At 38.1% G+C, this 72,089-nt stretch overlaps 2 protein-coding genes and 3 long non-coding RNA genes across 8 annotated transcripts; 2 read left to right on the top strand and 3 right to left on the bottom strand.

Annotated features, from left to right (window-relative positions):
- Positions 1-604: 604 nt before the first annotated feature.
- On the bottom strand, positions 605-9,654 carry LOC107760927 (putative late blight resistance protein homolog R1A-3). 3 transcript variants are annotated; one of them, XM_016579060.2, is made up of 4 exons: positions 9,414-9,654; positions 1,365-5,205; positions 1,229-1,286; positions 605-1,141 (listed from the first exon to the last, which is right to left on the bottom strand). In XM_016579060.2, exons 2-3 carry the CDS (start codon positions 5,187-5,189, stop codon positions 1,254-1,256), a joined length of 3,858 nt encoding a protein of 1,285 aa, XP_016434546.1. In that variant the 5' UTR covers positions 5,190-5,205; positions 9,414-9,654; the 3' UTR covers positions 605-1,141; positions 1,229-1,253. The 3 variants fall into 3 exon arrangements, with proteins under 3 accessions (XP_016434546.1, XP_016434544.1, XP_016434545.1); XM_016579058.2 differs by having other exon boundaries at positions 605-1,286; XM_016579059.2 differs by lacking the exon at positions 9,414-9,654 and adding an exon at positions 5,662-5,943 and having other exon boundaries at positions 605-1,286.
- A 6,527-nt stretch (positions 9,655-16,181) lies between these two features.
- Positions 16,182-22,512, top strand: LOC107760926 (uncharacterized). The gene is made up of 4 exons (XR_012711454.1): positions 16,182-16,890; positions 17,805-18,138; positions 18,233-18,627; positions 21,993-22,512. It is a non-coding gene; the product is annotated as an uncharacterized LOC107760926 (long non-coding RNA).
- Positions 22,513-22,770: 258 nt separating this feature from the next.
- Positions 22,771-33,999, top strand: LOC107760924 (uncharacterized). Its single transcript, XR_012711455.1, has 7 exons — positions 22,771-23,008; positions 23,845-24,109; positions 25,914-26,178; positions 27,977-28,241; positions 30,040-30,304; positions 33,254-33,548; positions 33,666-33,999. It is a non-coding gene; the product is annotated as an uncharacterized LOC107760924 (long non-coding RNA).
- A 776-nt stretch (positions 34,000-34,775) lies between these two features.
- On the bottom strand, positions 34,776-35,924 carry LOC107760925 (uncharacterized). 2 transcript variants are annotated; one of them, XR_012711457.1, is made up of 3 exons: positions 35,300-35,924; positions 35,157-35,207; positions 34,776-35,062 (listed from the first exon to the last, which is right to left on the bottom strand). It is a non-coding gene; the product is annotated as an uncharacterized LOC107760925 (long non-coding RNA). The 2 variants fall into 2 exon arrangements; XR_012711456.1 differs by having other exon boundaries at positions 35,157-35,212; positions 35,300-35,811.
- Positions 35,925-41,033: 5,109 nt separating this feature from the next.
- On the bottom strand, positions 41,034-42,504 carry LOC142161958 (late blight resistance protein R1-A-like). The gene is made up of 2 exons (XM_075218249.1): positions 42,501-42,504; positions 41,034-41,725 (listed from the first exon to the last, which is right to left on the bottom strand). The coding sequence occupies exons 1-2, from the start codon at positions 42,502-42,504 to the stop codon at positions 41,034-41,036; spliced, it is 696 nt and encodes a 231-aa protein (XP_075074350.1).
- Between the last annotated feature and the right edge of the window lie 29,585 nt (positions 42,505-72,089).

Here is a 72,089-nt window from a genome sequence, read left to right on the forward strand (position 1 = left end):
ATTGTCAATGAGATTACATTGTTGGTTCTCAGGCTGTGGTAACATCAGGCAATAAAGAGTTGCTCCTCCGGAGCCTCACGCTTAACTGGCTATACTTGTCAGGGGCGGAGCTACACGTTCCATAACGGGTTCGGTCGAACTAAATGACTTTTGCTTAAATAGTGTATTTTCGTTAATAAATTTATTAAATATATACAAATATTAAATTTAAAACTCAGTTATTACAATTTGAAATCGTCGTTCTAAAATCCAGAACCATAAAATTGAAATCTTAGCTCCGCCTCTGATACTTGTTGAGCTTGTGACCAGTTTTGTGCTTGAACATCTTTGTTAATATGGGTTGTTTGTTTGCAATTTTAACATATAGGAAGTTCAAGACTTACACATCTCAAGTCAAAAAACTGATGTTGTATCACTTTTCTACCCTTTTTCACAGCTTATGATTGGTAGGTGTACTTATATTTAACTAGAAAATAACTTTTGTACTTGTGTCCTTAATTGAATTTTGCAGCACCGTGCTGCATAGAAGATGTAAGATGAAGGGATTGTAGAAATTAAAGGGGAAAACAACCACCAACCTACAAAAACAAAAAAGAAACAATGCTTCCTGAACCAAGGGGTGTCACGCGACACATCAGAAAATTTTATTAGACATATATATTAAGACTGTGAATATAATTATATGTACAAAAAAAAAATGACACCTCTTAACGTCAAGAGTTGCCGGAGCGTTGTTGGGCGCATCAAACCCACGACTTGTCTCTTAAAACACTATCTGACCAATGGGTCAAGGCTATCTATTACCTGTAGATTTGATACTAATAATTTTGATACGCCCCTGGTCATGATGTATGTAGATGGCATCAAGAAATCACATTGGAAGACCATTTGATAATAGTCTTCAATCATCTAAACATACAGCTGAAAAAAGAGGAACATGAACAAATTCTTCCCACATGAATCTATGTTTAACAATATATTTAAAAAAAAATAACCTTAGCAATCAGTAGTAGTGTCACAATATAAAATTAAAGGATGTGCGCTTTGGCTAGCAGCATAATATACTTCAACATGAGCATGGCTACAAGAATTTGCAACGACAGAACTCCACTTACTCTGTCTGTGCTTAAGCTGCAGTTGCCTAAGCAATTGTCAAATTCAAACACGTCCTCATTAGTTTGATATCGACATGGAGCAACAAAGGGAAAGCGAGCATCTAAAAGAGTACCATTTTTTTGTGACAAGCATGTGCGTTACCACAGCTTTCGAAGATTTCCATAAACATCCTGTATCAAACATATTATTTGCACATTAGATGCACGTAGATACTCGAAAACATCACATAGGAGTTTGTTTCTACTTACTTTGATAATGATGTCTACCCGGTTGCATCCTTCAATATCTTCAACTTCTTCCTTAATTCTCACAGCTGAAGCCTTGAGAGAGTCTTTGCTGCATGAAAGCACCTTAATCTGTTTCAGTGTTTGAATATCTGTAAAGCTATTGGGGATCTCCTCAAGCTCGTTACACCATCTTATAACAAGTGTTTCGAGAAGGGGAAAAGATTCATCTGAGGCTTCCCACCTTGAGATAACTAAGCGATCCAGTTTTAAGAATTTAAGTTTATGGAATGTGATATCTCCGAGGCACCACTCTTCTGATTGAAGTTCCTCTGACTCGTCCCACCTTGGATCCCTTAATTTGAGATACTCCAGACTTGATAGTCCCGCAATAAAGGAAATCATGCTTTCTATACGAGCCGTGTGTAGTACCAACTTCTTTAAACATGAAGGCAAGTGTAACTTGGATACAACTTGGGACGAGGGAATGAAAAGGCGAAGTATTTGAAGCTGGGTAAGACTCTCCAAATTGAGACAAATCTCTGTACAATCATTCACATTATCAGCATCATCCTCGCTATCAGAATCTATATAGTCAATGAACTTGATGGCAAGTTCTTGAAGATTAGGACAGCTCCCCGATAAGACATCCAGTAATCCATTGGCATCGCGAATTTGATGTAGAACATTCTTTAATATCCTCAAACTTTCCAATTTAGAGGATTCTTTGAAGATCTGCTGCTTATTGTTTTCCAAATCAAAATCAGTCCAACTAATCTCAACATGCCTTAGTTTTTTCATTTTCCAAAACACCGCTGGTAACCCTGTACAATTACCAGCACACTTCACAATTAAAGTTTCTAGATGGGGCAGATGTGGTTTTGGATGGAAAACGAACTTATGTGTGTAAACTGCAAGGAACTTCAGGTAGATTAGTGGTAGCAATGTAGATGACAACAAAATATTTACTTCATAGGAACTCAAATCCAAGACCTTAAGAAGTCTCAATTTACTAACCAGAAGATAGGGATCCCAAGAACGAATTACTCTTTCAGTGGTCGTTATCAGTGACCTCAAGTGTTGGTGGAAAGGCTTCCGTGTTTTGAAAGGCTCATCAGTGAAATTGAAGATCAGTCGACTTTCCTTCCAATTGGAAGGTTGAAATTGGCCCTTCACTGCAAACTCTGAAAGCTTAGTTACAATGGGGCCGTTTATCGTCCAAACTAAAGGTTCAAAGTAGGTATGATGCCCCTTCACTGCCAACATAAACTTTTCTTCTCTACTCTTCCGAAAACAAAAGTGAAGCACTACATCATGAACCTTGCAGTATTTGACTTTACCGTTATACCTTCTCCTTGAAACCATTACAACGTTACTGCTAATGAGATCCAACAAGTAACCTTCAGCTACCTCTTCCAACCTCCCAGATTCAATGTTCTTCACAAAGCCTTCCGCGATCCATAAGCTAATCAACTTAGACACTGGAATTCTTGCATCCTCCGGAAACACCCCCATATAAAGAAGGCAAGGTCTTAAGTAATCAGGCAAGTTATCATAACTTAACTGCATAGTGGAAAGACTATATCCTTCGGACTTGCCAACGTAGGAAAATAGAGCATCTTTAACCTCACGCCACCAAGATTCTTCCATTTTCTTCTTTTTAATAATTCCAGCTGCCAAGACAACAACAAGAGGCAGTCCTTTGCATGTTTTTGCAACTTCTAGACTGACATCTTGTAGTTCAGGTGGGCAATCTTCCTGTTGGAACACTTTTTTCTGCAGCAGTTGGCAACTCTCTTCTTGTGTGAGGAATGGAAGAGAATAAGGATCGGTATGTTGCTTCACTTGCTTACCCACTTCCTCGAGTCGAGTTGTTACTATTATTCTACTTCCATTTTCATCATTTGGGAAAGATAATCTTAAGTCATCCCATGCCTTAACATCCCACATATCATCCAAGACAATCAGATATCTCCTGCTCATTAAGCTTTTCTTCAACATGTGAGCGAGTTCATCATCCTTATCTACCTTGTTCTTGGAAACTTGACTGTGGATCTCTCGTAGTAACTCTATCCAGCTATATGTTTGGGAAATGCAACACCATGCTAGACCATCAAAGTGAGAAACAATCACTTTATTGTCGTACACCTTTCTAGCAATAGTCGTTTTCCCTTGTCCCCCCATGCCTACAATTGGGATGATATCTAGCTCATTTGTACCTTGAATCAGATATCGAATTATTTGTTCTGCTTCATTCTCAAACCCAACTATCTCCTCATCATTCACAGTATTGCTATGTTGGGTTGGCAAATGTTTAGATGGCTCTACCACATAGCAAGGCTTAAGATCAAGGTTTTCCGACCACATCTCTGTCACCTCCACACTAATATGCTTGATCTCTTCTATGATTGTAGGAAGTGAGCAAAAGAGATGCCAAAGTGAATTATATTGAGCAAGTATAGAGTCAATGACAACTTCAGCTTCATATGCCAAATTGATAATACTCCCCTGAAGATCTTTAAGAATTTCATGTTCATGTTGCACCTTTGCGACATCTCTTATAATGGATGTTAGCGATGAGAGCTCTTTTTGTAAAATACCAATATGAGGCTTCAACATGACTAAACCTGATTCAGATTTCAACATTTCATCCAACTTCCTTAAAAAAGAACCCAAAAGGATGACTCCACCAACTGTGGGAAACTGACCATAGGGAATGAATTTTAAGGATTTGTAGTACCTCTCTTCTACTTGTGCCTTTAAATTTTCACTTCTCTCAATTATCTCTGTCAGGGTAAGATTAGTCTTGCTGGTGTGATCTTTGATTGTAGAGCTCGCACGAAGCTTTTGACTTAAAAACAATGTTTCACCCACAAGAGCAACAACCTTTTCCAAGACCCCATTCAATCTCTTCCCATTAATAAATCGATTTGGCACACCAGCAAGAAAAACCAACAAGAACTCTATTGCCACATCAAAATTTCGAGCAGAAACATTAATTGGAAAGTTCTCAAGAATTTTGTTACTGAGATACACCAGTAGAGCACGGAGATGACGCAAAAATCCTTTTGGCAATTTTTTGTCCTTAAAAGTTCTTGATTGGGTAAACTTCGAACCTTTTACTTCACCACGAAAAATCTTCTTCATTTCCAGTTCCACAAGCATAATCAGGCATAGTAGATAAGGAGGTTTACTTAAGATATTATTTAGATTATCTTCATCCTCACCCAAGATCCACAAAGAAAAACAAAATTGTCCCACATTGTCAGCCATGAACCGAATTCGTGTCTCCAGACCTTCCAGCTTCTCATGGTCGATGTAACCATTCATCTCCGTGGCATATAAGTATCTTAAAAATCTCATCTTCTTTTGAATTATTTTCACTTGCTTTAAACATCGATTTGTCTGAAGGAGTAGTCCATCCGTCAAAAAAGTTTCAGACTCATCCAATTCCAGCGACACCAGTACATCATTTAGATTCTTTACGAGGCAATCCATATATTCCGACAGATAGGAATCATTCAATTCATTATTGTATCTTGAACTGGCATTACCTCCAATGAATTCCAACAAATGTGATACTAGCCTTTCCACATTAAGGTTAGTTTTGCATTCATCTGGAATTCCACCAAAAACTGAGTTAAGCATTTCCACAATCAATTGGGCCTTCTTTATGATTTTGGCTAAGGAATCAGGCAAAAGAAAAGGATAGTACTTTATAAAGGTTCTCAAAAATCGTAGCTCCAATTCAAGTGTCTCAATTTCATCAATCTTGACGCTATTCAGATCACCTCCAATCTTGATCCTTCTTAGGTGATCTAACATATCCTCAATTTCATTATGAGCCATCTTCCTTAGATAATTCCTGAAAGTTCACCAAACTCTTGAAATATTAGTTTCATTAAGAATAACATTTCTCTTTCAATTGCTACAATTAATGTGAAAGATTATACACCTTCCTTGCCATTATGGTTATGGAAAATTTCACAAACCTCCTATCGTAAATGTTGCTTCATTTCACTTCTCCGTTTTTAAGATATAATTTTTTTGAAGAAAGCTAAAGTATCAGTGTCTAATATAGTGCTGGGGTTATAATGCTGCGATTAGTAATTCCTGGATTATTTAGTACCAGTTCTTTGTTTGGTTCATTGAATTGAAAATGGGATAATACGGTGAATAAAGTTTTGTTTCCAAATTTAACCTTCGATAACAATAAATCATGGTTCAACTAATTCACTTCAATGATAGCTGAAGAGGCAAATAATTATTTACGGATATAATGTGTCGAGGGAGATTAGAAAAAAATTATTGAAATATATACCTGATAAAGACCAAAGTTTGCAGTAGGAGAAAACTTGTAATTAATGACAAGTGAAGATTAATATCAGCATAAAGGTTGGAAGGAAGAAAGGTTTCGGTCTATAGGGCCTTCTCACAGTAGTGAATGAATAATTATTGGATTGGATCTAAATGCTACCAAAAGTCAATGGAGGAATTATTTATCATATTATTAGTACAGGTAGACAGCTAATTGGCCTTCTCATTGGCCTTCAAAGTCAGTGGTTGCATTAGTTTTTGAGCAACATGGCTTAGCATACTATTATTAAAACAGAGAGACAGCTAATCTAGTATTATTACATACTAGAAGAATATTTCAGCGGTATTCAGTCGACAAATATATTAAACTTGATCATGCAGAGGCTGAGATATTAATAGTTTTAGACAGGTGAATCTTCCAGTAGAGGCAAAGACAAGTTCTTTTATAGGAGGGCCTAGTGATTTGCATCAACGATATACAAATGCTATTGCATTATTGCAGCGAGCGTCTCTGTACTTATTTTGCTTATAACTATGACATGTAACCCATCATTGATCACTCACCCCACCAGCTAGCTAATGCTAGGCAGAAGCAAAGTTTCATGAAATATTCTTCCATGTTCGTTGGGCTTTATCCAGAGTGGACTTCTTGTTTTATGAAGATACAGTTTTTTTATATGAGCAGGAAACTTTGCATAAAAGGTGTATACTAAAGTAGAGGATCTAACAAAAAGACGTGATTTTCTACAAAGAGCGTCCAATCATACACCAAAAATTTATATCAGAATGGACAGTGACACGATAAATACTTGACATCCTCTCCCTCTTGCTTGCACATGACCAACAGATGTGATTCACATCATGTGAATTATCTTTTTCTTTCTCAATTAGCTTTATTAATGCCTTCAAATGATAGAACAAAATTTTAACTCGCTAAACTTAACTCTGACTAAGGCAGCGGTTTAACTAGCTATAATTTCCCTATGATTTTGTAGTTTAGGACAAGATTTATCAATTTTCTTATTTCTGTCTGCTACTTTTGGCCTTCCACTTAAGCAATGGAATCTTCTTACATAAAATCAAATGTAGTTCTGTCAAAGAATCAACCAGTGTTGTGTTGCGGAGGTGTTTTTGTATAGTTATTCCTCAAAATACTAGTACTTGATCCGAAGTGTCCTGTACTATTCTGGCAGAAGTTCCTGCACTATTTACTTCTATGCTATGTCTTTGTATCTCAAAGGTATGCTGAAGTTTCCTGGCACCAATGACTAAAAATAGTGGTAGTCCCAAAATTAATTAAAAGTGAACATTCCAAGCATAATGTGATGTTTGACTTACGAATCATGTTACTCAAAAACCTGTAACAACACAATCTCTCGTTTTGAGCCTTTGTGCAAGTCAATATTACTATTTGGAACTTGTTGGGATGGTTTGGGCTGGGACCCGAGGGGCTAGGATGGGTCTCGTCACATTTTGGAACCATGTTGCAGCTGCAGTTTTCTGCTATCAGCTGGTGCACCGTGATCGAGGAGCAGAACCACTTCTACAATACTGTTTTCTTTCTATTACCAATATTATTTACAAATTATACTAGTTATTTTATCTTCATCCCTAGCAAGTCAAACTGTGAAGGAAGGCATAGAGTGGATGGTGGCGTAAGGATTCTTCATTACCTCCGTGTAGTAGATAACAGCTTAATAGCCCGTTTGGCCAAGCTGCAAAAATCAGCTTATTTTGAGAAATGCTTTTTTTCAAAAGTGCTTTTCTCAAAAGTACTTTTGGTGAGAAGCAGTTTGTGTTTGGCTAATTAGTTTGAAAAGCACTTCTGAGCAGCAATTAGTGTTTGGCCAAGCTTTAAAAAACTACTTCTAAGTGTATTTTTCTCAAAAGTGTTTCTCAAAAAAGTGTTTTTGGAGGGAAGCTACTTTTTTCTGCTTCTCCAAAACTGCTTCTGCTTCTCCTCAAAAGCACTTTTTTTCCTTCTAGAAGTTTGGCCAAACAGGCTATAAGTCATTTACATATGCTCAACATCTGCTTCTCCAAATATTTCAGATTTACATCTGCTTCTCCTCTTAAACCCTTTATGCAATAGTGGTAGCAATGTGTAATAGAAATAGTAACTATAATAGTAGTTTATGATGTACCTAATTGACTTGGACTTTGATCAATCGGTATGTGTTTCAACAGTTTGATTAAAATTATTGACATTGAACAAGATGTAATATTATATCAAATTAATGTAAATATCCTCTGTCACTTCATTGGTTGGACAGAGGCATCAAATGTATTGAATCCTTTATTGCTAGATATATAAATATATTGCAGTCTCATTTATGCTTGCTGCATTTTGTTTTCCATTGACAAGAGAGGTTGCTATGATGGTAGGCGACCTCCACTTCCAACCAAGAGGTTGTGAGTTCGAGTCTCCCCAAGAGCAAGATGGGAAGTTGGGAAGGATGTCGGGGGTCTATTTGGAAACAGCCTCTCTACCCCAGGATAGGGGTAAGGTTTGCGTACACACTACCCTCCCCAGACCCCACTAAGTGGGATTATACTGGGTTGTTGTTGTTGTTGTTGTTGCATTTTTGTTTTCCATTATCATGAATCTGGAACTTCTCAAATTCAATAACTGAGGACACAGACTTTGTCAAGAGGAGCAAGGGTGTTGATTTTCGCAACAACATGAACTAAGGTGTACTCACTAAAGGTAGAGGTCCCAACAAAAATGGTAAATGGGGCATTCCGTTGATTAGGGGCAGATCCAGTGCATCAGTTACGGGTCCCCGTGAATCCAGTAACTTTTGTCTAGATCCGGTATTTGTATTGAAAAATTCATTAAATGTATAAGAATATTTAGCTTGGAACCCAGTCCAATAATCCAGTTATTATTGTATATTAACCTGAGAACCCATAAACTTAAAATTCTGAATTCGCCTCGCCGTTGTTTTTCACCTAGAATCCTTACTCCTCAGTCAGTATTAACCCTTAAGGGGCTGCACATATTGCTTTCTTCTGATTTACATTGACCACAATCTGAACACAGGAAGAACATGGACTCCTAGAGCAAGTTATGTTACTCCCTCTCCAACACTCTCCACAATCCTAAATATCCACAAAAATCAAAAATAATAAAACAACAAAAACATTCATAGCCACACAAATGTTATCGCATATCTGAAAGTTGGAACCACAAGTTTCAAAAGCGTCATAGCCACACAAATGCTATGGCATACTTAAAGACCACGAGTTAATAAGTCTTCCTTTTTTTTTTAATTAAACTTTGTACTCAATCAAATAGGTTCATATAAATTAAAACGAAGGGACTGGTTTTTATTCATGTCTATCAATACTACTATGAGACTATAAAAAGATTATACACAATGCTATTTGTGACTCAAGTTTCAAATATTTGCTATAAGTGACTCTTTTAAAATTATTGCTAATGACACATATTTTAAAAGCCTCAAAAACCATTATTTACACAATGCCCCTACCGACTATAAAGCTTCTGAAAGATTATACACATTCTTTACATTTATGAAAAAGTGACTCAAGTTTCAAAAAAAAAGAAGATGCAGACGAAGAAGAAGAAAGCTTCTGTGGGTATCCCCCAATGTTCTCCTGCTGGTTTGATATATATCAAATTGAAGGAAAAAATAATTTTCAAAACTAAGACATTTTATAGTAATTGTTATAGGAAAAAAAAAAAGCAAAATGGATTCATGTAGTTGTTCCTATAGCAATTGAAGAACTTACAGATATGAAGTGAAACCAACTTAGAGATTTGAGAAAGAAGTCAGCTCAAGTCTAAAAATCAATCAGCGTGCTTTTATCTTCATTCGCCTGTTCTTTTTGTATTGAAAGCGAGGAGGCGGGGCGGTATGGGTTTAGATATATGCGGGTCCGGTGCGGGTTTAGATACATGCGGGTGCGGTGCGGGTAATTTGTTTTTAGTACATCTCTTCTGCACATCTTTTGAAAGTTTATAGAACTGCAAGATGGGCTTTTTTGCCTTACTACATACATCATTTATGTTGCTATTTTTTATTTATAAATACTCTCTTTTAGGAGGATTTATAGTGTTTCCAGGTTTACAGCTTATTTGGATGGTTATTACTTATTGTATTATATTGTATTGTTACTTTAAATACAATATTTATTTTGATTATTACTTAAATTTTATTATATCGATTTGTTAAATTCGTCGTTACGTAACGATGAAATGTGCCACTTTATGTAACGAACGATAAAACGTGACACTTTATGTAACGACCGATTTGGTGTGGTCGCATTGTTACTTTTTATATACAGTATCATAATTTTTCTTTATAATATTGCAAGTTTATTCATTATATTACTGGTAGAGCCCCAACCCAGCCCGTGATTTAGCAGGACTGGGCTAGAATTTTTGGAGCTCATTTAAGACGAGGCTTTTTAGCCTGGCCCGAGTAAGCCTATGGCCCGTGAGGCTTGAACTGAGGCTGGGTTGGGCCAGCCCATGGGCTTAATAAAAATATGTATTTAAAATATATAAAATATAAAAGTATATGACACAAAAAATAACAAGAAGAGTATCTCAAGCTTAAAGTTTATTAAGCTCATAAAATTAAAAGGTCAAAGTCTTAAAACGTTAATTAGTTTTAAAAATTTAATTATTCTTAATATTTAACTAATTAATATTGCATAGGAATTGTAGATGTAGAAGAAAGTGAAGATGTTAAGACAACCTTCTCACAAGCGGATTCAAATGTGTTTGATGAAGATGATGTGTTGAATATTCCATAAGCGTCATGGGCGTTCTCTTGAATAGTTTGTTTTGAGTTTTGACTTTTAGTGAATGAAATATAGTCTTGTCTTTTACTTTTTTAGTATTTATTGTAATATATTAGAATCGTGTTATTAAGTTTTGTGAAAATTTTCCAACAAGATTTTTTTTAACTTTTATATATTTATCTTTTTTTACTTTAGAACTTAGAGAAAAAAATATAAAATTATATATTTAAAAAATGATGGGATGGCTTGTGGGGGCCTGTAGCCCACATAGGGTTTGGGTGGGCTGATCATTATAAGGCCCATCAAAATGATGGGCTAGCCCAGCCCAACTCGTCAATTGCTTAAAGTATCATAATTTTTCTTTATAGTATTGCAAGTTTATTCATCATATTACTGGTGCGTGATACCATGAAACGACGGCAAAACGAAACAATTCATCCAAACATTGTATTCATCAAACGATATAGTAAAATAATAGGTAACAACCATCCAAACAAGTTCTCAGGAGGATTTATAATGTTTCTACACTTTCCCTCCAGCGTGACTCGAACTCAGGACCTAACGGTCATGGGTGAATATGCTTTTACTAAGCCTCACTTGTGTTGCTATTGGATATTCATTTTCTTTAGAAAACTGTACTCAAAATATAATTGGTGAAATGACTTTTGGCATTTGAGGATAGAAAATCTAAAAATTGACTGAGGAATTATAAGCATAAATTCAAGTTGGTAGTGGAGATCCTGATTTTTCATAGCCCACATTTTCCTCACTTGGAAAAAAAATAGCGGGGCAGGTTGACACGAGTGTTGTGCGGGACGGGTCGATGCGGGTCCAAAGTACTGTGCAAGGCGGGGCGAGTTGAAATTTTGTGGGTTAAGATAGAACTCGCACCACTCCACACCACTTGCCATCCGTATATCTGATCTAATCCTAAAAATAAACTAAATAATAATAATTAAACTTTATAATCTATCTATATCTATATGTATATCTATAGTATATATCTATACTATATTAAAAGCACGAAGCCCCTTAGCGAAATATCGTTCGCCTTTTTAACCCTTTAAAATGAAAGTCCATATTAGATAAAATAGTAATTTAAGTTGTTTTCCTTATATTTGGGGTTTGAAATCAACTAAAGTTTTATTTATTAAATTGTTCCTTATTTAAACTATGTATAAAGCTCTAAAGTGACTTTGAAAAGAGGAAAACACCCAAATTTGATAAAACGCGACGCGTCCACAAATGCATGAGTAATTGATCTAGGCATTAACGAGCAAAGAAATTTCACGATGGACAAATAAAAACTCTCCTAAAAAGAAAAGTTTACTTAGAGTTAATGCATGGAATATAATATAGGTTAAGATGAGTAACTCCACTTAGAACAAACCATGTAAAATAAGTTAATCTATCAATCTACTTGCAAGAAAATTGAATTTTCTTTTTAAAAAATTGATTTTACATTTGACAAAAATAATATATTTTATTATTTTTCTAGCATTTAAGATTTTGAAATAAATATAAAATTTATCTTAAGGAATTATTTTTACTTAAATTATACTTAAGAATTCCTAACATTTATGACGAAATCACTTAAATTTTATTTGTATAAAATCTTTTCTCATTGAACACTTTAAAAATAAATTCTTATGAGCTAAAATTACAATTTGTTTATTAAATTAATATGAAGTATCTCCTAACGTTTAGTACTTTAAAATTAGTTAATATTTCATCTTATATAAATTTTCTTATTCGAACACATTGAAAATAAAAATTTTATTTGATAAAATTATAAATACACTTTAATCTTTAAAATTTGAGATGATTTAAAATTTAAAAGTTTCAAATTAATATTTATTTATTTATACTAGGCAAAATACATAGTTTACCTCCGAAACTTAGGATCAAATCCCTATTACGCACTTTTTTATGGATGAAAATGACCTTACACACTTAACCTTCTTGGATTGTATCTAATACATATCACTTTTGCTACGTGGGGGGCGTGTTTAAGGACAAATCTAAGTGCATTAAATGTTAAATTTCCTATCCCAATTCTTATTTAAAGGACACGTGTCAAAATTTTAAATTTTTACTTTTTAAAAAATATTTTGTTTCCCTTCACTTTAAACCCCCCCCCCCCAAATTCCTCTTCTTCTTCCCCGGAACCCCTCCTCTTTGAGTACGTTGCTGACTTTTCCCCCTTCTCCCATTTTCGTCTTCTTTCCCACCCTTTTTCCCCATTTTGAGGTGTAAATGTCATTTTAGTACGGTTTGATAAATTGACACCAGCAATTGGTACTCCCTGCTCATTTCCAGATAAGAACGAAATAGCATATTGTTGGATTTTGCATCTGTTACTGCTACTGTTTTCTAGAATAATTAGTTGTTTAGTTTTAGAAAGAGTCTGCTAGAAGATTCAGAATTTTAATTATAGTAAGAGCTTAGTAATTTAGTTGTAGGAGGAGTTTACTACTTTATTTATTTGGCTATTTAAAGCCCTATAATTAAAAAAAAAAATTAGAGACAATTTTTCAATCCTATTTTTCAACCTTCTTGCTGCTTGTATATTTTCTAAAATCCATAACAGTGGTATTAGAGCCTCAATTGATTGATCTTGACGGATCTCTGAATTCTTTGAAAAACAACCAATTTCAACCACTTTTAAACCATACACATTTTTACTCATGCCGATTTTTAACTAAATTTTTAACAATGGCAAGCAGCGGTCTCTCTTTGAATACCCCACAAACTTTCACTGGTGAAAACTATCAGATTTGGTCAGTGAAGATGAAATCTTATCTTGAAGCTTATAATCTATGGGAAGTTGTAATGGAAGACAGACTTATACAACCACTTCGTGCAAATCATACCCTTGCCCAAATCAAAGCTCATTCAGATGAGAAAACCAAAAAATACAAAGCCAAAACTATAACTCAAAATTCAGTTGCAGATTCAATCTTCTCTAAAATCATTGCATGTGAGACAGCAAAAGAAGCTTGGGAAACACTCAAACATGAGTATCAAGGAAGTGAATGAGGAAGACAAAATCAGATTTTAAATTTGAAAAAAGATTTTGAATCTCTTAGAATGCAAGATGATGAGACCATCACTAAGTATCCTGACCGAATTTCTTTAATTGTCAATAAAATCAGGTTGCTTGGCGAGGATTTCAAAGATGACAGGATAGTTGAAAAAATTCCTGTGACAATTCCCGAGAGATTTGAATCCAAAATTTCCTCTCTAGAAGAGTTTAAAGATCTCTCTACTATCTCTGTTGTAGAATTAATAAGTGCTCTTCAAGTACAAGAGCAAAGAAGGGCCTTCAGACAAAATAAAGTTACTGAGGGTATTTTTTATGAGAAACACCAAAAAAAAGTCGATTATCCTTATTGCAAATATTGCAAAAAGAAAACACACTTAGAAAAATTTGTTGGTGGAGACCTGATGCATTATGTGGAAATTGCAAGCAAAAAGGTCATGTTACAAAAAGTATGCAAGTTCAAAGATGCTCATGCACAAACACTAATAGCAGAAAAAAGAATTGAGGATGACCTTCTTTAGACTGCAGCAACAGAAGCAAGGAGGAGTGTTGGATTTTGCATCTGTTACTGCTACTGTTTTCTAGAATAATTAGTTGTTTAGTTTTAGGAAGAGTCTGCTAGAAGATTCAGAATTTTAATTATAGTTAGAGTTTAGTAATTTAGTTGTAGGAGGAGTCTACTACTTTATTTATTTGGCTATTTAAAGCCCTATGATTAATAAAATTTTAGAGACATATTTTCAATCCTATTTTTCAACCTTTTTGCTGCTTGTATATTAAATCCATAACACATATGATTGGTCTAATTTTTTTTTTCCGCATACAACCGAAACGACTCCCACTAGATAGCCGCCCCTTTCTCTCTTTTTACAGCCTCGTGGACGGACGAAAGAAGGGAGGTTACAGAACGGGGCAGTGAAGGCACCTCTCTGCAAGTGTAGCAACTTTGAGATGTACCCCAACACTCGCCACGATGAGTGTGGCCACAAGTAGAACATGAACGTGACCTTGTCTGAGATGATCTACCTCTCTATCTCTGAGTCTGCTGCTGGCCCTGCTGGGCTGGGGGTGCCTTGGAAGTAACCTGAAGCTTCCGATCTCAACTTCCTTTTTCAATTTAACTGTTCGATTAAATTTCGGAGTTCATTGATCCAAATTACCTCTACAATTTTAAAGAATAACAATAATGTAAAAAAGCTTTGGAAGAATTCTATACATCTAGGCTAACTTTACAAACGTCTTGTCCCTCTTTTTAAAAGAAAAACATGCGATGAAAGTTTAAAAATAAATAAGTATTGAGAGTACTTATATATTTAAATTCCCTTCATTTGAAAAGTAAGATGTGATGTTATGGATGTTTTTAGTAGAATACTTACCCTTTAAGATACTTTAATTTGAGGGGGAAAAAATTCTTTCTTGTACCAGAATAAAGATTGATACAAAATTAAAAAGGAAAATAGGCATCCGTGTTTGGCTTTTCCCTATTACTACATCATTGCTATCAAGTTTTATCCTAAAAATATACTCTCTTTTTTTTCAGTTGAATATTTGCTTGATCTCCAGGTCGCCTCCCAACATTGCCACCGGCTCCTCAACATAAGCCAAATCCTTATTCAATTGGACTAAGCTGAAATCTAATAATTATATATACAATTTTTTTTATTTGCAGTCCTACTATGGACTGAGTTGGAAATGACTAGGAGCTGATGTAACTCTAACAAAGGAAGAGATCAAATGCGAGGCAATGACTAATGTTCCTTAGCCCGTTTTTGTTGGGCCGACAAAATTTTAGGCGATCCGGGTCCGAACGCTGGGGCCCATGTAGATGTCATAGTTTATAGCACATGAAAATCTGAAAATAAGGCGAAATTTAAGTTTTATAGACCGAAAAGTTCAAAAAACGAGTAACGCTCATGGCGAGACGATGATTAATGTTCCTTAGGCCGTTTTTGATGGGTCGGAAAATTTTTAGACGATCCGGATCCGGGCGTCCTGACCCATGCAGATAGCGTGGGCTATAACACACAAAAATCTGGAAATCTGGCGGAATTTCATTTTTATGGCCCTAAAATGCCAAAAAATGAGGAATGGTCATGGCGAGGCGATTACTAATGTTCCTTATGCCATTTTTGATGGGCCAACAAAATTTTAGGCGATCAGGGTCAGGCGCCCGAGCCCATGTAGATAACATGGCTATAACACACGAAAATCAAGAAATCGGACAGAATTCCAGTTTTATGGCCCGAAAATACCAAAAAATAAGGAAAGATTATGGCGAGACAATGAATAATGTTCCTTATGCCATTTTTGATGTGTTGGCAAAATTTTAGGCGAGTCGAGGCCGGACGTCGGGGCCCAAACATATGGCATGCGCTATAGCACACGAAAATTTGCGAATTGGGCGGAATTCTAGCTTTATGGCCCTAAAATGCCGAAAAATGAGGAACGGTCATGGCGAGGCTTAGTATACTATTATTAATACAGAGAGACGACTAATCTGTAGATTATAATCCATTCCTATTGGCCTTCAAAGTCAATGCTTGCATTATACCAGAAAATGGGCCTAATGGAACTGATGTTTTTGTAACGGTTCAGAAATTGTTCCTACAGATCAGTTATTGGAACGGTTCTAACCGTTGTAATATTACATGAGTGATACTAGCACACTTTGCCTATAAAACCGTTGCCATTAATTAGCAACCATTCCCATAGGGGTTTATTTTTTGCAACGCTATGCTAATCGTGCCAATAAATAAATCTGTTGCCACGGATCTTGAAAAAAAAAATGCAATGGGAACAGTTGTTATTTCCTTCCTAAAATTTTTGCCCCTTGAATTTTCGTAAAACTCGCGCTAGAATCCCTATTTTTACACAAATTTCTTTTTGTCTTAATTAATTTCTATACCTAATAAAATTAGAAAAAACTAATGGCTATCGAAAGGCCATCCCTCTCAAAAGGGACTTCACCGAGAACGACGACTCTGTAACAAACATCGGAAGGCAGCCATCAACCGCCGACTCTGCCACCATCCCGCCAACTCTGCCACCATCCCGCCGTCAACGTCTGCAGTAGAACCTCCGACTATGTAACAGATATGGCCGTCAACAACCACCTCCTTCTACAGCCGTCACCAACAACCACCATCCTGCCGTCAACAAAATATTTCATACTCTTTGACTAGTTCCAAGATTTGATTTTCTTTTTTCTTCACCCATAAACTTTATCTCCTCCACCTGAAACAACCACCTCCTCCTATTAATCCAAGCTCCACACTTTCAAATAGCCACAAAATTTTAGGGTTTTTTCTCGACTAAGATCGACCACCTCCTTTTGCAATTTCTCTATAGTTGAGCCATAATTTGCAGATTCCATTAGTGAGGAAGAAATTGCAACTGATAGCTGTGGGATAAATCGCGGTAAGTTTTTTTAATTGCTTTTTAATTTAAATTTTAGATAACCGCATTCGATAGTTTTATTTTTGAATGAATATTTTAGTATTAATGTTCATTATTATCCGATTCAACTGATTTTTATTGTTGGGAGTATTTGAGCGACATAGTAAGAAGCATGTCTTCTTATTGTGCTTGAAATTGAATTTCATTGAAATTATGCTTTACGTAGGTACAATTGATAGGTTTTGATTGTATATTTTGTTAGATATATAACTGTTTGATTTAGTTATCTTTGTTAAAATTTTTTTTCTTATTCAACTTAACAGCTTTAAAGCTGTGAGTTTTTTCATATATGTGGCCTTACTTAGCACAATTTAATATCTTTTCATTATATACTGAAGTCAAAAGGTGAGCAAAAACCTGAATATGCTTGTTTGTTACAAGTAGATATCCATATCCCTTATTTTGCGACGCTAATAATTTTTTTCATTGTTAGCAACCATAAGCCAGAAACTAAAGGATATATGAAAGAATTCAAAGGAGAAAGCAGTAGAGAAATTTTCTGTGTATTTTTATTCAATGTTGTATACCTATTTATACAAATAAAAGGAATCAAAATTGGTTATGCTATTGTACAAGTGTAATCTTCCTATTGGTCTACTCCTAAAATTTTCTACACTAGCACGTGCTCACATGCACAAGAAATAGAATCCTAAGTTTATAGCTGTACTAAATCAACGGTGGTGATCAATTAAATCCATGTGAGATGAACGCTTGAGATTGCTTTGATTTGGACAGTTGAGATGTGTTGATTTATGAGAGAATAAATCACTTTGGTTGTTCCGACAAAGTTCCATCTTCATTTGGACCAAACCCTAAATTATTTCTCTCATCTGAGACCAAAACCATTTCCTTATCTATATCTGCATCTGTCATAGCCATGGTGGATGTTGAATAATCAGCTCCAACACCCCCCTCAAGTTGGAGGGGGTATGAACCACGCCCAACTTGCCAACAATGGAGCTGTGAGCAGGACCAGCTAAGGGCTTCGTGAAAATGTCTGCCAATTGCGATTTGGACGGAACAAAGGAGAGGGAGATGATTCCGGCCAAAAATTGTTGCCGGACAAAGTGACAGTCTAGTTCCACGTGCTTGGTACGCTCGTGAAAGACTGGATTTTTTGCGATATGAATGGCCGCTTGACTGTCGAAGAAGAGATTGACTGGCAAGGATGGAGAAATAGAGAGATCATTCAGTAATCGTATCAACCAGGTAATTTCAGTTGTGACTCTTCTCATCGAACGGTATTCTGCTTCATCAGATGAAAGAGAGACTGAGGACTGTTTCTTTGATTTCCAAGAAACAGGGGTTCCGCCCAAGCTTATAAAGAATCCACTAATAGACTCCCGATATTGAGGACAAGAGCCCCAATCAGAATCACAGAAGGCCAGGAGCTGGAAATCAGAACGTGAATTCAAAAATAAGCCCAAACCAGGGTCCTTGAGGAGGTATTTGAGACAGTGATAGGCAGCATCTAGGTGGGGCTTGAGAGGAGTTTGCATAAACTAGCTGAGGTGCTGCACAGCAAAAGAGAGATCCGGTCGATTATGGGTAAGAAAGTTCAATTTCCCCAATAAACGACGATAAAAGGTGGGATCTTGAAGCAAGACTCCCTGATCTGAACGAAGCTTTTGAGTAGGATCCAAAGGAGAAGAAGCTGGTTTCATCTCCATGCAGTCAAACTCAGATAAGAGGTCCAAGGTATAACCTGCAGTCAAACTTGATTCTGAGTTAAAAATGATACCCTGTTTTTCTCTGATAATTTCAAAACCTAGGAAATAATGTGCTTCTCCAAGATCTTTAATTTTGAACTCAGAATCAAGAAAAACTTTAAGTTCTTCCTGCTCATTGTAGTCATTTCCTGTGATTAAAATATCGTCAACGTAGACAGCCACTATAGTAATACTCCCTGCTGATTTTTTGAAAAATAAAGAGTAATCATTTAAGGAATGTGAGTACCCTTTGAAATTCAAGGCTGCGGTGAGTTTTGCATACCATTAACGTGAGGCTTGTCGCAGCCCATATAGAGGTTTCTTCAAAAGACACACATGATTGGGTGAAGGTGGAGAAGTTCCAGCTGGGAATTTCATGTAGACCTCTTCCTGCAAATCTCCATGCAAGAAGGCATTGTTCACATCCAATTGTGATACTTGCCATCCTTTCTTCACTGCAATAGCAAAGAGGCATCTGATTGTTGTCATTTTGACAACTGGAGAGAAAGTTTCATTGAAGTCTATGCCTTCTCTTTGTGTGTCTCCCCTAATAACCAATCGAGCCTTGAACCTTTCCAAAGAACCATCAGATTTGTACTTTACTCTATAGACCCATTTGCAGGGAAGAGCTTTCTTCCCAGCAGGTAAAGATACTACTTCCCAAGTCTTGTTCAAAGCAAGAGCCTCTAATTCCTTATCCATGGCCTCTTGCCATCCTGGATGTAGCATTGCTTGGGAATAAGAGGTAGGTTCTGTGAGGTAAGAAGTGGAGTTAAGTAGAGATTGGTTGGCAAATGAAAGAGCTATAAAGGGGAGCACAGTAGGCTGAAGTGGTTCCATGAAACAGGATGTAGTCAGATCAGCTAGGAATATTGAATTGCAAACATAGTCCTGTAGATATGCTGGTGGGTTGTGTGTTCTGGTAGATTTTCTGATTTCTGGCAGAGTCAAGGGTAGAGGAGAATGGGAATGGGAATTTGAATGAGAAGTAGAGGCTGGCTGTGATGAAATAGGTATGTCCTGGTGGATTGAAGTGAATGGTGACATAGAGTGTTCCATGGATGTGGTAGGCATTCGGGAAATGTGGTCTGGAATAGTATCATAATCTGTGGGTGAGGGAATGGGAAATATGGGAGGTAAGGATGAGTTGGTATAGGCAAAAGGGTATTGGTTTTCATAAAATTGAACATCCCTTGAGACTAACACCCTTTTTGTATCTAAATCCAGAACCTTGTATCCTTTTTGCCCCAAAGGGTATCCCAAAAACACACAAGGCTTAGCCCTGAGATCAAATTTGCCTCTCCCACTAGACAAAGTAGACACATAGCACAGACAACCAAAATATTTGAAAGATTCATAAGATGGTTGTTGTTTAAACAACACAAAATAAGGTGAGCTACCTTTGAGTACCTTAGAAGGCAGCCTATTAATCAGAAAAGTAGCAGTCAACACACTCTCCCCAGTAGATCAGAGGAAGTTTAGACTGAAATAGCAAGGCTATCGCAATTTCCAAAAGATGTCTATGCTTCCTCTCAACCACCCCATTCTGTTGAGGTGTGCCCACACATGATGTTTGGTGCAGTATTCCCTGTGAAGCAAGGAAAGCTGCTTCCTGAGAACCTTTGCCAAGCTCAGAAGCATTATCTGTTCTCAATTTCTGCACCTTCATCCCAAATTGTATCTCCACCATTACAAAGAAGTTCTTTAGTAGACCAAAAGCATTGCTTTTGGTACTCATGAGAAAAGTCCAAGCTGCTCTACTGTAGTCATCTACAACAGTTAGGAAATATTTGAAACCATTGTAAGTGGTCACCTTGTAGGGACCCCAAACATCAACATGAATTAACTCAAAACGCCTTTTTGTTTTAATTTGACTTATAGTAAAGGGAATTCTGGTTTGCCTAGCCTTAGGACAGATGTCACAGGAACATTCAGATTTAGAGGGCAAAGAGATAAAACTGAGATGCTTCATTGATGAAAAAGGCAAATGCCCCAGTCTAACATGCCAAAGGCTTACATCTGAAACTACATTAGCTGAGAAAGGAAAAGAAACTGATAATTCACTAAACACATTTTGACTTGAGGAAAGAGTTGTCTCTACTGCTGCTCTATTTCTAACTTGAGTTGGCTCCAAGAGGTATAGACCTTCCCTAGCTTCACCAAAAACTTGTGCCCTCTTCACTAAAAGGGCCTGCAGGAAACAATAGGAAGATGTGAAAAATAGGATTTTCTGAAATTGCAAACAGAACCTGTTAACTGACAATAGGTTGTATCTGAAACTAGGCACATGTAAAACATTGTCTAGGATGTAATCAGGCATAATAGCAATCCTTCCTATGTGAGTGACTGTGACTTTGAGTGAATTAGGCAAGTTTATGTTCAAAGGGACTGATAAAGCTATTAAAGAAACAAAGGCATTAGAGTCAAAACACATGTATTCAGAGGCCCCAGAGTCAATAATCCATGTACTAGAATTGAAAACTGAAAAACAAGTTCCTGAATATCTTGCAATTGTACCAGCAACAGCATTGGCATTGATTTCTGCTCCTGAGTTTCCTGTGTATGCAACTTTGACTTGTTTGATCATTTGCATCAGTTGAGTGAACTGCTCCTGTGAAAGGTGCTGATTCATCATTTCAGTCTGGTTAGCATTGTTATGTTCTGTTTGCTCCACTTGAAATGATCCATTTCCCCTGATTGGATTTCCCTTTGTGAATTCAAAGTCTTCTGGAAATCCAATTATTCTATAACTATCATTAACAGTGTGTCCAACCTTCTTGCAGTGACTACAAGAAACATTAGGATTAAACTTGCTTTTCTTTCCTTTGAAAGTTGAATTCCTCTGAACAAAGCTGTTGGTTCCCTTTTGCATGTTTTTTCCAGATTTTGGATACTGAGCATATCCTTTTTGATTCTGCTTTCCTCCTCTCTGTGCAAAATTGCTTTGGTTTGTGACATTAATTGCTGATGATTCAGGGCAAATGAGTGGGTTTGCATATATTTCTCTTTGGCTTTCATCTTGTAGAACAAGAGAATATGCATGGTTTATGTTTGGTAAAGGGTTCATCATGATAATGTTTCCCCTTGCTTGCCCATAACTGTCATTTAACCCCATAAGAAATTGAATGAGTGTCTCATCTTCTAGTGATTTTTCTAGTCTTTGTTTCCCCTCACAAACACATAAGCAACGACATTTCACATCACAGAATGTAACTCATCCCATAGTCGTTTGAGTCTTGTAAAATAGGTTGCTATATCATTTGTCCCTTGCATTAAACCCGATAATTCCTTTCTTAGGTGATAAAGCTTAGCTCCATTTGACTGACCAAATCTGTGTTCTAAACTTGTCCACAGGTCCTTAGCAGATTTGGAGTAGATGACACTATCCCCTATGTCTTTGGACAGTGAGTTGAGCAGCCAGGATGTGACCATGTCATTGCATCTACTCCAGGGCTGGAAATCCTTTGAATCAGCAGCTGGAGCAGGGCAAGCACCATTGATGAATCCTATTTTGTTCTTGGATGAAAGGGCTATGAGAACTGACCTTCTCCAGCCTTGAAAACCTCTACCATCAAAGGCAGAATTGACAAGCGACATTCCTGGTGCATCAGAGGAATGAAGAAAGTAAGCAATTTGAGTCAATGATGGTTGCTGCACCAGTAGTTGCCTGGGTGATCGTTTGCTCAGTGTTATCAGGAATGATTCAAGATTTGCACAGATCAAGCAAAGAAGAAGATGATGGATCGAGCTGCTATTGCTCTGATACCATGAAAGAATTCAAAGGAGAAAGCAGTAGAGAAATTTTCTGTGTATTTTTATTCAATGCTGTATACCTATTTATACAAATAAAAGGAATCAAAATTGGTTATGCTACTGTACAGGTGTAATCTTCCTATTGGTCTACTCCTAACTAAATACATATCTGTATAGAATATAAAGAAACAGAATTTTCTACACTAGCACGTGCTCACATGCGCAAGAAATAGAATCCTAAGTTTATAGATGTACTATATCAACGGTGGTGATCAATTAAATCCATGTGAGATGAACGCTTGAGATTGCTTTGATTTGGACGGCTGAGATGTGTTGATTTATGAGAGAATAAATCACTTTAGTTGTTCTGACAAAGTCCATCTTCAATTGGACCAAACCCTAAATCTTTTCTCTCATCTGAGACCAAAACCATTTCCTTATCTATATCTGCATCTACCATAGCCATGGTGGATGTTGAATAATCAGCTCCAACAATATAGTTTCTCATTGTTAGCAACCATAAGGCAGAAACTCCAATTTATATGTTTGTCGTTGTAACTTGCCTTCAATTGATATGTTACAATGTTGTCCGAATAAGTCATGTTAACTGGAAAATGGTAAGGGCTTTCAATCACGAAATCTTTTTTTGATATAATGTTGACTTGGAATTTGCTAAGGAGCAGATATATGCTGCTGCAACTTTCTTTTCTTTCAGAACACTCTGAACTCATAGCTGATATGATTTCTTATTGTCGAAGTCACCATTAAAATTGTATACACAAAGTGATACATATCTCTACGTAGGTTAAACATATCATATATTTTCTTCTCAATGTGAAAAGTACTAACACTATTTGGAAATCATGAGCTTCTTGATCAGTTTTAGATTCCATCCGGAGCTATTTTTGGGCTAAATTTTGTAGGCGAATTGTGGTTATTTATATTACATGAACTCACTTATAGGTGAGTATCTGATATAGGCACATCTAATTGCTATCTAGTACATCAAAGTAAATAAAGAGTCCATGTAATCAGGTGGCTATTTAGGTTTTCGCATTATACTTAATTTGAGCCTAATATGGATAAGATTTAACTTTGCTTACCTTGAATATTAATTTTGGTGATTTGAATATGTTATATAGGATAATTATGGATTACGGTGACAAAAGTTAGATGAATCTCCTAAGATAGACAGATAAGTATATCTGTGGCGTGAATAAAATTACCTAACAATCAACCCATAGGTCCTACTGATGAAGAGGTAAATGAGTTGGGTAGCTTCCTCGATACATTGGCAAGGAATGTAACCTTTTGTTCTCTTAATATGTTTAATTGGAGGAAACTTGAGACAAAAGAAGACATGTGAAAATATATCAAGGTTTGAAGTTCACAATATGTAATAGGTGTTTGTGGATATTTCATATTGTTTAACCTAAATGCATTAAATTTGTAGGGAAAATATGACATTCATGAAGATGCAAAAAAGTGAATTTTTCAATCAATTCAAAATGCTTGGAGAAAGCATAAAAATCAGTTAAAGAAAGACCATTTTGAACCCTATGAGAATGACGAGCTTAGAATGGGGAATGAATCCAGGATTACGGGTTGATCCTAACATGCTAGCTTTCAATGCTCGTTCACCTGGAGAAGCTTCCTTTGCACAAAAAGCAGCTATACAACTAATCAATCGTCTATATCTATAGGGACTAACAATCAAGGTCAGTACATACTCCAAATGGTACATCCCTTCTGTTACTTTTCTACCACTGCGCTCTCTCTCTCTCTCTGTTCTATTTTTTTTTTAAAGGGAAGCTAGTAAGATGGCTAAGTCTAGTTAGTTTAGTCATTTTTTAACTTCGCCTCTGGCCCTTTATCGTTGCGTAGTTCTGTGGTTGCCTTGATGGCTCTTTGTTGTTGTATACTTGCAAAGAAAGATGCCACCTTTCTCATTCTATTTTAGCTCCCAATCCCTACTTAGCCAAAAGAAACAAAGGATGTTATCTTGAAGAAATATCACAATGATCAGTCCAAGTGTTTTGAATTTTTTTAAAGAATATGATCTTTCAAAGTAAAACAAAATCTAATGCAAATGTCATGATGCCTTCACTCTTGTTTCCTTCAAATTGTAGAACGTGCGGGTTCATAATGCAGTTTCTTCCCAATTTATTAGGGAGAATTCTACTTCTAGAACTAAAGAATTAAAATTAAAAGTCAGAGTATAAATGTGTTTTTGTACTTAAATAGTCTCCAGCACATAGGAATTACTTCACTTGGAGAAAAAATATACCTCTCACCTTTCCCAAACTCCTTTTCTTATCCCCTTTGGAGTAGATCAAGAAATGGATGATGAAAAAGAACTAGACCTTACTTATAAAATTTTGAATTATTATAGATGAATGTTCTAGGAATCTTTTGTTATCAACATTTTTGAAACTTACTTACTCTCTTGAAATGTACTAAACTTATGCACTTGGGTACAATATTTGCTTTAGGGATATTATTTGCTTGAAGGATAATTTTATATTATTAATAGTTTCATTTTATGATGTATTTTAAAACAAGTGTTATTATTATTATTTGTTATATATATAAATATTTATTTATAACATGTGCTATATTTTGGTTTTAATTGAATTGATACAATAGCCTACCAGAACCGTTGCAATAGGACACAAATGACTAAACCGTTGCAATAGATCCTATAAAATATTCCAAATTGATCTATAAACGGTTCCAAATACAAATATAACAGTTGCGATACCTTACAGAAACCGTTGTTATATCCATACATAACTGTAACAATAGCTTACATAAGTGTTGCTTTAAATAATATGGTAACGGTTAAGAACCGTTGTGTAAACAATATAGTAATGGTTTTAAACCGTTCCAATTGAAAAAAATAAACGTTCCAACAGAGAAGGTGAAAACCGTTGCAACATACGTATCTATAGTCACGGTGATGCAAACCGTTACACGAACCGTTCCAATAGGCCTATCGGCACGCGAGCGGATGTAACGGGTTATAAACCGTTCCAATATACCTATGGCAACGACCATAGGGTGTCTATGGGAACGGTTGTCCAACCGTTACCGTAGACCAATTTTTTCGTAGTGATAAGAGGCGAATCCAGGATTTAAATCCTATGGGTTTAGTTTTAATGTTTTTAATATTGAACCCATTATATAGTTATAGTTATGGTTCATATCTATTATTATTATAACTTTAATGAATTTTTACATATAAAGTTTTACTCCGCGATCAAAAGTTATGGGTTCAGTTGAACCGGTAGTTAATACACTACATCCGCCTCTGCATTAGTTAATGTGCAAGTAGTACTGTTACAGCTCAAGAGTTGCCTATCCCAATGATTAATTAATGGAAACAAGTTTGTCCATATTTAGTTGAAATGAGTATCGTCTGTTTTATAGCAGAAACTCTTCTAGTAGTAGATGTCCATATGTAATAGGTGTTTGTGGATATTTCATATTGTTTATACTAACCTAAATGCATTAAATTTGTAGGGAAAATATGACATTCATGAAGATGCAAAAAAGTGGATTTTTCAATCAATTCAAAATGCTTGGAGAAAGCATAAAAATCAGTTAAAGAAAGACCATTTTGAACCCTATGAGAATGACGAGCTAAGAATGGGGAATGAATCCAGGATTACGGGTTGATCCTAACATGCTAGCTTTCAATGCTCGTTCACCTGGAGAAGCTTCCTTTGCACAAAAAGCAGCCATACAACTAATCAATCGTCTATATCTATAGGGACTAACAATCAAGGTCAGTACATACTCCAAATATTACACCCCTTCTGTTACTTTTCTACCACTGCGCTCTTTCTCTCTGTTCTATTTTTTTTAGAGGGAAGCTAGTAAGATGGCTAAGTCTAGTTAGTTTAGTCATTTTTTAACTTCGCCTCTGGCCCTTTATCGTTGCGTAGTTCTGTGGTTGCCTTGACGACTCTTTGTTGTTGTATACTTGCAAAGAAAGATGCCACCTTTCTCATTCTATTTTAGCTCCCAATCCCTACTTAGCCAAAAGAAACAAAGGATGTTAGCTTGAAGAAATATCACAATGATCAGTCCAAGTGTTTTGAATTTTTTTAAAGAATATGATCTTTCAAAGTAAAACAAAATCTAATGCAAATGTCATGATGCCTTCACTCTTGTTTCCTTCAAATTGTAGAACGTGCAGGTTCATAATGCAGTTTCTTCCCAATTTATTAGGGAGAATTCTACGTCTAGAACTAAAGAATTAAAATTAAAAATCAGAGTATAAATGTGTTTTTGTACTTAAATAGTCTCTAGCACATAGGAATTACTTCACTTGGAGAAAAAATATACCTCTCACCTTTCCCAAACTCCTTTTCTTATCCCCTTTGGAGTAGATCAAGAAATGGATGATGAAAAAGAACTAGACCTTACTTATAAAATTTTGAATTATTATAGATGAATGTTCTAGGAATCTTTTGTTATCAACATTTTTGAAACTTACTTACTCTCTTGAAATGTACTAAACTTATGCACTTGGGTACAATATTTGCTTTAGGGATATTATTTGCTTGAAGGATAATTTTATATTATTAATAGTTTCATTTTATGATGTATTTTAAAACAAGTGTTATTATTATTATTTGTTATATATATAAATATTTATTTATAACATGTGCTATATTTTGGTTTTAATTGAATTGATACAATAGCCTACCAGAACCGTTGCAATAGGACACAAATGACTAAACCGTTGCAATAGATCCTATAAAATATTCCAAATTGATCTATAAACGGTTCCAAATACAAATATAACAGTTGCGATACCTTACAGAAACCGTTGTTATATCCATACATAACTGTAACAATAGCTTACATAAGTGTTGCTTTAAATAATATGGTAACGGTTAAGAACCGTTGTGTAAACAATATAGTAATGGTTTTAAACCGTTCCAATTGAAAAAAATAAACGTTCCAACAGAGAAGGTGAAAACCGTTGCAACATACGTATCTATAGTCACGGTGATGCAAACCGTTACACGAACCGTTCCAATAGGCCTATCGGCACGCGAGCGGATGTAACGGGTTATAAACCGTTCCAATATACCTATGGCAACGACCATAGGGTGTCTATGGGAACGGTTGTCCAACCGTTACCGTAGACCAATTTTTTCGTAGTGATAAGAGGCGAATCCAGGATTTAAATCCTATGGGTTTAGTTTTAATGTTTTTAATATTGAACCCATTATATAGTTATAGTTATGGTTCATATCTATTATTATTATAACTTTAATGAATTTTTACATATAAAGTTTTACTCCGCGATCAAAAGTTATGGGTTCAGTTGAACCGGTAGTTAATACACTACATCCGCCTCTGCATTAGTTAATGTGCAAGTAGTACTGTTACAGCTCAAGAGTTGCCTATCCCAATGATTAATTAATGGAAACAAGTTTGTCCATATTTAGTTGAAATGAGTATCGTCTGTTTTATAGCAGAAACTCTTCTAGTAGTAGATGTCCATATGTAATAGGTGTTTGTGGATATTTCATATTGTTTATACTAACCTAAATGCATTAAATTTGTAGGGAAAATATGACATTCATGAAGATGCAAAAAAGTGGATTTTTCAATCAATTCAAAATGCTTGGAGAAAGCATAAAAATCAGTTAAAGAAAGACCATTTTGAACCCTATGAGAATGACGAGCTAAGAATGGGGAATGAATCCAGGATTACGGGTTGATCCTAACATGCTAGCTTTCAATGCTCGTTCACCTGGAGAAGCTTCCTTTGCACAAAAAGCAGCCATACAACTAATCAATCGTCTATATCTATAGGGACTAACAATCAAGGTCAGTACATACTCCAAATATTACACCCCTTCTGTTACTTTTCTACCACTGCGCTCTTTCTCTCTGTTCTATTTTTTTTAGAGGGAAGCTAGTAAGATGGCTAAGTCTAGTTAGTTTAGTCATTTTTTAACTTCGCCTCTGGCCCTTTATCGTTGCGTAGTTCTGTGGTTGCCTTGACGACTCTTTGTTGTTGTATACTTGCAAAGAAAGATGCCACCTTTCTCATTCTATTTTAGCTCCCAATCCCTACTTAGCCAAAAGAAACAAAGGATGTTAGCTTGAAGAAATATCACAATGATCAGTCCAAGTGTTTTGAATTTTTTTAAAGAATATGATCTTTCAAAGTAAAACAAAATCTAATGCAAATGTCATGATGCCTTCACTCTTGTTTCCTTCAAATTGTAGAACGTGCAGGTTCATAATGCAGTTTCTTCCCAATTTATTAGGGAGAATTCTACGTCTAGAACTAAAGAATTAAAATTAAAAATCAGAGTATAAATGTGTTTTTGTACTTAAATAGTCTCTATCACATAGGAATTACTTCACTTGGAGAAAAAATATACCTCTGACCTTTCCCAAACTCCTTTTCTTATCCCCTTTGGAGTAGATCAAGAAATGGATGATGAAAAAGAACTAGACCTTACTTATAAAATTTTGAATTATTATAGATGAATGTTCTAGGAATCTTTTGTTATCAACATTTTTGAAACTTACTTACTCTCTTGAAATGTACTAAACTTATGCACTTGGGTACAATATTTGCTTTAGGGATATTATTTGCTTGAAGGATAATTTTATATTATTAATAGTTTCATTTTATGATGTATTTTAAAACAAGTGTTATTATTATTATTTGTTATATATATAAATATTTATTTATAACATGTGCTATATTTTGGTTTTAATTGAATTGATACAATAGCCTACCAGAACCGTTGCAATAGGACACAAATGACTAAACCGTTGCAATAGATCCTATAAAATATTCCAAATTGATCTATAAACGGTTCCAAATACAAATATAACAGTTGCGATACCTTACAGAAACCGTTGTTATATCCATACATAACTGTAACAATAGCTTACATAAGTGTTGCTTTAAATAATATGGTAACGGTTAAGAACCGTTGTGTAAACAATATAGTAATGGTTTTAAACCGTTCCAATTGAAAAAAATAAACGTTCCAACAGAGAAGGTGAAAACCGTTGCAACATACGTATCTATAGTCACGGTGATGCAAACCGTTACACGAACCGTTCCAATAGGCCTATCGGCACGCGAGCGGATGTAACGGGTTATAAACCGTTCCAATATACCTATGGCAACGACCATAGGGTGTCTATGGGAACGGTTGTCCAACCGTTACCGTAGACCAATTTTTTCGTAGTGATAAGAGGCGAATCCAGGATTTAAATCCTATGGGTTTAGTTTTAATGTTTTTAATATTGAACCCATTATATAGTTATAGTTATGGTTCATATCTATTATTATTATAACTTTAATGAATTTTTACATATAAAGTTTTACTCCGCGATCAAAAGTTATGGGTTCAGTTGAACCGGTAGTTAATACACTACATCCGCCTCTGCATTAGTTAATGTGCAAGTAGTACTGTTACAGCTCAAGAGTTGCCTATCCCAATGATTAATTAATGGAAACAAGTTTGTCCATATTTAGTTGAAATGAGTATCGTCTGTTTTATAGCAGAAACTCTTCTAGTAGTAGATGTCCATATGTAATAGGTGTTTGTGGATATTTCATATTGTTTATACTAACCTAAATGCATTAAATTTGTAGGGAAAATATGACATTCATGAAGATGCAAAAAAGTGGATTTTTCAATCAATTCAAAATGCTTGGAGAAAGCATAAAAATCAGTTAAAGAAAGACCATTTTGAACCCTATGAGAATGACGAGCTAAGAATGGGGAATGAATCCAGGATTACGGGTTGATCCTAACATGCTAGCTTTCAATGCTCGTTCACCTGGAGAAGCTTCCTTTGCACAAAAAGCAGCCATACAACTAATCAATCGTCTATATCTATAGGGACTAACAATCAAGGTCAGTACATACTCCAAATATTACACCCCTTCTGTTACTTTTCTACCACTGCGCTCTTTCTCTCTGTTCTATTTTTTTTAGAGGGAAGCTAGTAAGATGGCTAAGTCTAGTTAGTTTAGTCATTTTTTAACTTCGCCTCTGGCCCTTTATCGTTGCGTAGTTCTGTGGTTGCCTTGACGACTCTTTGTTGTTGTATACTTGCAAAGAAAGATGCCACCTTTCTCATTCTATTTTAGCTCCCAATCCCTACTTAGCCAAAAGAAACAAAGGATGTTAGCTTGAAGAAATATCACAATGATCAGTCCAAGTGTTTTGAATTTTTTTAAAGAATATGATCTTTCAAAGTAAAACAAAATCTAATGCAAATGTCATGATGCCTTCACTCTTGTTTCCTTCAAATTGTAGAACGTGCAGGTTCATAATGCAGTTTCTTCCCAATTTATTAGGGAGAATTCTACGTCTAGAACTAAAGAATTAAAATTAAAAATCAGAGTATAAATGTGTTTTTGTACTTAAATAGTCTCTATCACATAGGAATTACTTCACTTGGAGAAAAAATATACCTCTGACCTTTCCCAAACTCCTTTTCTTATCCCCTTTGGAGTAGATCAAGAAATGGATGATGAAAAAGAACTAGACCTTACTTATAGAATTTTGAATTATTATAGATGAATGTTCTAGGAATCTTTTGTTATCAACATTTTTGAAACTTACTTACTCTCTTGAAATGTACTAAACTTATGCACTTGGGTACAATATTTGCTTTAGGGATATTATTTGCTTGAAGGATAATTTTATATTATTAATAGTTTCATTTTATGATGTATTTTAAAACAAGTGTTATTATTATTATTTGTTATATATATAAATATTTATTTATAACATGTGCTATATTTTGGTTTTAATTGAATTGATACAATAGCCTACCAGAACCGTTGCAATAGGACACAAATGACTAAACCGTTGCAATAGATCCTATAAAATATTCCAAATTGATCTATAAACGGTTCCAAATACAAATATAACCGTTGCGATACCTTACAGAAATCGTTGCTATATCCATACATAACCGTAACAATAGCTTACATAAGTGTTGCTTTAAATAATATGGTAACGGTTAAGAACCGTTGTGTAAACAATATAGTAATGGTTTTAAACCGTTCCAATTGAAAAAAATAAACGTTCCAACAGAGAAGGTGAAAACCGTTGCAATAGACGTATCTATAGTCACGGTGATGCAAACCGTTACACGAACCGTTCCAATAGGCCTATCGGCACGCGAGCGGATGTAACGGGTTATAAACCGTTCCAATATACCTATGGCAACGACCATAGGTAGTCTATGGGAACGGTTGTCCAACCGTTACCGTAGACCAATTTTTTCGTAGTGATCAGAGGCGAATCCAGGATTTAAATCCTATGGGTTTAGTTTTAATATTTTTAATATTGAACCCATTATATAGTTATAGTTATGGTTCATATCTATTATTATTATAACTTTAATGAATTTTTACATATAAAGTTTTACTCCGCGATCAAAAGTTATGGGTTCAGTTGAACCGGTAGTTAATACACTACATCCGCCTCTGCATTAGTTAATGTGCAAGTAGTACTGTTACAGCTCAAGAGTTGCCTATCCCAATGATTAATTAATGGAATCAAGTTTGTCCATATTTAGTTGAAATGAGTATCGTCTGTTTTATAGCAGAAACTCTTCTAGTAGTAGATGTCCAAAAAAGCGAGGAAACTTTTAGAGAGATCAAAGAGAAAATAAATTTAAAGCTACACTTCCTATTAGAGAGGATGATGATGAAGATGAAATATTACATACTAGAAGAATATTTCAGCAGTATTCGGTCGACAAATATATTAAACTTGAAATGTATGGACTGAGACATTACTAGTTTTAGATTAGGTGAATCTTCCAGTAGAGGCAGAGACAACTTCTTCCAACGATATACAAATGCTATTGCGTTACTGCAGCACGTTTCTCTACTTATTTTGTTTATAACTATGACATGTGACCCATCTTGGATGGAAATAAAAGTACATATGGCATAAACTGATGATGCACATTTGAACTGAATATTTAAGTTTACTTTCCTAACTTTGGTAACTCTAATCAGATGGTGCAATAAGCTGTGTCTCAGCAACACCTGTGCTTTCTTGGTTGTCCTTGCCTCCTATTCACATACAAAAGACATGATTATTCTACAAAGAGCGTCCAATCATACACCAAAAATTATATCAGAATGAAAAGTGACGCGATAAATAGTTGATCCTCTCCCTCTTGCTTGCACATGAAGCACCAACAGATGTGATTCACAAGCCTCTCCCACATTTGGCCTTCTACTTAAGTCTTGGAATCTTCTTACATAAAATCAAATGTAGTTCTGTCAAAGAATCAGCCAGTGTTCTGAGGTGTTTTTGTACAGTTATTCCTCAAAATACAAGTACTTGATAAGTGTCCTGCACTATTTACTTCTATGATATGTTTGTTTGCATTTATCTTAAAGGTCTGCTGAAGTTTCCTGGCACCAACGAGTAAAAATAGCGGTAGTCCCAAAAGTATTTGAGAGTGAACATTCCAAGCATAATGGGATGTTTTACTTACGAATCTTGCTCAAGAACCTGTAACAACCCAACCCCTCGTTTTAAGCCTTTGTGCAAGTCAGTATTACTCTTTGAGACTTGTTGGAATGGTTCGGGTTGGGACCTGAGGGCCTAGGACAGGTCTCGTCACTTTTTGGAACCATGTTGCAGCTGCAGTTTTCTGCTATCAGCTGGTGCACTGCGATTCCGGAGTAGAACCACTTTTATAATATTATTTTCTTTCTACTGCCAATATACCTCGTTTTGAGCCTCCCTTCAGGGCTTAGCGCTTTAAGCACGCCTTTGATAATTGAGGTGGATGAATTTCAATTAAGCTAAAACTACGTTCAATTGCAGATATGAAACCAACTTCATAGAGAAGGGAGAATTTCTACAAGGACTTGCCACTTGCCAGCCAGCTGCTTCTGATATATTGGCAACGCTACAAGTGCCAATTAGCAAACTAATGAGCTGATAGACAAAGACAATCTGATGATTCTGAATTTGAAGTTTAGTGTTGAGTTAAGCAGCTAGGGCAAGGATTATATATACAAGTGAATCAAGATTGGATCTACTCAAACAGCCTAAGGAGCAGCCCGGTGCACTAAGGTCCCGCTATGGGCAAGGTCCGGGGAAGGGCCAGATCCCAAGGGTCTATTGTACGCAGCCTTACCCTGCATTTCTACAAGAGGCAGTCTCCACGGCTTGAACCCGTGAAACAGGAGGTCGCGTGTTCGAGCCATGGAAACAACCTCTTGCAGAAATGCAGGGTAAGGCTACGTACAATAAAACCTTGTGGTCCGGCCCTTCCACGAACCCTGCACATAGCGGGAGTGCTGCTCCTTTACCTTCTTCTTTCTTATCATCCCAGTGGAACAAACTTACTGATCCAATTCCTGTGGAGTTAGTAAAAGAAGTTAGATGACTGAGGCTAATCTGGTTTGCCTTCCAAATATGCTGTCTTTCCTGATGCTAATTTCGTCTTCCTTTATCCGGGCTTTCCTAGTAGCAATAAGTGATCAAATGTTCAAGATGTCATATTTATATAACGAGCCTTCTATAATTGCCCGTTTCAAGGTATGCAACCTCTATATGATTGAAACTTCCTTGGGGATTAAGTCTTCTATAACACATAGGTATATATGAAGAACAATCACAAGATAATCAAATCTCACATAGTGCTGACACTCATAAAATTCCATTCCTCTGGCGAAATGAAAAGCTTAATTGCACCAGAGCAAAATGATGAAATGAAAAATAGAATTAAGCACACTTAACCTCGTGTTAACTAGCTGGAAACTCTGAATTTGAGGAATGATGACAGTTGAAATTCTTTTGTCACAAATCTGCAGAAAGAATCGACAAATAGAGTAGAGAAAAGAATCTTTGCAGACTTTTAAACCCCAATGCATGCATCACTCCTCAATTTATTGCATGAAGTTGCAGATTCAAACTCAAAGGTTAACGTTATTTGCATCCAGCAATAGCGCCTTCAATCAGAGTTTGAATCATAGAAGTCACTGGGACATTGGTGTCATGACTTCAGATTCAAGAATCGAACAACCCTGTGCATGGTTGGCCTGTCATCGGAGCTTGAAGAGACACACTGTGTTGCAACTGAAAGTAGGGCATCAAGGCTTTCAGTCTGTACTCGTTCACAATGTGGATCAACTATCTCCATTCGTCTATTCTCAGATGCTAGAAAATTCAGTTGCACGATGTCTGTCACATCTCGTAACAAAATCACATCCTTGATGTCTGTCACATAGTACTGACACTCACCTAGCTTTACAATTGCCTGTTTCAAGCTATGCAACCTCTATATGATTGACACTGTAACACATAGCAAGGTATGCAACCTCTATATGATTGACACTTCCTTGGGGATTAAATCTTCTATAACATATAGGTATATATGAAGAACAGTCACAAGATAATCAAATCAAAGACAGATTTTAGGCTCATAAGAAACATACAGAAAAAAGAGGGTATGCGTCTCAATCGATCAATCAAAACAGACTTAGCTATCAGTAGTAATGTTACAGTATAAGGAGACTGGGATTTCCGCTAGCTGCATAATAGACCCCAGCATGAGAGCATGACTACAACAATTTGCTAAGAAAGAACTCCATCCGTCCACTCTGTCTGTGCTTTTGCTGCAGTTGCCTAAGCAAGTGTCAAATTCAACACATCCTCGTTAATTTGAGATCGAAATTAAGAGAAAGCAAACATCTAATATGGGGGGAACTGAAAACTATACCATGTTACGTGCTTGACTCACGTGCTTGACGAACCACTGCCAGAAACATCCCTTGACTCACCACAGCCAGAAACATCCATCAAACAACCATTAGATGCAAATGAAGAAACTAAAACATCACAGTGGAGTTTGTTTCTACTTACATAAATATTGAGGTGAATACGGTCACATCCTTCAATCTCTTTAACTTCTTCCTTAATTCTCAAAGCTGAAGCCACCAGAGATTCACGGCTGCTGCACCTCATCAAGTCAATCCGTTTCAGCGTTGGAATATCTGCAAAGCTAAGGGGGATCTCCTCGAGATACCAGACCATTTTTATAACAAGTGTTTCAAGCTCGGGAAAGATTCCTCTGACGCATCCCACTTTGAGATACCTAAGTTCCTAAGTTTCAACACCTTAAGTTTAGGGAACGTGATATCTCCAAGACACCACTCTCCGGAACCAACAAAATCCGGATCACTTAAATCGAGATACTCCAGATTTGCTAGTCCCGCAATGAAGAAAATCGTGCTTTCTATTCGAGGCCAGTGTAGTAACAATTTCTTCACATTTGAAGGCAAGTGTAACTTGGGTACAACAGCGGACAAGGGAAAGAAAAGGCTAAGTGAATGAAGCTGGGTAAGACTCTCCAATTTGAGACAAATCTTTTCTTCATCAGAATAATTTATCAAAAAAAAGATTTCAAGTTCTTGAAGATTAGGACACCTCTGTACTAAAACATTCAAGCAATCAGCTTCGAGGTTTAACTCAACACCCTTTAATGTCCTCAAATTTTCCAACTTAGAGGATTCTTCAATGATCTGCTTTCTCCAAAAAAAAAACCAGCTTTAGTAAACTCTACACGCCTTAATTTTTTCATTTTCCAAAAATTCCCTGATAACCGTGTATACTTTGAACACTTGAGAATTAAAGTTTCTAGATGGGGCAGATGTGATTTTCCACGTGTTAGAGATAGCTATGTAATTGTCCCACATTGGAATAGGAGTAGTATCCCCTTTGTATAGAGTAGCTATAAATAACACCTCTTGTATTGCATCACATACAACAATATCAATATATCATATTTTCTCCCGTGCCTTCTCACATGGTATCAGAGCTATCGTGAGAGATTTATCGCTGTGCATAAATTCCAGCGATTCCGGGAAGTAAAATCAGTCACCGAAACCCTTTTTTTTCCTGCGACTTTCAAAGTTGTTTTGCGTCTGCTTTGTCTCGGTCAATGTTGTGCACAAAATCCAACACTACCACAAGAGTAGTCACTGTCCGGCGACCAAATCCTAGTGAAAATCTCCGGTGGTACTGTAACTGTCCAAAGAAAATTTTCCGGCGAAGTTCCAACGTTGCATGGGCCACCTTCCGGCCATTTTTTAGCGACAACTCTTCAGGACAGATTGTTTCCCTTGCAATTCCGAGCCTACCCATCCAGGTTACACCAAATTCCGACCACTTTTTTTATTTTTGATTTCAAAAAGTTGACTTCCGGCCATTTTTTGAAAAAGTTCCTTCAGAACAGTTGAGTCTTCTGGTAATTCCGATCCTACCCCTACTGTTTTTATTTCATTCCGACCACTTTGAATATTTTCCGGCTGCAACAGTAACTTTCCAACTGCTACAGTAGTTTACTATTCTGGTTCAGTGTTCCTTACTCTATTTTCAGTGGATTACAATTGATTATTTCTCTTATTTGGTAATAATTTACAAGATGTCTTTGGGAATTGATGTTTTTGGGTCTAAAAGCATGAGTTCTGGAAACTCTAATGTTATGATTACCTCGGAACCTTTAATGGGAGGTTCAAACTACTTAGCTTGGGCTTCATCTGTCGAGTTGTGGTGTAAAGGTCAAGGTGTGCAAGATCATCTGATTAAACAGTCTAGCGAAGGAGATGAAAAGGCGATAGCGCTTTGGGCAAAAATTGATGCTCAAATATGTAGCATCTTGTGGCGTTCTATTGATTCTAAGTTGATGCCTTTGTTTCGGCCATTCCAGACATGTTATTTGGTTTGGGCAAAGGCTCGTACGTTATACACTAAAGATATATCTCGCTTCTATGATGTGATATCACGAATGACAAACTTAAAGAAGCAAGAATTAGATATGTCTACTTAAAGAAGCTGGTAATTCTTTTGCTTGTGTTTCCCAGTCTAGTACTCTTGGACCATGGGTCATGGACTCAGGCGCTTCTGATCATATCTCTGGTAATAAATCACTTTTGTCGAATATTGTATATTCACAGTCTCTTCCTACTGTTACTTTAGCCAATGGATGTCAAACTAAGGCACAAGGAGTTGGACAAGCCAACCTATTGTCTTCTATCACCCTAGATTCCATTCTTTATGTTCATGGTTGTCCTTTTAGTCTTGCATCTGTTAGTCGTTTGACTCGTGCCCTCAATTGTGGTATATAGTTTATTGATGATTCTTTTATTATGCAGGACCGCAGTACGGGACGGACAATTGGTACAGGTCGTGAATCAGAAGGTCTTTACTACCTTAACTCGCTCAGTCCTTCCACAACATGTCTAGTTACAGATCCTCCAGATCTAATCCACAAACGTTTAGGACATCCGAGTTTATCCAAACTTCAAAAGATGGTATCTAGTTTATCCAGTTTGTCTAGATTAGATTGTGAGTCGTGTCAGCTTGGGAAACATACCCGAGCTTCCTTTACGCGTAGTGTTGAGAGTCATGCAGAGTCTGTTTTCTCCTTGGTTCATTCTGATATATGGGGTCCTAGTAGAGTCAGTTCAACCTTGGGATTTCGTTATTTTGTTAGCTTTATTGATGATTACTCAAGATGTACTTGGCTTTTCTTAATGAAAGATCGTTCTGAGTTATTCTCTATATTCCAGAGTTTTTGTGCTGAAATCAAAAACCAATTTGGTGTCTCTATCCGCATTTTTCGCAGTGATAATGCCTTAGAATATGTATCTTTTTAGTTTCAGCAGTTTATGTCTTCTCATGGAATTATTCATCAGACATCTTGTCCTTATACCCCTCAGCAAAATGGGGTTGCAAAAAGAAAGAATAGGCACCTTATTGAGACTGCTCGCACACTTCTAATTGAGTCTCGTGTTCCACTGCGTTTTTGGGGCGATGCAGTTCTCACAGCTTGTCATTTGATTAATAGGATGCCTTCATCTCCCATCAAGGGTCAAATTCCACATTCAATATTGTTTCCCCAGTCAGCCTTATACCCTCTTCCACCTCGGGTTTTTGGGAGCACATGTTTTGTTCATAACTTAGCCCCAGGGAAAGATAAGTTAGCTCCTCGTGCTCTCAAGTGTGTCTTCCTTGGTTATTCTCGTGTTCAGAAGGGATATCGTTGTTATTCACCTGATCTTCATAGGTACCTTATGTCAGCTGACGTCACATTTTTTCGAGTCTAACCCTTTCTTCACAACTGATGTCACTTCTGCTGACCACCATGACATATCTGAGGTCTTACCTATACCGACTTTTGAGGAGTTTAGTAATCCTCCTCCACCTTCAACCACAGAGGTTTCACCCATACCAACTTTTGAGGAGTCCAGTGTTATCCCTCCTAGTTCCCCAGCCACAGGAACACCACTCTTGACTTATCATCGTCGTTCGCGCCCTACATCAGGCCCATCTGGTTCTCGTCCTGCACCTGACACGGCTCCTACTGCGGATCCTGCTCCTAGTACACCGATTGCACTTCGAAAAGGTATACGGACCACACTAAACCCTAATCCTCATTATGTTGGTTTGAGTTATCATCGTCTGTCATCTCCCCATTATGCTTTTATATCTTCATTGTCCTCGGTTTCCATCCCTAAGTCTACAGGTGAAGCATTGTCTCATCCAGGATGGCGACAGACTATGAGTGACGAGATGTCTGCTTTACATACAAGTGGTACATGGGAGCTTGTTCCTCTTCCTTCAGGTAAATCTACCGTTGGTTGTCGTTGGGTTTATGCAGTCAAAGTTGGTCCCAATGGCCAGATTGATCGACTTAAGGCACGTCTTGTTGCCAAAGGATACACTCAAATATTTGGGCTAGATTACAGTGATACCTTCTCTCCAGTGGCATCAGTTCGCCTTTTTCTATCCATGGCTGCAGTTCGTCATTGGCCCCTCTATCAGTTGGACATTAAAAATGCCTTTCTTCATGGTGATCTTGAGGATGAGGTTTATATGGAGCAACCACCTGGTTTTATTGCTCAGGAGGAGTCTCGTGGCCTTGTATGTCGCTTGCGTCGGTCACTTTATGGTCTAAAACAGTCTCCTCGAGCCTGGTTTGGTAAGTTCAGCACGGTTATCGAGGAGTTTGGCATGACTCGTAGTGAAGCTGATCACTCTGTGTTTTATTGCCACTATACTTCAAGTCTATGTATTTATCTGGTAGTCTATGTTGATGATATTGTTATTACTGGCAATGATCAGGATGGTATTACTAATCTGAAGCAGCATCTCTTCCAGCACTTTCAAACTAAGGATCTAGGCAGATTGAAGTACTTTCTAGGTATTGAGGTTGCTCAATCTAGCTCAGGTATTGTTATTTCTCAAAGGAAATATGTGTTAGACATTCTTGAAGAAACAGGGATGATAGGTTGCAGACCTGTTGACACGTCGATGGATCCGAATTCTAAACTTCTGCCTGGAAAGGGGGAGCCGCTTAGCGATCCTGCAAGCTATAGGCGGCTGGTTGGTAAATTAAATTATCTCACAGTGACTAGGCCCGATATTTCTTATCCTGTGAGTGTTGTAAGTCAGTTTATGAATTCTCCCTGTGATAGTCATTGGGATGCAGTTGTCCGCATTATCCGGTATATAAAATCGGCTCCAGATAAAGGATTACTGTTTGAGGATCGAGGTCATAAGCAGATCGTTGGGTACTCGGATGCTGATTAGGCAGGATCACCTTCTGATAGACGTTCTACGTCTGGATATTGTATTTTAGTAGGAGGAAATTTGGTGTCCTGGAAAAGTAAGAAACAGAATGTAGTTGCTCGGTCTAGTGCAGAAGCAGAATACCGAGCAATGGCTATGGCAACATGTGAACTAGTCTGGACCAAACAATTGCTCAAGGAGTTGAAATTTTGTGAAATCAGTCGGATGGAACTTGTGTGCGATAATCAAGCTGCACTTCATATTGCATCAAATCCGGTGTTTCATGAAAGAACTAAACACATTGATATTGATTGTCACTTCGTCAGAGAAAAAATACTCTCAGGAGATATAACTACGAAGTTTGTGAGATCGAATGATCAACTTGCAGATATTTTCACCAAGTCCCTCACTAGTCCTCGCATTGATTATATATGTAACAAGCTCGGTACATATGATTTATATGCTCCGGCTTGAGGGGGAGTGTTAGAGATAGCTATGTAATTGTCCCACATTGGAATAGGAGTAGTATCCCCTTTGTATAGAGTAGCTATAAATCGCACCTCTTGTATTGCATCACATACAACAATATCAATATATCATATTTTCTCCCGTGCCTTCTCACACCACGAAAATCGAATGTAGCTATGAAAAATGCGACGTACTTGAGGTGAATTAGTGGTTTCAGCGTAGCTAACAAAAAACGACCAAATTTATGGGAACTCAAATCCAAGACTTTAAGAAGCCTCATCAAATTAATAACTTGACTGAAGGGATTCCAATATAAAGATTCTCCTCCATTGGTGGTTATCAGTGACCTCAAGTGTTGGTGGAAAGGCTTCCGTGTTTTGGATGCAAACTTGGAAAGCTCATTACTGAAACTGAACCTAACTCGACTTTCCTTCAAATCAGAATGTTGAATGTTCCCCCTCACTACAAACATAAATTTTTCTTCTCTACTCCTCTCCAAGCAAAAGTGAAGCACTACGTCATGAACCTGGCAGTATTTGACTTTACCGTTATATCTTCACCTTGAAACCATTACCACGTTACTGCTAATGAGATCCATCAAGTAACCTTCAGCTGTCTCTTCTATTAATCTCCCAGATTCAATGTTCTGCACGAAGCCTTCCGCTATCCATAAACTTATCAATTTAGACACTGGAGTCCTTTCGCCCTCTGGAAACATCCCCATGTAGAGAAGGCAAGGTCTTAAATAGTCGGGTAAGTTATCATAACTTAACTGCATAGTTGCCCGACTATAGTCTTCAGACTCACGGTCAAGATAGGAAAATAGAGCTTTTTTAACCTCATGCCACCAAGATATTTCCATTTTCTTCTTTTTGATTATCCCAGCTACCAAGACAACCACTAGGGGCAACCCTTTGCATCGTCTTGCAACATCTAGACTCACATTGTGTAGTTCAGGTGGGCAAGCTTCGTTTTGAAACACTTTTTTCTGCAACAATTCCCTACTCTCTTCGGGTGTGAGGAATGGAAGGAAATAAAGATCAGTATGGAGCTTGACATGTTCACCCACTTTCTCAAGACGAGTTGTTACTATAATTCTGCTTCTATTTACAGCATCAGGGAAACAAAGTCTTAAGTCATCCCATGCCATAAAATCCCACATATCATCCAAGACAATGAGATATCTCTTTCCTATTAAGCTTTTCCTCAGCTTGTCAGCTAGTTCGCCAAGTGATAATTGAAAAACAGCTACGATTTCCAAAATAATAAAAATTTCATTAGAATTTCAAAAATAATCAAAATTTAGCCACATTTCATGTAAAGATAAATCTGAATGAAACATTGTTCAAAATTTGAAAAATATTCCAGCATAATATATTGGAGTTCAAATTTTTTACATGTGAACTTCCAGCATAATATGCTAGAAGTTCATATACAGGTGCTCCAATCTCCAGTATATTATGGTGGAACTTTCCGTATGCTGTAATTCTAATATAATATGCTGGAAGTTCATATATAGGTGCTCCAATCTCCAGCATATTATGCTAGAACTTTCCGTGTGCTAGAGTTCAACCATAATATGCTAGAAGTTCATACACAAGTGCACCAATCTCTAGTATATTATGCTGAAACTTTCCGTGTTGCAGTAAAATAGTGACTATTCTTCAATGACTTTACAAATGTTGGCTATTTTTCAGTTACCAGTCCGAAAACTGGCTAGTCCGTGCTATTTTATTGTTGTTGGGATAAAACAATTTTAAAATACTCTTAACATGGTGTGTAATATTATTCGTTTTGAGTCGAGCTTGCACAGTATTCCCTAATAAGCCTTACACTGTTAAGAATAATCAATACTTCATAAGTAGAATAATTTTTCTTTTCTACTTTCTATGTGAGATTTTATTTACACGTCCAACAAAAATAACCACAAAAGTACAGCTGGAGAACACAACGAATGCATACATTGAGACAAAGACACGTCTAAATCTAATAATCTAGTGAATTCTACGCAGGGAAAATATACCCATGTTTGTTATTGTGGCTTTTAACAATTCTTTTTGTATTTTTTCGGTAGATTTATTTTATTATTTAGAAAATTATTATTCTAATATATTTGGAAAAGAAAAAGCTATTGTCATTATAGGATTGAAAAACCATTCTCGAGCTCCTATAGTTCTAAGACTACTTGGACTCTATATATAAGAATGGTAGGTTGACACTTCTACTCTTTGATTTTACCTCTGGATTAAGTTTAGTTGAATCTCGTTCAATTTATGTGTAACTTTTTCTTATCTATATGTTTTGTATCATTGTATGTGATTGTGTGCTAATTAATTCATAATCTTCCGCAACAGTATTGCTTCACAATGTTTTGTTTACTAACCGAAAATCAAAAAATATTTTCTGTGGAAAAATATTTTCTACTCTTACAGTGAACAAGAGTCTTGTACAATGAACAAGATATATGTATTACTAGTGTCTAAAAGACTTCTTAAAAAAACTAAGAGATAATATAGAAAAACAAAATAATACTCTTCAAATTATAGCCAAGTACTCTTTAGTCTTCTACACTTCCACCCCAGTCACTGGGGTGTAATGAAATCGATAAACCGCACCAACCCAATAATCTGAGTCAAATCGAGAAAAAAAATTCGATTATGGTTTGGTGTTGGAAAAAAGAAACCCGATGATATTTAGTTTGGTTTGGTTTTACCTAAAAAAAAGTCAAATCGAAACCAAACCAATCCGACATTATATGTATAGAAGTTTTAAATATATTTAATACATAAAAATATTTGTTATGGTGTAGTTTATAAATATTTCTTAGCCTTTTTCATAATTTTATCTTTTAACGTATTATTTCAAGCTTGGACTTATAATTTTTGGAAGGCTGTTTCCAAATAGACCCCCGACATCTTTCCCTCCAAGAACTTCCCACCTTGCTCTTGGGGAGACTCGAACTCACAACCTCTCGGTTGGAAGTGGGGGTTGCTTACCATTAGAGCAACCTCCGGCGTCCGTAATGTTAGTAAATCAAATAAATCCTAAACCAAATTAAATCAATACAAATGCTAATAAAAGACATTCAATTTAATTTTACTATTAATGAAAATAGTGTTGAATATTTATTTTTTTAGTTTTGTCATATGGTTTAGATAAAATGCATAACTTATTTTTTTAGTGTTTAGTGACGTAAATAATAGTATTTATTAGTCTTATTTATTTTAGCAACTTATATTAGTAATTTTAAATTATATTTATTTTTATTAGGGCTTACTAATAATATTTATTTTATGCGATTTTATTATTTTTATGGTTGAATATTTTAGTATAATATCATGAATCATTTTATATTTATGTTATTTTATTGAAAAACACCTTATATAATTCTGTCTTACTAGAATTAAAGAACTATTTAGAGTACAACGGGAGAACACAACGGATGCATACATTGAGACAAAGACACGTCTAAATCTAATAATCTAGTGAATTTCTACGCAGGGAAAATATACCCATGTTTGTTATTTGTGGCTTTTAACAGTTTTTTTTTTGTATTTTTTTGGAAGTTTTATCTTATTATTTAGAAAACTATTATTCTAATATATTTGGGAAAGAAAAAGCTATTGTCATTATAGGATTGAAAAACCATTCTCGAGCTCCTATAGTTCTAAGACTATTTGAAATCTATATTAAGAATTGTAGGTTGAGATTCTTTATAATACACACTACTACTCTTTGCTTTTGCCTTTGGATTAAGCTTAGTTGAATCTCGTTCAATTTATGTGTAACTTTTTCTTATTTATTTTAAGGCTTAACACCTCCTCATACCACTCCACTTTAACACCTCATTTTATTTCGTTTTTTTTGTTTTCCTTTACTGTTCCTTTGTGTGTTGTATATTGTATACCGGATTTTTTGTTTTAGATCTGTTAGTTTCGATCTGATCTGAGCACGGATCTGATTTTTTTGTGAATTTGTCTAATCTCTGTTTTTGTTAAATAAAATTGATCCGGTCGGTTGGAAATTGCAGAATTTGCTTGCTTTCATTTATTCTCGATGTTTTTGTTGAGCGTTATGTTTTGGCCTTTAATTTGATCTAAAAGTTTTAATTGGTGATGTTATATTTCTGCATCTTTTATTGATCTAGATCTAAATCTAGTATCTTCAACCTGTTTTTCACTGCCTCTCTTTGTTAAACCCCACTGTCGCTCTCCGCCGCGCGTGTTCTCCAACTTCCGGCGTCTCTCTGACATACTTTTCAGAGTTTCGCATTCTCACTCTGTTTGTACGGGTTCTTTCTTTACACTTTCTCTATCACCGAGATTTGTAAATTTCAAATATTAAATTATACAAAGTGGTACCCATTCCAGATCTTCCTTTGTCGCTTTCGATGATAGTAGAAATATAAAGGCATTGATCCATTTTGAATATTAAACCTATTTTGGTAAGTTTCTGCCTGATCTCCATTTTTCTGTATTCGTCCTTTTGGTTATTTTTTCCTTCTATTTTAATCCATTTTCTGATATTTAGCAATAATTTCATACTTTTTGGTTTTAATTTCATACTTTGTATTTTCCTTCAATATTGTTTTTAGCTAACCCAAAGGTTTTTAGGGACCCAAAGATTTGATTTGAGTTGGTCTATCAAGACTCTATATAGTTGAATTTTCAGTTGAGAAGGGCACTTGTTCTGTCTTGCTTCACGTCATCATTTTCTTCAATATTTTTTTGTCTTCTTCTCCGCTTGGTACATTCTATATTGTTGGGGCTATACCAGTGGTAGCGGTCATAGCTCCTGCTGGTTTTTAGGTCGTGGTATTTTCTGTGTTTTCAGGAATTCTCGGAGTATTGGAGACAAGTTGGGCGCATGAGCACTGGCAAAGGAGAGCAACCTGGGCGAGTGTCAGCAAAGGGCGGTAGGAAGTGGTGCGTGAGCGCACAACTGCATCGAGTACAACAAATCAGCCACAGGTTTTGTTATCAGGAGTTGGTACCTCCTATTTTACTGTTTCCCTTTTGGTGTTAGCTAAATTACTGTTACTTTACTTCGCAATAGTTAAACCTTTCAACTAGGATACTAGTTACCACTGGTTTCCTTCTTGTTTGATTTGCGTACGTTGTGCACTAGCGAGTCTTCTCTAGATAGTTGTAGGTGTAGTGGCTGCAGTCTGGGATGATAGAATAAGGGCATGTCCTCAGGTGGGGCAGAGTGGGGGGCTGGGGTTAGGGGGTGGGTCGGGTAGCAGGGGAGGTAGAGGGGGCAAGGGAGCCTATAGGTTGAGAATCGGATCATGGAACATAGGTTCACTAACTAATAAATCCATAGAGTTGGCGAAAATCCTGCAGAAGAGGAAGATTAATGTAGCGTGTGTCCAGGAGACTAGGTGGGTCGGATCGAGGGCGAAAAACGTGGATGGGTATAAGTTGTGGTACTCTGGTATCCTGAGGGGTAAGAATGGAGTGGGTATCCTGGTAGATAGTCATCTTAGAGAGTCCGTGGTAGAGGTCAGGCGGGTGAATGATAGACTAATGACTATTAAGTTGGTGGTAGGTGAGGGTACTTTAAATGTCGTTAGCGCGTACGCACCGCAAGCAGGCTTAGATGAGGATATTAAGAGGTGCTTTTGGGAGGGGTTGGATGAGATTGTTCGTAGTATACCGCCTTCTGAGAGGTTATTCATAGGAGGAGATTTCAATGGTCATATTGGGTCATCTGCAAGTGGGTACACTGAGGTGCATGGCGGCTTTGGTTACGGAGAGCGGAACGGAGGGGGCATTGCGCTGTTGGACTTTGCCAAGGCTTTCGATCTAGTCATTGCGAACTCGAGTTTTACGAAGCGGGATGAACATTTGGTTACTTACCAAAGTTCGGTGGCGAAGACTCAGATTGACTATCTCCTCCTCAGGAGATGCGACAGAAGGTTGTGCGATGACTGCAAGGTTATCCCCGGTGAGACCCTCTCAACACAGCATAGGATTTTGGTGATGGACATTTGTATTAGGATAAGGAGGAAGAAGAGTACAAGGACGCCCTAGGATTAGGTGGGGAGCCTTAACTAAGGATAAAGCTAAGGAGTTGGAAGGAAGGTTATCGGCAATGGGAGCTTGGAGAAGTGGTGGGGACGCAAACACAATGTGGTCGACGACGGCGGACTGTATAAGAAATGCGGCGAGAGAGGTGTTAGGGATATCTACGGGCCGCAATGGTGGTCATAAAGGAGATTGGTGGTAGAATGCAGTTGTCCAAGGTAAAGTGGAAGCGAAGAAAGCGGCTTACCTGCGGTTAGTAGGGAGCACTAACGAGGAGGAGAAGAGAGAGAAAAGTCAGAGGTATAAGGTAGCTAGGAAGGAGGCAAAGATGGCAGTGACGGAGGCTAAGACGACAGCTTTTGCTCGTCTATATGAGGAACTAAGGAACAAAGGAGGGTAGAAGAAGTTATTCCGACTCGCTAAGGCGAGAGAGAGGATAACTCGAGACTTAGACCAGGTGAGGTGCATAAAAGATGACGACGGCAAAGTTCTGATGGGAGATGACCAGATTAAGAGGAGGTGGCAGACCTACTTTCATAAACTTCTAAGTGAAGAAGGAGATCAAGATATTAGACCTGGGGAATTGAGGAATGCCGACAGTCACCATGAATTAGGTAATTGTAGGGACATCGAGATCGATGAAGTCATGGAGGCAATGCGTAAGATGAGAGGGGGCAGAGCTACCGGGCCAGACGAAATTCCGGTTGAACTGTGGAGGTGTGTGGGTAGAGAAGGCTTGGAATGGCTTACTGCATTGTTTAGTGTTATATTCAAGACTAATAGGATGCCTGAAGAGTGGAGGTGGAGTACAATGGTCCCGTTGTATAAGAACAAAGGTGATGTCCAGAGCTGTAACAACTATAGGGGCATCAAATTACTAAGTCATACCATGAAAGTTTGGGAGAGAGTGGTAGAAATGAGAGTGCGAAGGACGGTGTCTATTTCAGACAACCAGTTCGGGTTCATGCCGGGACGATCTACCACAGAAGCTATCCACCTTATTAGGAGGATGGTGGAACAGTACAGGGATAGGAAGAAGGATCTTCACATGGTGTTTATTGATTTGGAGAAAGCGTACGATAAGGTTCCTAGGGAGGTCTTATGGAGCTGCTTAGAGGATAAAGGGGTCCCGATTGACTATATTAGGGTGATTAAAGACATGTATGATGGAGCTAAGACTCGGGTTAGGACAGTAGGAGGCGACTCTGAACATTTTCCAGTTATTACGGGGTTGCACCAAGGGTCTGCGCTCAGCCCATTCCTATTTGCCCTGGTGATGGATGCACTTACTCATCATATTCAAGGGGAGGTGCCATGGTGCATGCTATTTGCTGATGACATTATTCTAATTGACGAGACACGAGGCGGCGTCAACGAGAGGCTAGAGATTTGGAGACATGCTCTTGAGTCTAAAGGTTTCAAGTTGAGCAGGACGAAGACGGAATACCTCGAGTGCAAATTTGGAGTTGAGCCGACGGAAGCGGGAGTTGAAGTGAGGCTTGACTCTCAAGTCATTCCCAAAAGGGGTAGTTTCAAGTACCTTGGATCGGTTATTCAGGGGATCGGGGAGATTGACGAGGATGTCACACACCGTATAGGGGTGGGGTGGATGAAGTGGAGGTTAGCGTCGGGAGTCTTGTGTGATAAAAAAGTGCCACCGTTACTAAAAGGTAAGTTTTATAGAGCAGTGGTTAGGCCTGCCATGTTATATGGAACTGAGTGTTGGCCGGTAAAGAACTCACACATCCAGAAGATGAAAGTAGCGGAGATGAGGATGTTGAGGTGGATGTGCGGGAATACAAGAATGGATAAGATTAGGAATGAAGATATTCGAGAGAAGGTGGGCGTGGCCCCCATAGAGGACAAGATGCGGGAAGCAAGACTCAGATGGTTTGGGCACATTCAGAGGAGGAGCACTGATGCACCGGTGAGGAGGTGTGAGCGACTGGCTGTAGTGGACACACGGAGAGGTAGAGGACGACCTAAGAAGTATTGGGGAGATGTGATCATTCAGGACATGGCGCGACTTCGGATTACTGAGGACATGGCCCTTAACAGGGAATTATGGAGGTCGAGTATTAAAGTTGTAGGTTAGGGGAGAGTTGTAAATATTTCTACATCACAATAGAGTGAGACTAGCCAGTTAGGAGTTAGACTAAGAATGTCATTGGTCATCTATTGATGCAGGGCTTTACCTGCTAGTCTTACTATACCAGTCATCTTTTTCGTATGTCGTATTCTGTATTTCATATCTATTGTATTGCTATTATTGTATTGCTGTTATTTTATTATGCATTTTTATGGTACTAATATATCGGCTTCTGTTGCTTTTTGAGTCGAGGGTCTCCTGGAAACAGCCTTTCTACCCTTCGGGGTAGGGGTAAGGTCTGCGTACATATTACCCTCCCCAGACCCCACGTGTGGGATTATACTGGGTTGTTGTTGTTGTTTTTCTTATCTATTTGCTTTGTATGCATAGGCGGACGCTCACTTTAACAAGAGGGGTCACCAGCACTCGGTAACTTCCACAAAAAATTCATATATGCTTGCAAATGTATTAAAAAAATAGTCAAATATTAGCCTAGGCCTCCATATTAATCTCTATGAGCAGTGATAAATTTATATTAAATGTCATAGTGCCCCCGCAATTATTGAATCCTGGGTTCGCCTCTGTTTGTATGTGATTTTGTGCTAATTAATCCATAAACTTCCGCTACAGTATTGCTTCACAATGTTTTATTTACGAACTGAAAATCAAAAAATATTTTCTACTCTAACAATGAACAAGTCTTTTACAATGAACAAGTCTTTTACAATGAACAATATATATGTATTACTAGTGTCTAAAAGACTTCTTAAAAAAACTACGAGATAATATAGAAAAACATGATAATACTCTTCAAAATATAGCCAAGTACTCTTCAGTCTTCTACACTTTCCACACCAGTCACACTATCAAAATAGCCAATTAGTCCAAATCTCTATCAAATTTGTACATTATCTCATAACACATTGTTCTTTGCAAGTAGCTTAACTTGTTTTTCAACTCCAAAATATTCTCAATAAGCATGAAAAAACTACAATAGCAATCAATAATAGTGTCACAACATATGAGGATGAGTGTTTCAGCTAGCTGCATAAGCAGTGGCGGATGCATCATTATCACGACCTCAAATATCGGTCGTGATGACGCCTATCACATTACTAGGCAAGCCGACAACCCCTATTCCACCACTGATTTATCAACGACATTAAGCCATTTTTTTCTAACTTCAGTTTTAGAAACAGAATCCTTTATAAGCATAATAACAATAGAAATACGCGGAAAACGAAATGACAAATACGACACAACACCAACAATCTGGTGTCACGAGTCTAGAGCCTCTAATAAATATCAGAATATCTAATACATCAAGTCTAGGAATGCGGAAAAAGTAAAAGATAGAAGGGAAGAACCAGGGCTGCGGACGCCATGCAGCTACCTCAAAACTCCCGGCAAGTACTGGATAACAGCTGAAGCTCTCACTCCGCCCCTCGGGTGTCACGACCCAAAAATCCCTCCGAAGGAGCCGTGATGGCACCTAATCTCCAAACTAGGTAAGCCTAACATTAACTGAATAACATTGATACTTATTAACTCATAATGAAATTTCTCAAAACAATTTGCCATTCCCAAAATCGGTAGTACAAGTCACAAGCCTTTCTAAGAGTAGTTATACAATATAATTACATCACTGTTCCGAAACAAAGGGAACAAATGGAAATAAGTACAATTGAAGGTGACTATGAGGACTGCGAACGCTATAGCAGATTTACCTTGAGTCTCCACCGCTTCGAATAGCTACCATCAATCAAATGCATGGATCTGTACACAAAAATGTACATAAGTGTAGTATCAGCACAACCGACTCCATGTGCTGGTAAGTGTCTAGCCTACCCCGGCGAAGTAGTGACAAGGCTAGGACCAGACACTCACATAAACCTGTGCAGTTTATAGCGTACAAAATAATAGGAAGCAAATAACAGTAATGGCAACAATGATCAACCAATGATATAAATAGCAGGCAACAAGAACACCATAATTGCTTCTCAACAAATAATAAATACAAGTGCAATCAATTAATCGAGTCCTTCAAATATGAATCTTTCGCCTATAAATCCTTCAAGTAATAATCTCTAAGATAATATGCTTTTCAATAAATATATTTCGAATATATTTCCTTCAAATAAGTATCTTTCAAATAAGCATCTTTCGAGTATAATTCTTTCGAGTAAAGGTCACCTTGTGACGCATCATTTCATAATCATGCCCACTTTCGTATTTTTACGGCATCTCGTACCCATATTCATATTACAACCGCATGGACAACTCACATGCAATTAAATCAAACTATAATATTTTCCCCGGCACCTTGTGCCAACATATTTCTATTTTACATTAAAACACAATATTTTCATGTTACTCAGTTCACAGGGTCCATAACCCAATACAATTAAGAATGTTCAAAGAGCCTCATTTACTTCACATAAAGTAGAGTACAACTTCCAACCCAATTAGGAAATCAACAAGAAAAGATAAAGTTATTTTTAGTAATCATTTGATAAAGAAATTACCCTTTTCAATTAAAGTACAATTATTGAAGCTTGAAATATTGAACTATATATATATATATATATATATATATATATATATAATTGCTCTTCTTCTAACTCTTAGGTTCTAACACCATAGGATCACAACACAGTAAAGGAATTCAAATAATTTAAACACATGAATTGATAATAATAAATAAACACAACAAATAGAAAGTGCACGACATCACCATTATAAGGAATCAAAATCCAGCCACTAACAAGAATAAGGAAAACAAAGGCAGATTCACTTTCAGATCACATCGTGTTGCAGGCGTGACCCGATCCTCATTATATTATACCGTTGCGGCGTGCAACCCGATCCTCATTATATTATACCGTTGCAGCGTGCAACCCGATCCTTATTATATCCATGTCATGAACTTGCCCAAACTACAAACGCAACTTTACTGTTACGGCGTGCAACCCGATCCTCATTATATTATACCGTTGCGGCGTGCAACCCGATCCTCATTATATTTTACCGTTGCAGCGTGCAACCCGATCCTTATTATATCCATGTCATGAACTTGCCCAAACTACAAACGCAACTCAAGTGCGAGGGGAGTGACAACAAATGCACAAGGTCCCGACAAGGGAATAATAATATTAAACAAACATCCCGGCAAGGGAACAATACTATCAAAACAAACATCTCGGTAAGGGAACAATACTATCCAAACAAACATCCCAGCAAGGGAACAATACTATCAAAACAAACATCCCAGCAAGGGAACAATAATAATAATAACACATGAAGCGCAATATACTACAACAGAGTCATAACAATTATAATACAAGACTCACGGGCATGCTTGACCCCCAACGTATAGATATTCGTCACCATGCCTATACGTCAGACTCCACACATAACAAATAGCAAATATACTCAACTCCTATTCCCTCAAGCTAGGATAGATCAAACACTTACCTCGCTTTGCAACCAATTCAAAATTCCAACAAGCCTTTACCTCGCGAATTCGTCTGAAGCTTCAAATCTAGTCATAATAATTCAATATACTCAATATAAATCGTATGAATTAATTCCATATGAATTTACACATTTCTTTAAAATTAAATCCGAAATTTAACTAAAAATTGCTCGTGGGCCCACTTCTCAGAATCCGACGAAACTCATAAAATACGACAACCCATTCCGATACGAGTTCAACCATACAAAAATTATCGAATTCCAATGACAACTCGACCTCCAAATCTAAAATTTTCATTTTTGAAAGATTTTGCAAAAATCTTGATTTCTTCCATCTAAATCCGAATTAAACGATGAAAATAACCATGGATTTATGTAATATAAACACTTTCGAGTATAGGACACTTACTTGAGTTGAAATCGTGAAAAACACCTCAAAATCGCCCAAGAACCGAGCTCCAAAAACCCCAAAACGAAAATGAAGAAATGAGCATTTTTGGTCCTTAAGTTTCTGCCCGCCCGTCACTAAAAGTCGTCACTAAAAGTCCACCAAAAACAGCTTTACTAGTCATATTCAATCGACCATAACTTTTCGTACATATGTCCGAATTACAAATAGTTTAACTTTCTGGAAACGAGAATCGAAGTTATACAACTATCATGTTTTGCATATTTTCGGATTCCATATATATTTCGAGATATAAGCTTCTAAAGTAGCCTCCTCGCATCAGAAATTTCTGAGAAATTTCAAAATAGCTTTATCAGCCCTTATTCAATCGATCATAACTTTCTGTACAAATATCCAAATGATAAATGGTTTAATTTTCTGAAAATCGAATGCAAGAGCTACAACATTCATGTTTTGTATATTTTCAGATTCCTTATAGATTGCTAGATATAAGCTTCTACATTATGCTCCTTGCATCAAAATTTTCGAACATTGCTGTCAAAATCCAGCAAGTTAAATTGGCCTAAAAATGGCCCGTAACCATTCCGAAACTCACCCGAGCCCCTCGGGACTCTAACCAAATGTGCCAACATAATTTATAACATCCTTCAAACTTTTTCCAATCAACAAAACACCTCAAACAACATCAAAACCATCAATTCACATCGAATTCAAGCCTAAGTTTTCCAAAAACTTATGAAACACGCATTTGATCAAAAACCCGACCAAACGATGTCCGAATGACCTGAAATTTTGCGCACATATCCCAAAATGACACAATGAAGCTACAGCAACTCTCGGAATTTCATTCCGACACCCGGATCAAAATTTCACCTATCAACCGGAATTCGCCAAAATACTAACTTCGCCAATTCAAGCCTAATTCTACACCGGTCATCACAAAAATATTCTGGACACATTCCTAAGTCCCAAATCATCTCCCGGAGCTAACTGAACCATCAGAATTCATATCCAATCCCTCTAACTTATAAGTCAATGCTCGGTTGACTTTTTCAACTTAAGCCTTCTTAAAAGAGACTAAGTGTCTCATTTCTTATCAAAACCACTCCAAACCAACTCGATCACATAAGATACGGATAATGAAGCATAAAGAAGTTGAACATTGGAAAAATAGAGCGGTAACTCATGAGACGACGGGTCGGGTCATTACATCGGGCACCTAGACACAAGGTGCATGGAGTAACGTGAGTAAGCCAACTCAGTAACTAACTAAAGTAAATAAAGACTGAAGATAGTGACGAGCGGTTAAAACATAATATATGAAATTATCAACAGAGAAGTAGCTCAACATTGTAGTTTAAAACTAGTTTCGTCACAAAATATACACCTTCAGCTTAAAGTTTAAAATCATATACTTAGTAACATTTTTCAACAGAGCCTATGTTTGAAAGAAGAGTGAAACAGTAAAAGCAGCATGACAAGGCCTCTCGGGCAAGGAATCACTCAATTATGGCCCATCAGGCAGGCTCTCGGTCACTCTGGACACATCTCTTGTCACTTAATACTTATTCTCAGCACTCAACTCATATATCCCTCATAATAACAGAAATCATAATAACTGTTGCGGCGTGCAGTATGATCCATATATCACTGCGGTATGTAGCCCGATCCATATAGATAGTTGACTGCGCTTACTGGGGGTGTACAGACTCCGGAGGGGCTCCTACAGCCCAAACGCTATATTGCTGCGGCGTGCAGCCCGATCCAATATATATATCGCTGCGGCGTGCAGCCCGATCCATATAAGTATTGCTGCAGCGTGCAACCCGATCCAATATATACATAATATCGTCACCGTTGGGTTCTCAACCTCTCTCAGTCATAATCCTCACATCCTCTCGGGCATAATAATGAAAGGTAGGGATCTCAGTCCACAAGTCCTCTCATTTAGAAATAGAGTGATAGAACCAGCTTAAATCGTTTCAAACAAATAAAGACATGAGTGAGGATATGAATTTTTGATAAGTAAAGTGAGGAAAATCAGTCAAAATGCCCCTAAGGGTTCTACAGGTCGGTACAAGGCCCCAAACATGACATACAACCCAAATCACAATATAAATGACTGAAAACATAGAATAATATAGATTTCAAAATCAATTACGCGGGTTAATAGTCGCTATGGGACGGACCAAGTCGCAATCCCTACCAGTGCACACCCACACGCTCATCACCTAGCATGTGCGTCACTATGTTTTACAAATCAAGTCAAATACTGGGGTTTTGTATCCTCAGTTTCAGATTTACAATGGTTATTTACCTCAAACCGATGAAAATACTACTTCGCGGCACCTTTGCCTCTCGAATCAGCCTCCACTCGCATCGAATCTAACCAAAATCAGAAGGAATACGTCACAATATGCTAAGGGAGCAAAGCCCAATCGAAAACAATCGAAAAATGCCAAAAATCCCGAAATTAGAAAAACCCGAGCCCCGAGCCCACTTCGCAAAACTCAGAAATTTTCACATCAGCGGATTCCTTATCTCGCTACGAGTTCATACATATCAAAAGTTCTCAAATATGACCTCAATTGGTCCTTCACATCCCAATTCAAAAGTTCAAAATCCCAAGCCCTAGCTCTTCCATTTTTAGCTTAAGTTCCATGATTTTCTAGGTTGACTTCACAATAGAATCATGTTTTAGGCTAAAAAATCTTACCTCCAATCAATTCTCCTTGAGTCCCTCTTTAATCATCTTCAAATTACCTCTAAAAATGCTCAACAATGGAGGAAAAATAACCCAAAATAGCGGATGAAATAACTTAAAAACTTTCTGCCCATTTCTGACTTTCCTTCTTCGCGAACGCGGTCAAACCCTCGCGTTCGCGATGCACAAACTTATCTTGACCAAATTTCCTTCTACGCGATCACGAAGTAGGGCTCGCGAATGCAATGCTTTACCCAGGTGACCCTTCGCGAACACGACCACACCCATGCGAACGCGAAGAACAACAGACTTCCAATCCACCTGACCCAAATCCTTCTATGCGAACGCGACAATTCCCCCGCGAAAGCGATGCACCAAGCTCACTCCCCTTCGTGAACACGTGGCCAGCCTTGCGAACGCGAAGGCCGAATTCACACCTTCCTCTGCTAACTCTTCGCGAATGGGAGAACCCCTATGCGAACACGAAGAGTTAAATTACTGCAACTGCTGAGCTCAATTTCTACAACTTTTCAAACTCAAAAGTGGTTTGATTGACCATCTGAAACTCACCCGAGGCCCCCGGGACCTCAATCAAAAGTACCAACACATCCTAAAACCTCATTCAAACTTGTTCTAATTATCAAAATACCTCAAACAATACCAAATCTACTAATTCACATTGAATTCAAGCCTAAATTTTTCTAAAAATGTTCGAAACACGCTTTGGATAATAAAACCAACCAAACCACGTCCGAATGATATGAAATTTTGCACACACATCCCAAATGACCTAGCTACAACAACTCTTGGAATTCCATTCCGACCCTTGGATCAAAATCTCAACCGGAAATCGCCAAAATACTAACTTTGCCAATTCAAGCCTAATTCTACACCGGACCTCCAAAACCAATTTCGATCACAGTCCTAAGTCATAAATCACCTCCCGAAGCTAAATGAACCATCGTAACTCACATCTGAGCCCTCTATCACATAAGTCAATATCCGATTGACTTTTCCAACTTAAGCCTTCTTATATGAGACTAAGTGTCTCATTTCTTACCAAATCCACTCCGAACGCAAACTAATCAACTCGATCATATAAAATACGGATAGCAAAGAATAAAGAAGAAGAAATAGAGAAAACAAAATGGTAACTCATGAGACGACTGGTCGGGTCGTCACAACCATAGAACTACCAGGTTCAACTGAGCCACTATTTTCGACGCAGAGCATAAATTTATGTGTCTTTGCTGTAGTTATCTTAGCTATAGCCAAATAAAAACACATCGTTGTTTGTTTGAGGTCAACATCGAACAATTAAGAGAAAGCAAGCATCTAATCAAGATGACAAAAAGAAGAAGGAATAGGAAAATAAAGTATGGTCCAACCTATTATATATGAGCTCTGAAGATTAAAATCTACATTATTTTAACATTTGCATGTGTCATTCTTTTACATAAATGACTAATGATAACGGAAACCAAGATGTTCCGATGGTGACTGTCGATGCGTCGGCAAGTCGAACACCGGTATTGGCACCGGCGGAGAAACCCAAAATTGTTTTGGGTTAGATTTCAAGCGGTGGCAGCAGAAGATGTTCTGCAGAAGTTCATTAAGGAAGATGTTCCTGTTCTGCCCGAAGAAACTCCAGAGAATGAATGCTTTCTCGTGATTGAGGCGTGGAAGCATTCTGACTTTCTGTGCAAGAATTATATTCTTGGCGGACTGGAGGACAATTTGTATAATGTCTACAGTGTCGTGGAGATGTCAAAATAATTGTGGACTGCACTTGGAAAGAAATACAAAACTGAAGATGTCGGGTTTAAGAAATTCGTTGCCGCTAAGTTTTTGGACTACAAAATGGTAGATAGCAAGTCTGTCATTACCCAAGTCTGGGAATTGCAAGTGATTATTTACGATCTCCTTGCTGAAGGTATAAATCAAATTAATATTGATGTTGCAAGTAGTAATTTTAATAATTTTTACTAGCAAAATTTTCATTGAAGATCTTGTAATCAATGAAGCATTCCAAGTAGTAGCAATGATTGAAGAGTTGCCTTCTTTGTGGAAGGACTTCAAAAACTACTTGAAACACAAACACAAGGAGATGTCGCTTGAAGATCTCATTGTTTAGTTGAGAATCGAAGAGGACGACAAAGCTACTGAAAAGAAAGGTCATGGAAACTCAACAATAATGGGAGCAAACATTGTTGAGGATACTTATCAAAATAAGAGAAAGAGGAAGCATGCTTCTGGAGCGAAAAGCAACCCAAGAAAAAAACGGTTCAACGGAAATTGCTACAACTATGGGAAAGCTGGCACAAATCTACGGAGTGCCTTGCTCCGAAGAAAGACAAGAAGAAAGGTCAAGAAAAATGGTTGAAAAGCATGAAGATATTGATGACTAGTGTGATATGCTTTCTAAATGCAACCTGGTGGGAAATCCTAAGAAGTGGTGGATTGCATCTGGACCCATTCACCATGTTTGTGCTGTTAGGGAAGCCTTTGCAACATATGCTCCTATTAGACCCGAACAGACGCTTTCTATGGGAAATGCTGCAACCGCCAAGATTGAAGGCTATGGGAAGATCTTTCTGAAAATGACTTCTGGCAAGGTGGTGACTTTGAACAATGTCCTTCATGTTCCCAAAATTAGAAAGAATTTAGTCTCTGCCAGACTTCTTGTTAAGAACGGTTTCAAGTGTGTTTTTGTATTCGATAAGGTTGCAATAAGTAAGAACAAAATGTTTGTAAGAAAAGGTTACTCACTGAGGTCCTTATCAAGCTGAATGTAATGGTTGTTGAGAATAATAATAAAATTTCAGCTTTGTCTTACTTACTTGAGTCAAATGAATTATGGCATATACGATTCGGTCATGTCAATTATAAAACTTTGCGGAAAATAATTAAATTGAAAATATTACCTAATTTTGAATGCGACAAATCAAAATGTCAAATATGTATGGAATCTAAGTATGTTAAATATCCTTATAAGTCAGTTGAAAGGAATTCAAATCCTTTAGACTTAATTCACATAGTTATTTGCGACATGAAGTCAATACCATCTCGCGGTGAAAAGAACTTGTGAAGACAAGGCCAGTTAACAAAACAAAACGCTTACTTTTATCAGTTAATTAACATTTATAAAGCTAAGCATGATTAGCATAATCAACAACGCAGAAAACAATGATAATAACAGGGAACCTATCCCGTCACAGCCCGACATCAGGGTGTCACAAGTCACGAGCATCTAAGGAGTAGGAACACTACTATAGGGCCAATAATTTATATATACAGGATAAAAACCGGAATTCAAAGATGAAGTGCGGTGCCACGAACGCTGGCGGTCACCTTGCTCAACTACCATAGTAAGGCCTTCAGTCCGCTAATAACCCGCTACCGGGTGAAAAATACCTGCAACTGCACGTGTGGTGCAGAGAGTAAAGTGAGTACTTCAAACTCAGTGGTAATAAGAGTAAATAATAGCTGAAAGCAAGAAATCACGTAAGAGCACTCCACCATGCAATATGGGACAACATAACCATTTGAGAAAACAGTAAGTCCGGGAAAATCCTTTAGAAAATATCTGACTCAGTTTAAAATCACTTTCGAAATATCATTTTCCAACAATTTAAGTAAGTAAATGCAGGACATGCAGTTCAAGTTAGCACAAAAGTCAGCCTCTCGGGCATAAGAAAGTATATCTAATTGAGCTCATAACTCGCCCTTCAGGCAATATTCTTACCTCTGGTCAGCCACTGTTACCTGACCCATTTACATCATACAATGTCACTGTTACCACTATCTCAAACTTATCCACTTTGAAAATGATCAGACAATCTCAGAACAACAAATAAATATCTCACAAAATGACATAAACAACAAATAGTGCACAAATGTATGAATGCAATGCAATGCATATGATGATACACTCCGGTACCCATTGCGGCGTGCAGTCCGATCCATTTAATGTCGACGGCGCTCACTGGGGTGTGTATAGACTCCGGAGGGGCTCCTACAGACCAAGCGCAATATCAGCCATGTCTTGGCATCAAATAGGCTCTCGGCCTTAATATCAATATAACACCGCTGCGGTGTGCAGCCCGAGCCACCCATATATTCAGAAATCACTATAACACTGCTGCGGCGCGCAACCCGATCCATGCTCAGTCCAGAAATGCACATAAGCCACTTGGGCAACATGAAAATCTTCAGCTCAAAATGTCAATAAAATATTGTTTAAGTTTTCAAGTCTTAGAAAAGTGGCTGAGTTTGCAAAACAATATTAAATCCTTGGACCGAGATCAAATAATATGCAAGTAATGCAAAACAATGATATCAATCCCCGCAGGGTTCACATAGTTGGCACGAAGCCCTAAATCTTGGCCATCAGCCCAAACAAGGATGGTAACAAATAATTTCAGTCAAATACGCAGTAACATCAACAACCGGGACGGATCAAGTCACAGTCGCCAATGGTGCTCTACCCCACGCTCATATCCGGCGTGCAAGTCACCTCAATACAACACTATGATGTGCAAATCCGGGGTTTCAAACCCTCAGGATATCATTTACAAGTATTACTCACCTCGAACCGGCGAAATCTCTAGCCCGCGTCGCCTTTGCCCCTCAAACCGGCCTCCACACGCGTCGAATCTAACCAAAATCTGAGCGAATGCATCACAATGTGCTAAGGGAACAATACCCAATTGAAAACAATCGAGAAATAGCAAGAATCTCAAAACTAGCAAAACCCGAGCCCCGGGCCTGCTTCTCAAAAAATAACGAAACTTACATTACCGGATTCCTCGTCTCTCCACGAGTCCATACATACCAAGAACTCCCAAATCCGAGATCAAATGACCTATCATATTCCAATTTGAAATATCAAAACTCAAGCCCTAGCTTTACCCCTTTTTAATGAATTTCAACCAATTTCCATGTTAATTCTACCATAAACTTGAATAATTAGGCCAAGGAACTTACCTCCATTGGATTCTCAGTCAAAACCCTCGAAAATTCTCGCCCAAAGCTCTCCAAGTCGTTCAAAACTGGAGGAAAAACGACATAAGCCCGCGGATGAAATAATGATGTAAACCCTTCTGTGCACAGTCCTTTTCGCTTCTGCTGTCCCGCTACCGCTTATGCGGGACCTCTTCTGCGGCCAAATAACCGCTTATGTGGTTTTTCATTAATTACGCAGCTTCCGCTTCCGTGATTCACTATCCGCTTATGCGGATTCCCAAGACCGCTTCTGCGGTTGCACATACGCTCCTGCGGACCCGCTGATGCGGAAAGGGTCCGCTATTGCGGAACTCGCCACCCAAGCACCAAGATCACTTCTGTGCCCTCATACCCGCTTCTGCGGAACCGCTTCTACGGTCCATTTCCGCAGAAGCGGAAATACCAGATGACAACAAAATAAACCTGAAGCCAACCTCAAAAACTTCTCGTTTTAACACCTGATCTTACCCTGAGGCCCCCGGGACCTCAACCAAAAGCACAGACATGCTCTATTACTTTATTCAAACTTTCTCGAATCATCAAATCACTATCGTTAACACCAAAATCATCAAATTTCACCAAATCAAAGCCTAAGTTCTTCAAGAACTTCCGAAATGCACTTTCGATCAAAAATCCGACCAAACGTTGTCCGAATGACCTACAAATTGGCACACATATCCAAAATCACCTAACGAATCTATAGAAACTCTCGGAATTCCATTCTGACCCTCGTATCAAATTCTCACGCATCAACCGGAATTCGCCAAAATACTAACTTTACCAATTCAAGCCTAGTTCTACACCGGACCTCTAAAATAAATTCCAATCGCACTCCTAAGTCACAAATCACTTCCCGAAGCTATCTGAATCATCGGAAATCCATTACGAGCCCTCTAACTCACAAGTCAACTTCCGGTTGACTTTTTCCAAACTAACCTTCCCTTAAAGAGACTAAGTGTCTCATTTTTTTCACCAATACTAATCCAAATCAACTCTAACACTCCACATACTGATAATGAAACATGAAGAAGCATAAAATGAGGAGAACAGAGCAGTAACACATGAGACGACGGGTCGGGTCGTCATATCCTCCCCAACTTAAACCAATGCTCGTCCTCGATCGTACCCAGAGTTGTCCTAGAAGCCAACCAATAGCTGAATAACCTTACCAAGCATATACTCGGGGTGATCCTACGCCACCCTATCTCGCATAGGCCCGATAACACAACATAGCTGAAGTTTCACAGTTCATTTAGACTATAAACCGTAGAACCATATTGCACTTTCCGAAATCATACCCAGAATAAACCCGAACCAGCTGTAATAACACACACCTATGACCTCAGGTGAAATCATACGATATACCACACAATCCAACACTCGAAACGATAGTCTCTATTCACCACAGTTGCCCACAATCCCCAAATACCGATAGAAAACTCTTATTAGCTAAAGTCTTATTCCAACGCTTTCATATTCTGCCAATGATAAATAACACATGCGATAAACCGTAACCATTTCTAAGATCAACCATTTATGAAGCCACTTCTCCTCCGACCATCACCATGGCAAATTTCCGAGCCGAATCTCGATATTATCCTTCCAACAAGCTAAAATCAAATCCGTTCGTATTCATTAATGATCCCAAAGATCTCTTCTGACCAAACACACCACCTTGGTGACATGACATATCAATACGGCCTAAGCCACGACTTACATAACACACGTACCAATAAGAGACGGTCTGAACATACTCAACTCATGAAAATGACTCAAACGTAAGAGTTGTACCTTAAGCTCATCAATACCATTACAACACAAGGCTGGGACCCCGTCCCACATCATAGAAATAGAATACCTGAATCTACCCCGAAGGGTCTAATCTCCACGTAACCTCACTATAATGCGCGATCTTATCCAAACACTATTACACATGAAGCACCTCAAGTCGCTATACTCGAAATTGACAACCACACACAATTGATGTCTAAAACCCAAATAAATCATTATACCCATGGTGAAGCAAGGCATACGAATAGCATATGGAAAACTATTCTCAACATCACACTGTTGCGGCACGCAACCCGATCCAGAAAACATACCCATGGCGGCGTGCCACCCGATCCACACATACTCATGGCGGCGTGCTATCCGATCCACACATACTCATGGCGGCGTGCCATCCGATCCACATATACTCATGGAGGCGTGCCACCCGATCCATATATATATCTCACATAAGGAGATGCACATCAAGCCAAGTTTGCTCATTACAACGAAATACCGAGTACCGGTCGTAAGCACACTGAGTGCATATAATCTCTACATATAGCGTTATAAGCTACAAAACTCAAGCGCAACTGAGGTTTCCCTCTCAACTTCCACTATGAATCCTGATAGCACCACACCATACGTGCCCATAGTCCATAAATCATAACGTCTCGCAACGTAGAAAACAACTCATAGATCTCTCCAGATCGCTGATAAGCTCAACAACGGTCGAGTCAACCTATCCCCCGACAATACAATTCGGAGCCAACCGAGTCAACTCAAACTGGAACACGCATATGAAAAGTCCCTTGACGCCGGAACTGGCTCAACAATAGCAACCTCTGCACTGACATCCCTCATGAAGGCTCAATTAGGAAAAACAATCCTTCCCAGCCGTTCGCTGGGTCCTTGAAAGATAAACCACTCCACAAGAACGTAACCCAATGCACCTCGCCACTCAACCCGTGGTGTTTCCGGCATAGCCCATAACGCAATAGTCTAGATTAATCTAACACTAAGACAACCAGTCTGAACTTTAACATCATATCCAAAATCCAACATACCAGCAACGAAAGATTCACTCGAGCCTCCAAATCCCAATACTCGCCAAACGGTGCCGATACACACGATCCACTATCACAATAGCCGAATATGAGCACTTCCGCCTCCAATTCCACATAGCACACAAATCATCATGCCTGATCCCAATTTTGCCGTCCGAACACATGCCACAGCTCAATATCCAAAAATTTCACGACAAATACTCAAAATCTCCCTATGCCATCAAGCAACCCGAATATCACCAGTCGAACTAACAAGAAAGTGCCGCAATACTACCGAAATATCATCAGTCTAATCACATTACCCTTCTCAACCGAGACATATACTCTCGTCAAATAACTTCCAATTAGCAGTACCATTTCCTTGATTACCTGAGGCTACCCGTTGCCTAAGAATTTTATGAACTTCTCTGCAGAATTGAACTGTAACTCATCTAGCCAAGACCTTCCGCCAATCCCATCTAGAAGAAGAATCATTACACATTCCATGCTTCGCATGCCTCAAGAAAATATATATGCATCTCCGAACCACGGTAAAGCTCAACAAGAACTCTTTCCCAGTTCCATTTACACAGGCTAAACTGCCAGGACTGAATCCTCCTACCCAAACCAAGCTAAGCAAGCTGCCAAAACTCAAGAGCATTGCTGCAAATTGCCTGTAAAGCTCATTACCTCAAACACATACGAATAATTAATCATGCCCTTACCATACCGACTCAGTCTACTATCAAGCCATTCCATCTATTAATTTTTTTTCCTCCTGATTCATGATCAACTAGATATTCCCTCTTGCGGTAGCACCACAATGCCTCAACCCAGGCTTACCACACGAGACTCGAACATAAGACCACACTGTCTAAGACCCATAGGCCACTGAATACTCTCTCAAATGTTCCCAGAAATACCACATTCCAGAATACTTTACCTTGAAGAACTTTCTGCGAATCTGAATTTGTTACCATGACTTTCCCGATATCGATACATAAGATCCCATAATCAACATAAAAACACCACAAGTCTTGACCTTTTCCAGTGAAATTCAGTCTCTAACCCCATATGCAACTTTAGAACTCTCAATTGATGTACGCCGACTCTTGAACCCATTAGAACCATTCTCGCAAGTCATTCACTCTTATTCAATTGCAATTTACCTGATCGAACAGACGTAACCACCCATGCCTCATTAGCACTCTGACCTCGCAGGACATGATCTCATTCCGATACCACCAACAGCTTCCTCCTCTATACACTGAGCATTCTTTATCCACAACAGCTCATGACATCCTATTGTTTTCACACATCCACAAAGTACCCTATAACCTTTGTCAAAATTTTGCTTCACTCGTGCCATCCTCGGCTCAATTTCTGTAACCAGAACTGCTCCGCCAACATATCTCAAAACGGAACCAACATAGCACATGACCGTGCAGTCAGCTAATCAACGACAACCTTCCCAACTTGGCTCGAAGCCATGGACCAAAATATTTCAATAGCTCATAACACTTTTACTCCAGTGATGCCACAATAACATGGTGAGAATAGGCTCCAATCATTCATAAGTTGTGAAACACAGATCTTCTAACATACACACAAGGGCCATACCACGCTAGAACACTCCGCAGGAGATAGCCCACCTGCTTCGCCTCAACATAACATTTCCATGTACCTTCCACCGTCATACACCTTACACAACCGACTAGTCTTTCTGAGTCTGAACTCTAACCGCAACATGCTATTTACTTCACTCCCTACTAGGAGACTTGAAAAGATTCTGCACGCACCCATAACTCGGCAACACATCCGATCTTAATGGAAATCAAACACTCAATGGTTCACCTGTCATCTAGTAGACCCTCTTCGACACCTCCAAGTCATATAGGAACTTCTCGCAACACCAACATACTCACCACATAGCTATCGGTCGTCATTCCCACTAATAGGGGCAGCACTGACATATAAGTTCATAACACTAGCTTGCACAATCAGCACCTCGGTGGTCAAGCCATAAGCAAAGATCTGGCCTCAAGTCCTCCAGACTGGCCCAACATCAACTCATAGAAATCACATCTTGCCCCTCGATCAGGGAATCACAAGCTGTCAAGGCACATCTAATACTGAGCGCTCACATGCGCATACAATCACGTGGAAGGAATTTTAAGAGTTTTCTTTTCAAGCTGAATCAAGAACGCATGACAAGAAATCAAGAATGTGAAGTTTTTCCTAAAGGTTCTATAGCCTCTCGAGGATAAATACAGACGTCTCCGTACCGATCCGCGAGAATCTACTAAACCTGCTCATAACTCGTGAGACCTAGTAACCTAGGCTCTAATACCAACTTGTCACGACCTAAATCCCAAACCCGGTCATGATGGCGCCTCTCGTGAAGACAAGGCCAGCCACTTTTATCAGTTAATTAACATTTATAAAGCTAAACATAATTAGCATAATCAACAGCGCGGAAAACAACGATAATAACAGGTAACCATCCCGTCACAGCCCGACATCGGGGTTTCACAAGTCACGAGCATCTAAGGAGTAGGAACACTACTATAGGGACAATAATTTATATATACATGATAAAAACCGAAATTCAAAGATGAAGTGCGGTGCCGCGAACGCTGGCGGTCACCTTGCTCAACTACCATAGTAAGGCCTTAAGTCCGCTAATAACCCGCTACCGGGTGAACAATACCTGCAACTGCATGCGAGGTGCAGGGAGTAAAGTGAGTACTTCCAACTCAGTGGTAATAAGAGTAAATAATAGCTGAAAGCAAGAAATCACGTAAGAGCACTCCACCATGCAATATGGGACGGCACAGCCATTTGAGAAAACAGTAAGTCCGAGAAAACCCTTTAGAAAATATCTGACTCAGTTTAAAATCACTTTCGAAATATCATTTTCCAACAATTTAAGTAAGTAAATGCAGGACAACTAGTGCAAGTTAGCACAAAAGTCAGCCTCTCGGGCACAAGCAAGTATGTCTAATTGAGCTCATAACTCGCCCTTCAGGCAATATTCTTACCTCTGGTCAGCCACTGTTACCTGACCCATTTACATCATACAGTGTCACTGTTACCACTGTCTCAAATTTATCCACTTTGAAAGTGATCAGACAATCTCAGAACAACAAATAAATATCTCATGAAATGACATAAACAACAAATAATGCACAAATGTATGAATGCAATGCAATGCATATGACGGTACACTCCAGTACCCACTGCGGCGTGCAGTCCGATCCATTTAACGTCGACGACGCTTACTGGGGGTGTGCATAGACTCCGGAGGGGCTCCTACAGCCCAAGCGTAATATCAGCCATGTCTTGGCATCAAACAGGCTCTCGGCCTTAATATCAATATAACACCGCTGCAGCGTGCATCCTAAGCCACCCATATATTCAGAAATCACTATAACACTGCTGCGGCACGCAGCCCGATACATGCTCAGTCCAGAAATGCACATAAGCCACTTGGGTAACATGAAAATCCTCAGCTCAAAATGTCAATAAAATATTGTTTAAGTTTTCAAGTCTTAGAAAAGTGGATGAGTTTGCAAAACAGTATTAAAACCTTGGACCGAGATCAAATAATATGCAAGTAATGCAAAACAGTGATATCAATCCCCACTAGGTTCACATAGTTGGTGTCACACCTCCCTTTTACATGCGCCCGTGGGGGCGCAAGGGAGTTTTTCCAATTAAAGGACAATCGAAACGGGATTATTATTAAAAGATTCAGAGTCGCCACTTGGGAGATTTATGGTGTCCCAAGTCACCGGTTTAATCCTGAATCGAGGAAAGGGTTGACTCTGTTCAACAGTCCGTGAACCAGAAATCCGAGTAAGGAATTCTGTTAACCCGGGAGAAGGTGTTAGGCATTCCCGAGTTCCGTGGTTCTAGCACGGTCGCTCAACTGTCATGTTTAGCTTATTTATCTGATTTTTAAACCTTTGAACCCATGTGCCAATTTTGACTTTTAACCGCTTTTATTTATTTTTAAAGAATGTGAACATCGTTTAAAACATGTCTTTGGATTGCGTCACATGAAATGCACCCGCAATCCGGAACACATTTTATTCAATGTTTTGGGATTTGGATTTGGGTCGCATGAAATGCACACCCGAGTTTAAGAAGGTAAGATTATTAAAATGCGCGCCTAAAGCGATTAGCGTATTATTATTTTGGGTAAGGCCGTGGAATTTTGCTAAACGACCTATCCCGAAGTCTAAGTATTTAAAATAACCATTTATTGAGGGCCCCGCCGTTTGTACGTTTTATTTGGCAAGGCTCGTCTCATATTTTATTTAAAGGATATCCTAAAGCGACTAAGATTTTTCTATTTTTTTTCTCTAAAGATAAAGAAAAGGTCCTAATTAGTTAATATTATAAAAGCGAGTTTCGAGTTCAAGTTCGAGTCCAAACAAACGGACGGACCTTTTAATTTGAACCCGCTACCTAACTCAAAGCCCCAAACTTATATTGTGTTAACTATATACTGAAACCTTTAAATCAGGCCCAAATTAAATGGGCCAACTAATTCTACTTGTGAACGAACAACAATAGGTGGGCCTTGAGGCAAGCCCAAAACCGAATGGGGCGTGCCAAGCTGCGTAGGAGAGATCGAGGGATCGAGCCCCTGAAGTCAAGCATTTACTTATTCATTTGCATGTCATTAGGTAAGCATCCTGATTTTATAGTGAAAGCAGTACGTCGTTCTACTTGGAACAACTTGAACAAAATAACCACAACACTCTTTATGGGCCAATTTTAACATGCCATTATGTAGCAAATAAACAGTCCTATTTTAGTACAAAACACATGACGACCATTACTAAAGGTTTATTGCAATGTGAATCGCTTTCAAATGACTTCACAAAACAAATTACCAAAACTGAAATAATCTAACTATCATATTAACCTAACATAAAACTAAATACAACCACTGCTCGAGATCACAGGCTTATATACATTCAAGACATATCGAGTGATAATCTAGCTAATAAAGAAACAATTTCAGTTTATTTATACAGTCATGTCAAATAGAACTAACAGCTGCATTTCCATTTCATCTCAACTTCAACTTCAAATTCGAGCTTACATCAACACAGGTTTTTAGAATGTGTACCTGGAAATGGAATACAATGGAGAAGAAGAAGGAGTGATCAGCACAACAGATAGCACAACATAACAGCAACAGTAACAGATATCCAGCAGCAACTCAGGAAAACCAGTTAAAAATTCCCCAGCTATACCAAACAGCAACACAAACAAACCAATACAGCAATAACAACACCCAAAATAAACCTAACTTGAAACCAACTTCAAACCAAAAGAGTACCAGAAAGCAGTCCAAGAGTCAACTTTAACTAGACAACACACTAGTTTCAACTTCAGGAAGGAAACCAAACAGCTACAACAGACCCAGCTTACTCAAAATCAAATCAGCAACAATTCTGGACCCCATGGCACAGTAACAAACTCCATGAATGCCTAACCTTTTTTCCTTTTAAACGGATTCTCCCAAGCTAAAAAAGAAACAAGAACTGACTTAACATCTATCCTAGACTGATTTTAGGACCCTTTTCCATTGATTTTCAAACGTGTGACTTCTTGAAAGAGTGGTGTTTTCAAAAGCCAACCCTTTTTAAACTCTCAAACAGTGATCTTTTTTCTAGATTCAAAAGCCCCCCCCCCCCCCCCCCCGCTATTATGTCCAAACTCTGCTCTATTTATCTGCAAAACAGACCCTCCCCCAACTCTCAAAAGCACCCCAACTATTATTAATTTCTGCCCATCATCTCTAAAACCCCACTAGAGTATGTTTTCCCTCACTTTAATTCATTTGTTCCCCACGAGGGTATGTCTTGTTCCCCACTATGTATTAAACAATGCCTTATTTTAAATTTATTAGTGCTTAGTGGACAGAGCACTCAAATTAATCATTTTTTAAAACTTTAAATCCCAAAATACCCCCGAAACTACTGAAATTACCATTCTACCCCATCAGCTATATCCAATCCTCGTAATCAATTAACCAAACTATAGCAGCTATAACCAATCTTAAGTGAGAAATCCTAACAATTGACTAATCAAATCATATGAGACTAACTCCCAATTGACAACACTTAGGAATCAGTTCATCATGGTCAGATTCATATCAACATTCAAGATCAGATTCATATCAGAACAACATTAAGATTCATCAAACTCAAATCACAATTTAAGCTTAAAACTCAATTCAGACCAAATATCATCAAAATAAAGATTCAGTGATTAAACTAACACACTTCTAGATTAAACCTAAACAAGAACAAATGAACACTGTCAACATACTGAATGAAAACAAACTGACTTCATATGCAAGAAATGATGAACAACGACAAGAAAAGAAACAACATAACATAACTAAGAAAAGATAGAAACTAGAACGAGGCAAGATAATTAAAACAAGCAAGAAGAACTACAGATTCGTGAACTTGTACTGCTGCTCACTATGTTCGATCATGGAAATACGCAGCTCATTGATATCAGTTTAACCAAAAGACAAGATGAAAATAAAAAGGAAATGGACCTTCATTGTTGCCAAAATGGATTTCCCAAGTGATTGAATATAGAAAACTCTTTGAGCAGAGCTGTACAGCAAAGGCAAATGCCGAACAAAAGCTTCAAGCTAATGTTCCAAGAAATTCGAGCAAATCTGGAACCAAGACCCCGTCGGAAACTCGAACTCGCAGACTGAAAATGAGTCATTGTCCTTTTTAATGGAGGGTTTTGAAGATTTTGAGCCAGAGTTTCATGGCTACTCGAGCATGATGACTGACGAAGTGTTTGGTCGTTTCTGTGAAGGTTGCTGGTCAATGACTGTAGAGCTGGAGTGGCGGACTGTTGGTGACTGGTTGACGAGTGACGACGTTGGGTCTGTTGGTGGCGTTGGACGTCGATGGAGAAGGCTGGATAGTGGTCAGTAGTGCAATGACGGGCGGACTGGCTGGAGCTCGCGACTGAAGGGTCGTTGGGCTGTAGGTTGTCGACGGGAGCTTGGAGATGGCAGTGGGGTGGTGGCTACGAGGTTAGCTGGTCGTGGTCGGTGAAGGAAGATGAACAGGTGGTCGTTGGTTCAAAGAAGAAGAAGGAGGGCAGCCATGGATGTCGAGGGAGCTGGAGGGGTCGTTTGGAGAAGATGAAGAGAAGATGGGGGGAGGGTTCTTGAGTGTGGCGGCTTGGGGTGTTTGGGAATGAAAGGGTCTTTAGGGTTTGGGGGATTTGGTGTAATGATGATGTTTTAATGGATGAGGGGGGGGGGGTCGTTTGGTCAGATGGGGGGGGGGGGACTGGGTCCAAATTGGACCGGGCTTTTAGGTGGGCAATGGTGTTTTGGGCCTGGTTTAATATTGAAGAAGAGGCCCAATCCGATTTTCTTCTTCTTTTATTTCCATTTTGCTTCTTTTTCTTTTTTTTTCTTAAATAAAACTAAAATTCTAAAAATCCTAAATTAACTTATAGAACTAAATTAATTTATAAAAGTACTAATTAACTTTTAATAACAATTAACACACACAATTAATTAAAATCACACAACTTGGACATTAAATGCTTAAAAATGCATATTTTTTGTAATTTTCGTTCTTGTAAAACCAAATATTGTTTAATTAATTCCTAATTGTAAAATGATAATCCTAAATGCACATGCAACATATTTTGGCAACATGAAAATCTTCAGCTCAAAATGTCAATAAAATATTGTTTAAGTTTTCAAGTCTTAGAAAAGTGGCTGAGTTTGCAAAACAATATTAAATCCTTGGACCGAGATCAAATAATATGCAAGTAATGCAAAACAATGATATCAATCCCCGCAGGGTTCACATAGTTGGCACGAAGCCCTAAATCTTGGCCATCAGCCCAAACAAGGATGGTAACAAATAATTTCAGTCAAATACGCAGTAACATCAACAACCGGGATGTATCAAGTCACAGTCCTCAATGGTGCTCTACCCCACACTCATATCCGGCGTGCAAGTTACCTCAATACATCACTATGATGTGCAAATCCGGGGTTTCAAACCCTCAGGATATCATTTACAAGTATTACTCACCTCGAACCGGCGAAATCTCTAGCCCGTGACGCCTTTTCCCTTCAAACCGGCCTCCACGCATGTCGAATTTTACCAAAATCAGAGCGAATGCATCACAATGTGCTAAGGGAACAATACCCAATCGAGAAATAGCAAGAATCTCGAAACTAGCAAAACCCGAGCCCCGGACCCGCTTCTCAAAAAATTACGAAACTTACATTACCGGATTCCTCGTCTCGCGTCCATACATACGAAGAACTCTCAAATCCGAGCTCAAATGGCCTATCAAATCCCAATTTGAAATATCAAAACTCAAGCCCTAGCTTTACCCCCTTTTAATGAATTTCAACCAATTTCCATGTTAATTCTACCATAAACTTCAATAATTAGGCCAAGGAACTTACCTCTATTCGATTCTCAGTCAAAACCCTCGAAAATTCTCGTCCAAAACTCTCCAAGTCGTTCAAAAATGGAGGAAAACGACATAAGCTCGCGGATGAAATAATGATGTAAACCCTTCTGTGCACAGTCCTTTTCGCTTTTGCGGTCCCTCTACCGCTTATGCGGGACCTCTTATGCGGCCAAATGACCGCTTATGCGGTTTTTCATTAATTACACAGCTTCCGCTTTCGCGATTCACTATCCGCTTCTACGGATTCCCAAGACCGCTTCTGTGGTTGCACATACGCTCCTGCGGACCTGCTGATGCGGAAAGGGTCCGCTTTTGCGGAACTCGCCACCCAAGCACCAAGATTGCTTCTGCGCCCTCATACCCGCTTCTGCGGAACCACTTTTGCGGTCCATTTCCGCAGAAGCAGAAATACCAGATGACAGCAAAATAAACATGAAGCCAACCTCAAAAACTTTTCGTTTTAACACCCGATCTTACCCCGAGGCCCCCGGTACCTCAACCAAAAGCACAGACATGCTCTATTACTTTATTCAAACTTGCTCGAATCATCAAATCACTATTGTTAACACCAAAATCATCAAATTTCTC

Source organism: Nicotiana tabacum, chromosome 7 (genome assembly GCF_000715075.1).
Source record: "Nicotiana tabacum cultivar K326 chromosome 7, ASM71507v2, whole genome shotgun sequence".
Classification (NCBI taxonomy): Eukaryota; Viridiplantae; Streptophyta; class Magnoliopsida; order Solanales; family Solanaceae; genus Nicotiana; species Nicotiana tabacum.

Bases quoted from the DNA above. Each gene is read 5' to 3' on its own strand.
- LOC107760927 (XM_016579060.2), bottom strand. From the start codon at position 5,189: ATGGCTCATAATGAAATTGAGGATATGTTAGATCACCTAAGAAGGATC. The intron at 1,287-1,364 runs GTAAGTAGAAAC...TGTTTGATACAG, and splicing joins GGGTAGACATCATTATCAAA to GATGTTTATGGAAATCTTCG.